This window comes from Octodon degus, unplaced genomic scaffold (genome assembly GCF_000260255.1).
Source record: "Octodon degus isolate 3935 unplaced genomic scaffold, OctDeg1.0 scaffold00093, whole genome shotgun sequence".
Classification (NCBI taxonomy): domain Eukaryota; kingdom Metazoa; phylum Chordata; class Mammalia; order Rodentia; family Octodontidae; genus Octodon; species Octodon degus.
Genome location: NW_004524669.1, coordinates 8,142,615 through 8,209,947, shown reverse-complemented (window position 1 = coordinate 8,209,947; position 67,333 = coordinate 8,142,615). Strand labels below are relative to the sequence as shown.

General features: G+C 54.1%; 5 protein-coding genes across 12 annotated transcripts in view; 2 read left to right on the top strand and 3 right to left on the bottom strand.

Annotated features, from left to right (window-relative positions):
- The window catches only part of Ptdss2 (phosphatidylserine synthase 2), a 29,315-nt gene extending 26,238 nt beyond the window's left edge, over nt 1–3,077 (bottom strand). The window contains exon 1 of the mRNA XM_004638032.2: nt 2,820–3,077. Coding sequence (XP_004638089.1) covers nt 2,820–2,935 — 116 coding nt within the window. The 5' untranslated portion in view covers nt 2,936–3,077. The remainder of the gene's footprint in view (nt 1–2,819) is intronic.
- A 7,901-nt stretch (nt 3,078–10,978) lies between these two features.
- On the top strand, nt 10,979–25,748 carry Ano9 (anoctamin 9). Its single transcript, XM_004638031.2, has 24 exons — nt 10,979–11,039; nt 16,372–16,443; nt 16,653–16,778; nt 16,872–17,017; nt 17,732–17,778; nt 17,871–17,929; nt 18,008–18,081; nt 18,425–18,559; nt 18,655–18,748; nt 18,863–18,923; nt 19,023–19,105; nt 19,398–19,502; nt 19,579–19,737; nt 19,810–19,846; nt 19,992–20,103; nt 22,408–22,465; nt 22,542–22,639; nt 22,718–22,848; nt 22,925–23,077; nt 23,721–23,868; nt 24,336–24,437; nt 24,511–24,613; nt 24,732–24,844; nt 24,932–25,748. Exons 1-24 carry the CDS (start codon nt 11,034–11,036, stop codon nt 24,957–24,959), a joined length of 2,250 nt encoding a protein of 749 aa, XP_004638088.1. The 5' UTR covers nt 10,979–11,033; the 3' UTR covers nt 24,960–25,748.
- Nucleotides 25,749–25,902: 154 nt separating this feature from the next.
- On the top strand, nt 25,903–33,120 carry Sigirr (single Ig and TIR domain containing). 7 transcript variants are annotated; one of them, XM_023722837.1, is made up of 9 exons: nt 25,903–25,966; nt 29,374–29,520; nt 30,268–30,463; nt 30,984–31,117; nt 31,200–31,340; nt 31,487–31,630; nt 31,895–31,997; nt 32,067–32,217; nt 32,304–32,915. In XM_023722837.1, exons 2-9 carry the CDS (start codon nt 29,514–29,516, stop codon nt 32,691–32,693), a joined length of 1,266 nt encoding a protein of 421 aa, XP_023578605.1. In that variant the 5' UTR covers nt 25,903–25,966; nt 29,374–29,513; the 3' UTR covers nt 32,694–32,915. The 7 variants fall into 7 exon arrangements, with proteins under 7 accessions (XP_023578605.1, XP_023578602.1, XP_023578604.1 ...); XM_023722834.1 differs by having other exon boundaries at nt 25,919–25,966; nt 27,748–29,520; XM_023722836.1 differs by lacking the exon at nt 25,903–25,966 and adding an exon at nt 27,320–27,853.
- Nucleotides 33,121–33,740: 620 nt separating this feature from the next.
- Pkp3 (plakophilin 3) lies at nt 33,741–40,590 on the bottom strand. Of its 2 annotated transcripts, none has more exons than XM_023722871.1 (13): nt 40,243–40,590; nt 38,312–38,418; nt 37,575–38,206; nt 37,361–37,484; nt 36,780–36,984; nt 36,270–36,444; nt 35,760–35,877; nt 35,513–35,683; nt 35,203–35,388; nt 34,807–34,960; nt 34,479–34,671; nt 34,309–34,396; nt 33,741–34,101 (listed from the first exon to the last, which is right to left on the bottom strand). In XM_023722871.1, the coding sequence occupies exons 1-13, from the start codon at nt 40,472–40,474 to the stop codon at nt 34,066–34,068; spliced, it is 2,421 nt and encodes an 806-aa protein (XP_023578639.1). In that variant the 5' UTR covers nt 40,475–40,590; the 3' UTR covers nt 33,741–34,065. The 2 variants fall into 2 exon arrangements, with proteins under 2 accessions (XP_023578639.1, XP_023578640.1); XM_023722872.1 differs by having other exon boundaries at nt 38,312–38,391.
- An 8,673-nt stretch (nt 40,591–49,263) lies between these two features.
- Nucleotides 49,264–60,315, bottom strand: B4galnt4 (beta-1,4-N-acetyl-galactosaminyltransferase 4). The gene is made up of 20 exons (XM_004638029.2): nt 59,961–60,315; nt 57,578–57,681; nt 57,112–57,207; nt 56,943–57,038; nt 56,747–56,837; nt 56,578–56,678; nt 56,428–56,495; nt 54,629–54,707; nt 53,807–53,873; nt 53,588–53,722; nt 53,401–53,510; nt 53,220–53,320; nt 53,052–53,152; nt 52,161–52,983; nt 50,723–51,006; nt 50,499–50,652; nt 50,350–50,422; nt 50,110–50,263; nt 49,776–49,902; nt 49,264–49,596 (listed from the first exon to the last, which is right to left on the bottom strand). Exons 1-20 carry the CDS (start codon nt 60,109–60,111, stop codon nt 49,473–49,475), a joined length of 3,039 nt encoding a protein of 1,012 aa, XP_004638086.1. The 5' UTR covers nt 60,112–60,315; the 3' UTR covers nt 49,264–49,472.
- Between the last annotated feature and the right edge of the window lie 7,018 nt (nt 60,316–67,333).

Genomic DNA, 67,333 nt, shown 5'->3' with positions numbered 1-67,333 from the left:
TACTTAGAACAAGCTAAGCCAAGCAAAGCACAGGGACGGCGGTTCAATCCCCCAGCACCACATGCCAGCCAGCCCCGCCCCCTGGTGGGCTGAGCTGGCCACACCCACACACACCCACACACACCCACACAAATAAATAAATTAAAAAACAACAACAACAACAACAACAAAAAAAAAAAAACCAGAAGGAAGGCAGTTTGGGCAGGGGCTGTCTCAAGGCTGGGCAGTTCATTGAGGAAAAGGAAGGACAATGCTCAAGACACATATGCCTCACTCCTAAGAGAGCCTGCATGCTTTTGCCCTGCAGCTTAACCATCTAGTCCTCAGCCGAGTTCCCCACACTAAAGAATAAGTTTCTCTTGTTAATCTTGGAACTTAAAGTCATTTCTACAAACATTCACTTCTTTAGATTCATCGGCGGTGGGGGCAGTGAGTGCTTGAGATAGGGTCTTACCATTAAGCAGGCCAGGCTGGTCTCAAACTTGTCATGCAGCCCAAATCAGGCCTCAAACTCAAAATCCTCCTTCCTCAGCCTCCCAAGTGTTGGGATAACAGGTCATCAATGGCTCTTAGATTCATCTTTATGTCATGCTAACTTTTGTAACATCCACTATTACGATTCTATAAACCACAGGCTGAGGACATAGCTCCGTACAGAGCACTTGTGTACCATGCAAGAGACACTGGGTTTGATTCCCCAGGATCACAAAATGAAAAATAAATGTCTAGGGGGCTGGAGAGATGGCTCAGTGGTCTAAAGCACCTACTTAGAACAAGCTTGGCAAAGCACAGCGACCGCGGTTCAATCCCCCAGCACCACATGCCTGCCAGCCCTGCCCCCTGGTGGGCTGAGCTGGCCGCACACACACCACACACTCTCTCTCTCTCTCTCTCTCTCTCTCTCTCTCTCTCAAATAAATAAAAAAAATTAAAAAAAAAAAAAAGAAAAATAAATGTCTAAAACACAAAATAGGGGGCCGGGGAGATGGCTCAGTGGAATACGTGCTTCCCTGGCAAGTGCAAGGGCCTGAGTTCAATCCCCGGTTCCACAAAAAAAAAAAAAAAAAAAAAAAAAAAAAAAAAGTTTTAACAATCCTGGCACAGCAAAGCTGTAACGACTTAATCAGAAGGGGTCTGGCAGCATGGCTCTGCAGGGAGCGTAAGTCCATTTTACCAGGCAAGCACCTGGCCACCTCCGTGAGAAATCATAAAGCTCTCCCACCCCAGACACAGCAAGGACCTGCCCCATGCTCCTCTGCAATGAGGTTGGGGAAAGGGAAGCCACCTGTCCAGGCCACATCCTTCTGGAAAGCCTTCTGACCGCCCCCCCCCCCCCAAGCTCTGCTACCACAGGTATCTGTGTCCCAAGCACTCACTGTGGGCAAAGCCCAAGAGCCTCTAGTCTGCTTTTGGAAACCAGCACAGGCCTTTGTTGGAGCTGGGAGAGGACTATGCCCTGACTTGTGCTACTTCTCACTCTCCCTTCAGCCAGCACCTTCTGTGCCTTCTCAAGTTTAAGGCTATGCCAAAGGCTAAATTCTTTAGTTCTGTACTGTGCACTCTAAATGCTAAAAGCATCCAGTAGGGGTCTCCAAAATATGTGCTGGATGGGTGGTTCAAAAAACAAATAATGAATGTAAAACATGGAAAGTGAGGGGTGCTAAGTGATGTGTTTAGGAGGACAGTGGCTCCTTCTTGCCTGAGGGGCTTGGCAGGACATAGGATGACAAGGCCCTGAAGGTCAGACACTTCACAGGACACCAGCTCTGTGACCATACCCCGCTGACCTGAGGCACCCCTGCCTTCTCCTCTATGGCTCCACAGCCACCAGCATATTTCCCAAAGCAGTGCTGGCGGACCATAGTCAAGGGGTTGGTGCTGACAAAGTTCCAGACAAGGACTGTCCCCCATCCCACCGAGTCTTCCCTCCACTTGACCATATTTCTCCAGAGCTTCAACTGTCACTCCCAATTGCTCACCAGAGATATAAGCCATATCAGGACAAGGTCCCGCAGAAATCTGGAACCTATCCCTGAAACGTCCAGTTCCTCCAGTACCAAGCTCTCCCTCTCTCCATAATCAAATGCTCTCTGTCAAGGTCACAGCTCAGTTCTCTTAGAGCTGTTTTCTCTTTCCTGGGGGTATGCTCCATCTCTGTGTACTTTCCTGGGCCCCCAGTGTAGCTCAGCGGAATGGGGACTGGAACTTAAAGCAAAGAAGGGTAAAGTCCTTCTTCCCCTGACCCATACTTTCTGGTCTACGGGTTCTCCTTTCTCACAAATGAGAAAAGGTAAAGGGCTAGCCCAAGGTCATAAGAAGCACACCTGGGAACTGTCATCCAGGGCTCCTCCAGGGTTCTGAAACCCGGACCCGCAGTCCCCACTGAACCTCGGTCACTGCCTCACTAAAGGTACAGCAAGCAGCCTGAACTGCACCCAAGGCCTGGCCAGGGTCAAGTTGTGCAGCGGGGATGGGGAGACAGACGGACGGACCGACTGATTAGAGCAGGGGTTCGATCCGTAGCGCTGCACAAACCTTGACACGTAGCGCGATGCCACGCTCACCCCACCGGTTCAGGCCACTGGACGGGAGAAGCACACGAATTCCAGCGGCCAGTCAGGCGCTTCCCGGAGTGGAAACGCGAGGGGCAAGAACATCGGATGGCAAGGCCAGGAAAGCCTCCCAGAGGTCGTTCCAAGACGCGGAGAAATGCACCCGACCGACCCCCAGGGGCCTCCCGTGGCCTGCCCGTGGCAGAGAGACCTGGGCCGGTCCCGGCCCCCAGGCCAGTCTCCAGACCAGCCCCCCCCAGCCCTCACCAGAAGAAGGTGTTGGTGCCGTCGTCGTAGACCTCAGACTCAGTACTGCGGCGGCCCTCGGGCCGCGGAGACCCGGGCCGCCAGCACCCAACGGCCCTGCGCTCGCCCCTCCGCATGGCGGCAGGCCGCACCGACTAGCAGGCGGTGCGCGGGCAGGGGTCGCGACGTCGTCCTGGGGGGTCTCTGCAGAGAGGGGCGGGACTGCAGGGCATTGTGGGACTGGTAACGCGCGACCGAGCCGCGCGGCACGCTGGGCGCCGGGCGCAGGGCCTGCCGGGAAGGACGCTGCCCGGTCGCTAGGTGACCGCCAGGTTGGGGCGCTGAGGGTGATGGTGGTGGTGGTGGTGGTAGCTGCTGGTCAGTCTGTGCTGCGCAAACTTCCTACCTTTGGTCGGTTCCCACTGTTAACACAGTCCGGGCGCCAAAATAAAATAAAATAACATGAAAAAAAAAAAAAAAAAGAACATAAAAGGACCAGACAGAGTAACCTTGAAAGACAACTTCGCAGTTCTTCAAAGGGTTGAATAGAGTTTGCCTACATCCCTGGCCGCCAGAGAGACGCCGACACGGTCCAGGAGCTAGGCGACTAGGCTGGGATCCCGAGACACCGCGACCAAGCCCACTGCCCGTGCAGGGTAGTGCCGTGCACACAGAAGTGGTGTGTCCCGGGGGTGATACTATGGCTCCTCGCAATGTAGGTACTGAGAATGTGTAGGTAGGGTCCCCCGGAAAAGACTCCGTATTGCAAGGCCACTTGTTAGGAAACGTCCGTGCGGATGAGTGTTACCAGAAGCTGCGCAGCAGAAAAGTATCTGCTCCTTTGGGGTGCCGAAAAAGGTTTAAAGTCTCAACCTGAAGGGAAAAAAGGGAAAGAAAGAAAGAAAGAAAGAAAGAAAGAAAGAAAGAAAGAAAGAAAGAAAGAAAGAGAAAACCGGTCTGTTTTGAAGAGTGGGGACTCGTCTGTCACAGGCTTCCCTGGTCTGTGCTTCAGTGATAATGGAAATTAAGACTGAGACATTTAGCAAGAATTTACAAGGAAAAATAATTTCAATTGAAAAGTAGGAGAAAGTGAAGGGAGTAGAGCACACCTCAAGCAGAGACCAAGCGGCCCCCAAACAAACTGTGCGTGCTGCGGAAGGGACCACATAGTGCCCTAACAAAGGAAAGTAAAAGAAAATAAGGAAGGGTCTTTAGTGAAGAACAGAAAGGACAGAGGTTGGAAGAGAAAAAGTCCAGCTTTACAGGGTACTGTGAAAGACTGGGGTCTCGTTGATCATGACTTCATCTTTGATTTCCTAATTCTAGAAAAATCTCTGGCTTGGGGGGCCATTCTGTTTCCATGACATGACTGTTTCTGCTCATGGAGTCTCAGGCCTGTAAGGCTTTGCTGGAACCCAAGGTACCACAGGTTTGGAACAGTGGAGACTTCTGGATGTGATTGAATGTCCCTGCAAATCTTTACCTTGTGCAATCCCAGCATTTGGAAGGTAGATGAAGGATCTGGGTTTAAGACCAGCCTAGGCATCTGAAATGAACAGACAAATTTCAAATGAAGAAGTAGAAAGAGAAAATAAATATTTGGAAAACTGTTCAACATCACTGGTCATTTGAGAGATACAAATTAAAACAATGCTGAGATTCTATCTCACTCCAGAAAAAATGACTATTATCAAGAAATCAACCATGACAAAATGCTGGTGGGGTTGTTGAAAAAAAAAAAAAAAAGGATCCCTTCTCCACTGTTGGTGAGAATGTAGCCTGGTGCAACTACTGTGGAAATCAGTGTGGAGATTCCTCAAAAAACTAAAATTAGAGGTCCCATTTGACCCAGCTATTCTTTTTCCTGGTATCTCCTGAAAAAATTAAAAACATCATAGCACAGTGGTATATGCATATCCATGTTTATAGCAGCATAATTTGTAATAGCTAAATCTTGAAAACAGGCCAAATGTCCATCAATTAATGAATGGAAAAAGAAGATGTGCTTTTTTCATACAATGGAGTACTAATCTGCCATAAAGAAGGATAAACTTGAGACATTCCTAGGTGAATGGATACACCTCGAGACCATCATCTTAAATGTAAATATCACATTATTTCTCTGGTATGAGAAACCAAAAGTGTAAGGACAAAAATGTATAATAAAAGGCCAGCCAAATAGCTCAGCAGATTAAAGCGCCTGCAAACAGGTGCAGGGGCCGGGGATTTGATCCCCAGGCCTGCTGTGCCGGCCTCACCCCCAGGGTGCACTGAGATGGTGATTGAGACTGGGTGCAGTGGTGCGGCTGTAATCCCAGCTCTTGGGAGGCTGTAAACAGGCAGATCACTACGAGCCTGATCTAGTAGTGAGACCCTGAACACCCTGTAGATTGTTCCCTAAAATACAAAAACAAAAAACAACAACAACAAAAACCCTTATAGTAGATACTGGGAAATGGGAAGAAAATGTTCAAATGAGAGGATAACAAGGGAGGAGGAAGGGAGAAGGAAAAAGAGACAAGAAAAAAAGAGGATAGAAGGAAAAATGGAAACAATTTTTGTAAATAAGAGGAAAAAGGGTTGCAGGAAGCAGAGGGGGATTGGAAAACAGTGAGATGTATCATGTGCAGGTACAAATTACCTATGATGAATGTGATCATTATGCATGTCTAAATGTATCCTCCGGGCTGGGGAGATGGCTCAGGGGAATAAGCATTTCCCTGGCAAGCGCAAAGGCCCGAGTTCAATCCCCGGTTCCGCAAAAAAAAAAAAAAAAAAAAGAATGTATCCTCCCCCCACCAAAAAAAAAAAAAAAGGACAAGCTTGGGCTATAGGGTGAGTCCAAAGCAAGATCCTGTTTCACAAAACCACAACAAGGAACACATTTAAAAAAAAATGCCCTCAGTCTTGAAGAAGGATGAACTAGGTTATGCAGATTTAGTATGGATCAACTTTGCCAAAATGTAGACATGAAATGATTGCCATGTCTATCTGAAGACCTAAGAAGGGACTGGACCCAAAGCTTTACACAGGAAGGTCAAGTTTTTTCTGCTTTTAGTTTTTTATTGGGTATCTATAGGCCCAAGTGAAGGCCCACTGTTACTTAGGAAAAATTGCTTTTAGGTCCCTGGCTTTTTAATGAGTAATAGGATAAGGGCTCAGGAGTTGATTGGTTCCCTGACTCTATTGTGGTCAGGGTGAGCTGTGTTGGACCAAAGAGAGGGGAGTCTGAGGGGTGTGGTGCTGCATGTGTGTGACTCCAGCACTCAGAAGGCTGAGGCAGGAGGACTGCAAGTGGGAAGCCAGCCTAGACTACGTAATGAGAACCTGTCTGAAAACAAAATGGAGGGAGAGGAGTTGCAGAAGCCAGCTGGAGGTAGTTAGGTGGGGAGTCAGACAGCACGCTCTCTGATCATTCAACATCAGGAATCTGATGATACAGATGGAGACCATGAAAGAAACCCTGACCTTCCCACTATGACTTTTTTCTTTTTTTCCAGTGCTAGAGATAAAAACCTTGACTTTGTGTACACTAGGCAGGTAACTACCACTAAGGCACAACTCAGCAAGCCTAAGAAAAGTCAATCCTTTCCCCAGAATCTAAATATAGAGAAGCATCTGGAAAGAATTCCCAAGAACAGGACTCAGAAGAAAAAGATGTGAAGACCAAGATGATTCTCACTCAGCAGAAAACCATGAAGATTAAGATAACAATATTCGGGCTGGTGAGATGGCTCAGTGGTCTAAAGCACCTACTTAGAACAAGCTTAGCAAAGCCCAGGGACCGCGGTTCAATCCCCCAGCACCACATGCCAGCCAGCCCGCCCCCTGGTGGGCTGAGCTGGCCCCCCCCCACAAATTTAAAAAAAAGATAACAATATTCATCAGTTAATGTGAAAAAAGACACTTAGAAAGACATGCCTGCTAGAACACACGTTTCAAAGTGGGACTAGCAAAGGGGTCCTAACTCAGGATACACTTGCTATAGTGACAAAGCATTGAGGCAAAGGAGGAATTGTAAGGACAGAAGAAATCTGGTAAGCATATTTGAAGCCAAGCACTAATCTCAGGAACCTATGGCAGGGACCAGCTTGCTCATAGGCTACAATATCTGAAAAACCTCATCTCAGAAGGGGTTCTGCCACTCACCAGACCAGTGCGGAGTGCAGGTGTTCCAAGAGGGCAGGATTTCGAGCATAAGCCCCTATCTCATTTTGGGTGAGGTTTGGTACCCACAATGTTCTTACACCTACCTGTGAAAGTGCCCACTGGTGTGCACTCTGAGCCAATGGATGTGGGCCACAGGCTTATAAATGTTCTCAACAGACTTGGGGGATCCTGACCAAGGTGCTGCCTGCCTGAGCACTGGATCGCCTGTGGTGGGGCCGGGTGAATCTCCACGCTGGGTGCATCTCCACGTTGGGTGCTGGCTGGCAGCTCTTTCACAGACTGGCGGGGGTCATGTGTTCTCATCCTGTGAGCCTGGCCAAGTGCTGGTGAATTTCCAATGACCTACAGACGCAAGCTGGGAAGGTCTTCCGTACTTCATGGGTTGAATTTCTGTATTGTTTAGAGCTCAGAAATTGAGGCACAGAAATGTGGGCGACTCTCAGCTCAGCTCTTGCCGCCACTGCCTTGCCCACATGGTCTTAAGAGACTTCCCATGTGTGAGTAGAGTGGCCCACCAGGCTGGGGCTGTGAGTGGTAAGGGAGGGGGAAGGACGTGGGGCTCCCGGGAAGGGGACCCAGACAGGCAGGGTAAAAGGAAGTGACCAGTCCTAGCTGAGTACAGCGGCAGGCTGGGGACGGTGGGCGTGGCCTGGGTGCTATTCCTGGCGGAGAAGAGTGGAATAGTGCCCGAAATGCTTTGTAAAACTATAGTTGACACTAGAGGAGAACCTGTGTGGCACTCTGAAGGGGAGCCGCCCCAGGGGTTCTCTTCATGAGCCTGCAAGCAGGAGTGTCCCTGCTGGGAGACCCCACCCCCACCCACCTGCAGTGAGAGCTCCTTTCACCCTGGACAGCCAGAAGGACAGAAGGCAGGTTCTTGGGGCACCCACCCGACTCACCTGGAGTGCTGCTCTGCCAGGGGCCCTCCTGTGTCGTGCCACCACTAGGGTTGGCTAGACCTGGCCAAAGGGCGGAGAGTAGGATGAAGGTAGTGCAGGTGGCGCCACTGCTGCCTACGAGTTCCAGGGCACCTTTGGACCCTGTCGATCTCATCACATTGAGCTCACGGGATGGACACCAGCCCCTAGCTAGTAGAAATGAGCATAGCCATTTGTTTCCCTGTTCTTGGCAGAGGAGAAAGGAAAGGGTCCAGGGTCCACTAGAAAAGAGCAGGAGGCCCAGGTCCCTGACTATGAAGGGCAGGGCAGCTGGGCCCATGGCCGGGCCAGAACACCATCACTTCCTCCCAGCCATGCCCCAGAAGAGAGGTCGAACCCTAGAACTGAACCTGGGGATGAGGCCTAAATACAGTAATACGATAATAAAAGTCCACAATAGAGCTCATAACGGTGGTACATGTTTGTGGTAAATTTAAAAGCAAAGTAATGTAAGGAGAAAAACATTCTACCAGCCCATAATTCATACTGTTAAGCAAAGTTATATGCAAATATAAATTTACTTTTCCAGTATTTTAATGTATTTTAACTTAATTGAAGTTTTAGAAACTTGTACAGTACATATTTGTAATTTATTTGTTTTGTCCCAAACACCGTGCTGCTGATCCATAGTCTCCAGCCCTTTCCTCTTTTCTCTTTTTTTTTTTTTTGGTGGAACTGGGGATTGAACTCAGGCCCTTGCACTTGCCAGGGAAATGCTTATTTCACTGAGCCATGTCTCCAGCCACCTTCCTCCTTTCTTATAAGCTTTTCGAAAGCATATATGCACATATGCTTTGTGCATGTCAGACAAACGTTTAGCACTGAGCTACTTCCCTAGTCCTGAAAGCTTACTTTTTTTTTTTTTTTCCCCCGGTACTGGGGATTAAACTCAGAACCTTTCATTTGCTAGGCAGGCACTTAAGTCACTGAGCTATATCTCCCAGGCCTCCTGCAAGTTTATTTTCTGATGACTGGTAATATACCATTTGTTCAGACATTTTCTTACTCTTGAAGATTTTTTTTTTAAGACAAGGTCTCACTGTGTAGCCCAAACTGGCCTCAAATTTGCAGCAATCCTCCTGCCTTAGCCTTCTGAGTGCTGAGATTAGAGATGTGTGCCACAGCCCTACTTCTTGAAGATCCCAGTGGTTTATAGTTCTGGATGTAAAAAATATATACATGTTTTTATTATTTTGGATTTTCCCCTCTTAGGACAGTTTACAAAAGATGAGATAAATGGACTGAAGTATCAGCAGTGTTAGGGCTGTGATGCTTCTTGCGGGCTTGTTTGCTCCCCGCATGGCTCAGGAGGCCCAAGCAGACTTTGTACCCTTCTCTGAGTATGAGAACAATGGCAGTGGGAGAGGCCTGCATGCAGCCTCCTGCTTGTGGGCAGTGCTACCCTTGGTGAATGGGAATGAAGAGGGAGGGATCTGTCTGGGCTTCTGAGGCACAGAATGGGAAAGCCCAGCAAAGTCATTGAAAAGTTCAGGCGCTCAAAGGGTGGCTGAGCTGCCTCTAGGAGGGGAGGCTGGGATGAGCTGGCAGGCTGAGCACAACAGAAATATGAACGCAGCTTCCCCGCAGGTTGGACTGCAGGCGAGGGCTCTCTGTGGTGGGGAGCACAGGACCAGGCGGGGAACGCTGGCCCGAGTCTGGGTTACACCTCTGCTCGGCAGTGCTTGCTCAGTGCTGCAGAGGGTGAAGTGCTTCAAGTTCTTCATTCTCTTCCTTACTCCCCAGGAGCCCTCACAATAAAGTGTGGCCACGTAGTTAGCTGTGTGAAGGGTGAGGCGCTCTTTACCTCTCCCCTCCTGCTGCTCAGAATGTGGATGTGATGCCTGGAGTTTGCACAGCCATCTTAGACCATGGTGAGCCTAGGTGTTGAAAGGGACTCTGAGGAGAGCTTGGTGGCACACACCTACAACCCCAGCTACTTAGGAGGCTAGGTGGGAGGGTTGAAAGTTCAAGGCCAACCTGGGCAATTTAGCAATTTAGTGAGACCTTGTCTTAAAAAAAAAAAAAAAGGCTAGGTATGTAACTCACTGCTCCCTGACTACAGTCCCCAGTACCCCCCCCCCCCCACCTTTGGCTATACAAATCCTGGATTACCAACTCCAGACTTCCTTGCAGGTGGAATACATGAGTGTGCTTCCCATTTGAGTTCTACCTGGGCTCCTTTCATAGAGCTGTGTCATCTGGTTCCCTTCTCTACCTTTGCCACCTTACCATTTCCCAACTACCAAGGGGCATGTGGTACCCTCTGGGAGCGCAGGTGGATATGCAGAGGCCAAGGCCTGAACCTGGGAGAGGGGATGCCACCTGACAGTGAACCTTGGCCTGTGTGCCCCAGGCACTCACACCTGGGCACAGCAAGCCCCTCACATCTGGGTGCAATGCACCCCTTCCACACCAGGTGTGCTCCTATCCCTGTGGCCAAGTGTTGCTTTTTGGTGTTTGTGTCCGGCCAAGGCCCAGCCCTTCATTACCCTGAGTGAGCCAGCATATCTTTGTCCAATAAACCTCCTCACCACTTGGGTGGTCCCTCTATACCCCCACCCCCTTAGAAACCCTCACCACACCAATGTCTTGTTGCTCACACCCTTTGGGCACTGTCCTCTTTTCCAGGGGGCCCCATGCTTTCTCAGCCCCCTGTTAGCAGAAACTGGTCTGAGCAGGCTACTAGCCTGGGATACGGATGCCTTCACCATCCCAAGATTCTTTCCTCTCTGTCACTGGGCTGGGGCCATGAAAGTACTTTTTCTTTCCTCCTGCCTGTTGTCCCTCTGGGAATGAAGAGGAGGTTTACGGGCCTGGACTAGGCTCCAAGAGGATGGAGATGCCACCATGGTGGGTTGCTGAGACCCCCTACCCTCTCCCCTCCCCTGGACTGGGATGTCGTTGCTTTGGCTTACAGCATGTCTGGGTCCCACCTGTCCCCTCCCCGAGGGAGCCGTGCTGCAGCTTCTGGCTCCTCCCCAGGACACCTGGGTGCGGCAATGGGAGGGAAGGCGGGCTTTAGGCGGAAGTCGCGCCTCCTGCACCTGGCAGCCGCTCTCAGAGGCCGGCCGGAACCGCAGCAGCCTCAGTGGACTCCTTGATTGATTGGTGGGCAGCCGGTGCCAGCATGCAGGTGAGCCTGGCCTGTGCCGCCCCGGCCTTCAGGATACAGCCTGGAGGGCCCGGCAGTTTGCCAGGCAAGATGAGGGAACCAGGGCAGTACCCAGGAGGATGGCTTTTCCTTCTTCCTGGGATTCTGGAGACCTCAAGGCTGGGCTCCGGGGTGGGCTGGGGGCACCTGCATGAGTGCTCCAGGTGGCTGGGGCCAGCCTGCTGTCGTCACCTGCTTGGGCTCTCAGGGGCTGTGGGCTCCAGGTGTTGGTATCAAGTGTTCAGCCACTTGGGTAGGAGGCCCTCCTCAGACTGCAGGATGCTGAGTCTGCCATGCAGAACAAAAATCTGGATGAAACAGGAGACCACCAGGAAGATCAGTATTCTCCTCCCTGCCAGTGAGGAAGTCACCTGGGTGGGGGCCAGCACCTGGTAGCCCAGGAGGATGCCTAGAGAGGAGAGTGAAACTAGCCCCACTCAGCCCCAGCCTCCAGGTGTGGGCTGGCCACTCCCTTCACCTCTACCCACGGCCAGCTCTGGTATCTACTTGCTTGGCCTGGCGCCAGGGTCCCCCCATCAGCCTTTGCCTCCCATGGGAGCAGGAGAGACTGGCTGGCTGGCCAAGTAACTATGTCAGTCCTTAGAAATGCAGAGGACAGGTGTTTCCTGCAAGGTTCCTTTCCTGGCTCCTCATGGCTTGTGCTGAAGTTGAAGCTCCCTGGCTGCCTGAGCAACTTTACCTGATGTGGCTGCTGGTCAACTCCCTTTTTGCTCTGTATGTTTCTGCAAAGCTGAAGTGCTAAAGACTGAGTCACTAGGAGTAGTAACTGCCAAGTTCCCAAAGGTGCTGAGACTGAGTTCCTAAGAGTTGTGAGGACTGTATCCCTGAGAGTAGTAACTCTCAAGTCCTCAGAGGTGCTGAGAGGCTGGTTGCTAGCAGTCATACTTACCAACTGGGACTGAGTCCCAAGCACCAACTGTCCCTGTCTCTCAGGAGCAGCCCACACACATTCTTCCTCCCAGGAATACTGCTCCCATTCTTGCCTACTGCCAACCTCTTGCCCTACAAGAGGTGGCTGAGCTCTGGGCCACCTCCCTTCCAGGAACCACCACCCTGCCAGTCCTTGGTGTCCACTCAGGAGGTGTAGAGCAAGGTCCCTCATCATCTGGGAAGATTCAGGGAAGGATGAATTCATGGTGGTGCTGACACAGAAGGAGGCAGGACGCGTGGGGAGGGTGGACAGAGGGTGGATGCTGCCTGTGTAGCACGGGGGTACAGAGCCCTGTCTGTGGGCTAGGACTCTGCAGAATGCTCCAGGGATGGCTGTGACCTAGTGAATGGGGCCGAGGCCACAAGTGTGTATCTGGGGGCACACGCATGTTTACCATGCGAGCCAGCCGGGGGGGGGGGAGTCAGATTTGCACAACTGGTCGTTCTGCCCTCCCTAACCTGAAGGCTGGCTGAAGGGTAGGAGCAGAACCCCCAGCACTGGTGCTCTGTGATGGGGTAGCTGGGAGCTGCTGGTCCCTGGGCTCCAGAGGTTGCACCCCTGGGACTCAGCCCCTGGTACACCAGAGTGGGGCACCAGGAGCCTGTGAAGTTGGGGTGCAGGAAGGGATGTCACAGGAATCCCTTGTGGCCAGATGTGTGGCCTTGTTTGCCCTCTTCCTGCCTGTGCATGTCATTAGGTGACTCTATAGTAGAGGTGGTATCACCCCATTCTATAGGCAAGGAAGCTAAGGCTCATGAGAGGGCTGTGAGCATCAGAGCCAGGGCTGGCTGGCTGCTCAGGTCTGCTGATGGCAGGTTCACGGCTAACATTCCAGGGCCCCTGGCTGAGTGTGGGCTTCTGTGATGCGACTCACATGGCTTCCTGGAGGTAGAGCCCAGGGGGTGAAAATATGGGACCTTGGACCCACACTTGAGCTACCCAGCATGGTCTCTGGCTAGAGGAGGGGCAGCCTCAGGTGGGTGGCTCAACACTATCGGTGAAAGCTTAGAGCACCACTGAGCAGCCACCAGAGCAGGCCAGGGACAGTGTGTGGCACTAGAAGACAGATGGACAGAGGGACAGATACACAGGCTGACCCTGGAGGTGGAGCTAATGGGCAGCAGAGTCAGGGACCTGGCACTTGTCAGGGGACCAGGACCAGCCAGGGGACCTCTCACCTGACTGATAGTGGCTACCATTGGGTGGGTCTGCATGGCTTTATCTGGAAGGCCCCTTGTTCAGGGTCTACATCAGAGCCTGCCAGGTGCCCCTGGGTGCGATCTGTCACACTGGCACAGGGTGCATCCCAGGGCCAGGGGAGGTTAATGCATCTGTTTCATCCCAAGCTGCACAGGGCCTTTGTAGCTTTGTGGGGAGGGCTCTCTGTGCCTGGTTTCTGGGGCTGTCAGGGATAGCCTGTCAGTGTGGCCTCAGGTTGTGCCCTGTCGCAGGCTCCTTCTTGGCCTGGTCCTCAGACTCCAGTCTGGTCTGTTTCTCCTTTGCTCGTCCTGCATGTTCTGTAGTTTTGGGCTGAAGTCAGTGAGTCCTGGACATGGAGGGCTCCCTCTCAGATCTGAGGTTAAACTCATGATAATCCATTTAACTTACCAACTCAGCCCTCATGACACCTGCTGGGCCCCTTGGTGGGCAGGCTGGTGGCACCAGAGCCCCCAGCCACTGTCCTGTCTGGTTGAGACTTTGCCTTCTATTCTAAGAACATGAAGTGATGCTGCCCCTGCCCATACCTATCTGAGTCCAGATTTTTCCCAATACAGGACAAGGGAAGTTTTAGTTACTGTAGGTCACACTGGGGTACAGATGTTTGTGTGCTGGAAGGGAGCCTGGGAGCCCAGGAGTCTGGAGGGGATGCAGATGCAGAGGGAGCTGCACTCTGGGAGGGGACACCAGGATGGTGCAGTGTGATTGCAGGAACACGCAGAGCATATTCACATCACCCTGCTGCCCATTGTGTTGTTTTGCAGCTTCCATGACCAGGCAAGCCAGAAGTTAGGCAGATACAGAGCTGTCTAGAGCCAGTGCAAGTGCAGAGAGTGGAGTAGGGGTGAGACTCACCAGTGCAAATCCACGAACAGATTTCCAGATAAATAAGCATTGTTTCTGTATAAGTATGTCCCAGGAAATCACTGGGCTGTCTACACTGAAAGGCATCTGCTGAGCCAGGAGTGGTAGTATATGGCTATAATCCCAGTGCACTGGGAGCCTGAGGCAGGAGGATGGAAAGTTCACATTGAAAACCTGTCTCCAAGTGAAACGTAGAAAGTGTTGGGCATGTAACTTAGCTTGAAGACCCTAGGTTCAATCCCTAGTACTGAATAAAAGAAAAAGAAAAGGCATCTGCTGTTTATCTGAAATTTAAATGTGGGGCTGGGGAAATAGCTCAGTTGAATAAGTACTTGCCTGGCAAACACAAGGGCCTGAGTTCAATCCCTGGCTCCGAAAAAAAAAAAAAAATTAAATGTGACTAGTAGCCTGTATATTACTGGCAGCTCTGGAGGGCCAACTGGCTGGAGCAGTCAAGTGAGCCTTTCTGGAGGAGGTGGCAGGAATGTGGTTGAGAAGGACAGGAAATGCAGGTGAGGAACCAGCAAGAGCCAAGTCCTGGCTGTAGGGTGATATGGCTCGGGGCTGGGCCACTACGTGGTTGGAGAACAGCTTCACTTTGGGCACAGTTGTCATAGTGAGAAGAGGCAGGGTACCTGGATTGGCCTGTCCTCTCTGATACCAGCACACAGGGTCCCTCTGCTGACCCCAAAGCTGCCAGCCAGGACTCAGGCTGGGCCCTCATCCATGTGGAGCATGGGTGGGTTCTGTTTCCCCAGCCAGAGATGCTGCCCCAATCCGCCCCTGTCCTGGGCCTCCCTGTCCTCCGAGCCTGCCCAGCTGCCCCCACTATGATTGAAAAAACCTTCCTGGTGGTCCATCCTGCCTATCCTTCTTGCAGAGCACCCAATACCACAAAGATGCCAAGCATGGCACCCAGCGCCCACTGGGACTGCAGTGCCCTGTCCTGACTCCATTGTTTTGCAGCTCTGTCCCATCCACATGTATTTCTGAAAAGCAAAGCTTTACTTATTACCTACTTTTCCCAATATCAGAGGTGTTGGGGCCGGGGAGATGGCTCAATAGGATAAGTGCTTGACTGGCAAACGCAAGGATCTGAGTTCAATCCCCGGTTCCACAAAAAAGAAAAAAGAAAAAGAGGTGTACTAGGCAGAAAGTAAGTACCTGAGTCTTTTCTGGAAAAAAAAAAAAGAATGATTATCTGGGATGGTTTTAACTTTGGCAGAGTCAGGAAGGTTGTGTGGCATCCCCTCGGCCTCTACCAGTTTCCTCTGATGCCACCTCATGAAGATATTCACATCACCCAGCTTGACCCCAGTTGCCAGCGTTGCTCCTGCTTGTGTCCTTTCCCTGACTTGTAAGGGCCCTCTGTCCCCCTCCCAGTGACTTGACTCTGAGTTAGATATCCTGATGTGTCCCTCTCACCTTTCTGAGGTCTTGCTGTGAGAGGAGGACTGATTGAGGGGGAAATGTCCTGTCTCCAGCATCCTATCGGGGCTGCCTAATGACACTGCAGGCGACTTTGGCCCACCCGATCTAGATGAGTGTCTGCTGTGGTCTCCTCTGTGAAGTGACGATGTCTCCTGGTCAAAGTCTAGCCCACAGTGGAAGGGAGAACTGGCTGGATCTGAGATTCATATGTTATCAGCAGCACCCACTGACGGCTTGCTGCTAGCTTGGGGCCCTCAGGGACAGGGACATGCCCCACATGCCTCCTCTGGTCAGCCTGCGCTGACTTCCTGGGCTCAGCCCTCTTCCTGGCTTTGGTATTTCCACTGCTGATGTGAATATCTGAGCATATGTCTGCTCAGCCAAGTGGAGGTCTAGAAGCCTAAGAGTGCAAAATGCTCCCCAGATTTGTGTTCCACTTGGTGTACCACCAGCAGTGCAGGAGCAGAGGGTCAGACCTGCACTTTCCAGACACCCCAGGTCCGAGTCTCTTCATCCATCCACTGCTCACCAGCTCCCCTTTTGTGAAACCTGGCTGCACCTCTACATGGTGTAGAAAGGGGCTGTCTGTCCTGACAGCCAGACCCTCCTGTGGCTTTCCACATGGACTGGTTGGTTACATGGGTGGCTGCTGTCACTTTCTGGCCTGTCATCTGCTTTGCAGTCATCCTTAGCCTTGCCTGCACTTGGATTTACCCATTTTCTGACTTGTTTCTGGCCACTCTTCCCAACTTTGGGGGTCCAAGCACCTGTCCAGCGGCTGCAAGAAGAAGCCAGTGGGGGGGGGGTCCAATTACTCTCCCGCCTGCTAGACCCTTCTCTGCCCTTCAGGCTGAGGAGAGCTTCCAGGTCCTGGTGGGAACAGGAGACAGCTTCCCACTGATGGAGATCAGCACTTGTGAGGTGGGTCTACTTGGACTTCCTGGGGCTTGGCCCAATCCTCTTCCACTTCTCACCCCATACTTGCTCCTGCACAGGTCTCTGCCTACCCTCATCTCAAAACCCCTCCCTTGGCCCCAGCCTCATTCAGTGACCCTCTCCCTGTGGTCTGGCCCATTCCCCATTTCCCTCCTCCTGGAGCTTTGCCTGGCCCACTCCATGTTCCCTCCTAGGCAGAACCCGCTGAGCAGTGGGACTTCGTCCTTGTGGCCAAGTACTATACAGAGTTGAGAGTCAGGCAGGCTGAACGGCGGAAGCAGTTCCTGGAAGAGCTCAAGAGCAAAGGCTTCCATATCACGGTGGGTGGTACCTGCCAGGGGGCAGGAGTAGGCCAGGGTGTGAGTAAAAGGGTTCCTAGTAGAAGACACAGTCCTATCTGGCCTCACTCCCAGATGAGAGAGGACCAGAATCAGGTGTTCTTTGGGATCCGAGCTGACAATAGGATCTTCGATTTGTACCGCACCCTGCTCATGGAGCCAGAAGGTTCTGCCCCTGGCATGGAACCGGCCAGACCAACCACTGTCCCAGCTACCACGAGGTGAGAGGCTGTGCTCAGCCCATCTGGTCAAGGCAGAGTATGGAGGGCTGAGCCACTTACAGTAGGACAGCCACCACCTTATGTGAGCAGGGCTTTGCCTTGCTGTCCAAGCCCTTGATAAGGGATAAACATGGTCCTTTCTGCTTGGAGCATTCTGTGCTCCCTGGGGAGGAACAGGACTCAAGTTAACTGAAAAAGTGGGCAGGGCTGGAAAGCCCTAGACCCAGCTGTCCTTGCTGGACTCTGAGACTTCTGTGTCCCAGACCCTCTTTTCCAGCTGGAGAGATGGCCTCTCCCTTCACATCTGTCCCAGACATCCCTCTCCAAGGTCACTGAGCACCTGACTCTCCCAGCATGCCTCCTCCCCTCATCCTTCCCTCAGAGATCAACTGGGTCTGTCCATAGGACACTGGCACAGGACACTCACTGCTCTAAGCGTATCTCCAGGTGGCTGTTGGAGGGTGCAGAGAGCATTTATGCTGGGGACATATGCAGAACTGACAAGGGGGTGCACTTGGGGGGTCTCAGCAAGGCCAATGGGAGGGCTGTATATGAGGTGCAGGGAGAAAAGAGGAACCTGGCACTGCCCATTCTAGAAGCCATGGTTGGGACTGGACAGGTGAGGTGGAGGATGGGAGAATGGGGAAAGAGCCCAGGACACTTGAGCTCCCTGAAGTCTCGCAGGGCTGTCTTTACCTTGCTTTTGGGTTTCAGAATCCGGATTGTGAACTTCATCCTGAACAGCAAGACGGCAGCTGGTGGTGAGGACAAATGGGCAGATGGCCAGGAGGGTACTGATCCACACCACCTGTGCCCCACATTGCTCTCTGACATGAATTTTCATCACCCTCAGATACCTTCGAGGACTTGGTGAAGGATGGGGTCTTTGAGGACAAGTTTCCCCTGCACAGGGTGAGGGATGAGCAAGCTGGGAGGGGGCTGAGGGATGGACTCTAAGCAGGAAGTGTTCACAATCTGTCATCCACCCAGGGGAAGGAAGACCTGAAGATGAAGTGGGCCCGGTGGAGAAACCTGTTCCAGGAGCAGCCAATTGATGCTATCAGGTAACAGTGCCACCCCAAAGACCCTCCATGCCTGCCAGAGATACCCACAGTGCCATGGGCACCTCTGTCTCCCATGCCACATCTGTCTGTCTACCCATAGACATATATGTATTCTCAAGGAGTGCCCACCTGTCTCTGGCACACCTGTCCCCTCCATGGGTGCACCTGTCTTCCCAGGGGCACACTGGTGCCTATGCAAGCCCCTTCTTGCTACACACTCACACATTTGGATGTTGGCCCTGCACACGCTCCCTTTCTTCATGTGGCCGCCCTCAGCCAGGCTGTCACTCAAGTGGCATTGGCCCTGGTGGAGTGTGACCCTGATGGGCCAGCTTGCCCCTAGGGACTACTTTGGTGTGAAGGTGGCACTGTACTTCGCCTGGCTGGGCTGGTATACCTACATGCTGGTGCCTGCTGCTGTGGTGGGCCTCATCGTCTTTCTGAGTGGGTTTGCCCTGTTCAACTCCAGCCAGATCAGGTGGGCTGGGACCCAGGCCTTGGGGGGCAGGCCCAGGGGAGAGCCATGTTAGGGTGTCTGGGAAGAGCCCATGCCATACTTGTCCCTGCCCCCAGCAAGGAGATCTGTGAGGCCCACGACATCTTCATGTGTCCAATTGGTGACAGCAACAAATACCAGCCGCTCTCAGCCACCTGCATTTTTGCCAAGGTTTGCCACTAGGGTCCCCAGGGCATGGGAAGGGCTGAATGGTCCATCCCCAGAAGTAGCTCTGGGGGATATGGGTAGAGACGGACCTGAAGCCTGCCTTACCCCTCTCTCTAGGTCACTCACCTCTTTGACAATGAGGGCACTGTGCTGTTTGCCATCTTCATGGCTCTGTGGGGTGAGTTGCTGCAGATCCCTGGAGAGCTGTGGGATGGGTGCCTGAGCTCCAGCCCCACCCCACCCCTGCTGCCATGACACCTTCCACACCTCACTGCAGCCACTGTGTTTCTGGAGATCTGGAAGCGGCAGCGAGCCCGTGTCGTCCTGCACTGGGACCTGTATGGGTGGGATGAGGACCAGGTGAGGCAGGGCCAGTGGCCACAGCTATCAGCTCTCAGTGGCCTCGTGTCTGAGGGATATGTGCATGTCTGAGGGAATATGTCTCCATGTCAGAGTCACATGTCCCCAGGTCTGAGACACGTGTCCTTATGTCTGAGGACTGTCCTCATGAGGTATGTGTCTCTATCTGGTGTCCCTGCGACTGAGGTACGTGTTCTTGTGTCTGAGGCATGTGCCCCTGGGTCTGAGGCATGCGTTCTTGTGTCTGAGGCATGTGTCCCCATGTCTGAAGCCTGTCTGGTGACCTCCCCAGGAGGAAATGGCGCTCGAGCTCATCAACTGCCCTAACTACAAGCTCCAGCCACACCAGCACTCCTACCTGCGCAGCACCATCATCCTGGTCCTGTCTCTGCTCATGGTACCCAGGGGTGCAGGTGGCTGGACATCTGTCCTTGCAGCCCTTCGTGCCTGCCCACCAGCCTCCCCCTCTGCAGATTTGTCTCATGATTGGCATGGCACATGTGCTAGTGGTCTACCGAGTGCTGGCTGCTGCCCTCTTCAGCAACTTGGCCTGGCCCTTCCTGGAGGTGACCACAGCTGTAGTGGTGACTGGGGCCCTGGTACACTACTTGACTATTGTCATCATGACCAAGGTGGGGATGAGGCAAGGAAGTTGGGGGGTCATTGTGGCCCAGATGAGCCCACTTAATGTTCGTTGCCCACAGGTCAACAAGTATGTGGCCTTGAAGCTTTGTGATTTTGGTGAGAGGATGGCCCTTCCCTCTCTGGGCTTGGAGGGTGGTCATGGCTGAGGTTCTTGGAGCCACCATCAGAGACAAGCTGGGGTTCCTGCCACAATGGTCTAAAGAAGGCTAGGCCAGGCAATGACAACCGCTTGTCATTCCAGAGAAGCCCAGGACCTTTTCGGAGCGTGAGAGCAAGTTCACCGTTAAGTTCTTCACGCTGCAGTTCTTTGCCCACTTCTCCTCCCTCATCTACATCGCCTTCATCCTGGGCAGGTGTGCTGTTCTCCCCCGCCGCCCCTGCAGCTCCCTCTGGCTTGTGTCTCCTCCCAGTGCCCAGACTGTTCTTTCACATGTAAAGATAAGCCCTGCTCAGCACACACAGAAACCCATCATAGAGCCCCAAAGGAAACTCCCCTGTAACCTGGTGGTTTTTCAGAGTCCTTGTGTGTTGCAGACAGCTTCTGGCCAAAGCAGATCAGTCCTGCAAGTATTCACATGCTGCTTTTATGAGAAACTTCCAGGGAGGTCTGCATTGGTGCCCTCCTGTCTGTACCCAGAAATGCTAGGCTGCGTCCCCTGAGAGCCCTTTGCATTAATGTCAGCTGGCTCAGCAGTCTATGTACCACTGTTGGAGGAGCCCCTTGCAGGGAGAGAGACACAGTCATGGGGTGGAGGAGCAGCATGCCCTCATCTTGGGGCCCCTTATCCTTTCTACCTCAAGTAATCCCTGGGCTTTCCTTCCTGTCCAGTTTTTCTGTGTTCTTCAGTCAGGCTCATGTTTTCTTCCTATGGATCCCACAGTCCCTCTGCTCATTTCACAATACTTGCTCATGTCTGTAACTGGAATTTTCTCAAGTGTCATCCCCAGGGTTTTGGCTACACACTGAGAAGCCAGCTCTGCTTGGTACCAGCTTTGCAGTTGCCCTGAGTGCATGTTGGGATTTATCCACTGTCTTTTAGTTGATTTATTTCCAGTTGTATAACATATTTCCTAAAACAGTCATGTTTGTCTTTGCATATACATGTTAGCTATACCTTATATTCCTCTTGTCTATTTGCCAGTAATTCTAATATGGTATATTAATTGGTATCATAAAGCTGGGCATGGTGACACATACTTGAGATTCAAGGACACTGGGAGGCTGAGGCCAGAGGATCACAAGTTTGAACCCAACCTGGGAAATGTAGTGACTTAGCAAGACTATATAGCAAAAGTTAAAAAAAGAAAAAAAAAAAAAAGAAAGAAAGAAAAAAGAAAAGAAAGAAAAAAAAGTAAAGAAAAGAAAAAGGGCTGGGGATGTAGCTCAATGCAAAGGCCCTAGGTTTTCTTTCCAGCACTGCCCCCAACCAATTATGATGACCATAATGGGGATGCTTCTAGGATTTCACCCCTGAACATGTATCTGTGTTTAAGATAGTTTATGGAGGGGCCAGGGAGATGGCTCAGTAGAATAAATACTTGCCTGGCAAGTGCAAGGGCCTGAGTTCAATCCCTGGTTCCGCAAAAAAAAAAAAAAAAAAAAGAAAAGATAGTTTATAGATATTGTGTACATGTATTTTTATATGTATCATATGCCCATATTTGCCATACCGGGGTCTTTGCATGTGCTAACCAAGTGCTCCCCCACTGAACTATACCTCCAGCTGTTTTATATTTTAACACAGGGTCTTGACAAATTGCTGAACTTCTGACCCTCCTGCCTCAACCTTCCCAAGTGGCTGGGAATACAAGAGTGTGCCACCACATCTGGATCACATAGTTTAGATTTTCTGTCACGTATGGAAAACATACACAATTTTTAAAAGTATATTTAGTACAGGGTCTCACTATGCAGCTCAGACTCATAGTGATCCTCCTGTTTTCAGCCTCCCTTGCGCTGGAATTATAGGTGTTCACCACCATGCCCAGACTCGGTTCAGTGCACCAGGGGCGGGGCTGGCATAGCATGTGGTGCTGGGGACTGAACTGGTCCCTGTGTTTGCCTAGGCAGGCACTTAGTCTGCTGAGCTATCTCACTGGCCCTGTACACAAAATTTTATTTTTATTTTTTGGTGAAACCAGGGATTGAACTCAGGCCCTTTTGCTTACGAGGCAAGCACTTATTCCTCTGAGCTATCTCCCCAGCACCCCTGTACACAAAATTTTATACAAAAAATATGTGTGTGGGCTGGTGAGATGGCTCCGTGGTCTGAAGTGCCTACTTAGAACAGGCTTGGCAAAGCACAGGGACCGCAGTTCAATCCCCCAGCACCATGTGCCAGCCAGCCCCGCCCCCTGGTGGGCTGAGCTGGCCACACACACACACATACACACACAAATAAATAAATAAAAATTTAAAAAAATATGTGTGTGCATGGAGAGGAGCTCAGGACAGGCCCAGCTGACCTTGTGCAGCAGCCATGAGTGGAGGCTGAGCTGTCCACATAGCACACAAGTCTTGGGAGTGGGTGTATCAGGTGTGGGCTGCTGCCCCTGCTGGCCCTGTTTCTTTCCTGTTCCCCACCCTCCCTGGCTGTTGTAATGCTGTCTGCAGGGCAGGACACAGCCCTCCCCCTTCAGGCCTGTTTCCCACCTAGGATCAACGGTCACCCTGGGAAATCCACGCGCCTGGCCGGGCTGTGGAAGCTGGAGGAGGTTAGTCTGTGTTGAGACTTGCTGCCTTGTGCCTGAGTGCTCTCCTAGCCTCCTCGCTGACCCTCCCTCCCCACAGTGCCACCTCAGCGGCTGTATGATGGACCTGTTTGTGCAGATGGCCATCATCATGGGCCTGAAGCAAACACTCAGCAACTGCATGGAGTACCTGCACCCGTGAGCATCCCACACCCACCTGCTCCCGGCTCTGTCCCTTGCCCCTTTACCTATGCTCACCATTTTCCTTGCCCATAGGTGGCTTACCTATAAGTATCGCATGCTTCGAGCCTGCTGGGCCAGCAACCCCGAGCTCCGGGACTGGCAGTACAACTACTGCCTGAACCCAGTCACCACCTTCAGCCTGTTCGATGAGTTCATGGAGATGAGTGCGTGTGGTTGGGTAGGGGCTGGCTCTGGGCAGGCAGTCCCTGGAGCCCAGGGTGACAGACACATCCACCACAGTGATCCAGTATGGCTTCACCACCATCTTTGTGGCTGCCTTCCCCCTGGCGCCACTGCTTGCACTCTTCAGCAACGTGGTAGAAATCCGTCTGGACGCCATCAAGATGGTGCAGCTGCAGCGGCGGCTGGTGCCTCGCAAGGCCAAAGACATCGGTCAGGGCTCGAAGAAGCAGTGGTCAGGGGCCTGGGAGGGACACTGACAGGACCCTGTACCCCAGTCCAGTTTAGCCTATGGGCTCTATCCCAGGAAAAGGCAGGGTGGGTGCCCCTTACAGGCCCTCCTGAGAGCCACCAAGATCTGGTTGAAGGGTGGGCAGTCTCAGGGTGGCCAGGCAGAGGACCTGGCCTCTGAGGGTGTGGGGAGGTTCCTGTGGTTGGGGGCAGGAACTGGGAGTAGGCCTCAGGCACCTAGACTGAAACCTTGAGATGGTTTGGGAACAGAAGAGTTCAGTGTCAGAAGAGGGAGAGGTCTTGGGAAGGAACCAGCCTTGGGCCCAAGTTTAGGGGTCCCACCCTGGGTTAGACCCAGGGATGGAACAGATTGGTGGTGGCCCTCAGAGTTCAAGAATATGGAGGATGGGAACTTAACCAGTCCATGTCAGGGTGGAGGGGTGGCACAGGAAGGCTGAGTGCCTGCCATGCTTGGCTTGGCTGGGTATTTCATAGTGCAGAATTCACCTCCCATGGGTGCAACACGGTACTGTGGGCTGAGACAGGAGAGCCACAGCCAGCCTTGGGGGTACCTGTCAATCTGGGTTTGAGAGGCTATACCCATTTCCCCACTGTTTTGGCCCAGGAACATGGCTGCAGGTACTGGAGACCATCGGTGTGCTGGCAGTCATTGCCAATGGGATGGTCATTGCCTTCACGTCTGAGTTCATCCCCCGCATGATCTACAAGTACCGTGACAGCCCATGCCGAAAGGAGCCCTCCCAGAAAGTCGAGTAAGACCCCTGAGAAGCTATCTACAGCTAGGGCCCAGGATCCCAGGCCCTCTCTCCTGAGAGCAGCTGGGAGCACTTCCTGCCCTGCCCTTCTGACCCACAGAACCTGGTCAGAGCCCAGTATAGCCAAGTGGACTCCACTGGAGACTGAAACTCAACCAGAATGGTTGCCCTCCTAAGTCGGATCCTTTGAGCATGCTTTGCTTCTGGCACCAGGGAGGTGGGCAGAGCAGAGCCACAGCCAGTTTCTTGGGCTCCCTAGGACCACTGTGTTACAGCCCAGAAATGTGCCCCTTAGCCCGGCAGCCAGTGGCACCCTGACGCCCTGCAGGTTTCCCTAGGCCCCAGTGGCCATGAGTTGGGGAAACTGAGGAGGCCATCTGGGGTTTGGCCCATCCCAACTACCCCAGGAGATATATCATTAAGGCTGAGGGACTTGTGTGTTCACCCTTTTCTCTCCTCCCCAGCTGCCTCACTGGCTATGTCAACCACAGCCTTTCAGTCTTCTTCACAAAGGACTTCCAGGACCCCAAGAAGATACAGGCCTCAGGAAATGTGACTGAGTGCAGGTTCGGAACACTCTACCCTGTGCATGCTGCTCTCTGAGTTCCTGACCCCTGACCTTGTACTTCCCCATCCCAGGTACCGAGACTATCGCAATCGCGATCCCCGTAATGAATACAACTTTACTGAGCAGTTCTGGTTTCTCCTGGCTATTCGCCTGGCTTTTGTCATCCTCTTCGAGGTAGGCAGCACTGGGGCGGGGGGTCCCCAGTGGAGGCGGTTCCCATCAGTCCTTCCCTGGGTGCAGACCTCCATAGGGTCTCAGCCTGACCTCTGTGGGCCCCTGGCCCTTCCTCCAGCACGTTGCCTTATGCATCAAGCTCATTGCTGCATGGTTTGTCCCTGATGTCCCCCAGTCGGTGAAAAATAAGGTTCTAGAGGAGAAGTATGATATGCTGCAGGAGAAGCTCCGGTAGGAACAAAGGGGGCTGGACTGGAGCAGGCCTGGGCCTAAGGGAGACCCTGAGCTGTGGTCCCTACAACTCCACTCTGCTTCCAGGTCCAGCTCCAAGAGTACAGATGTATAGGTGACCAGAAGCAGGTGGAGAGGCACTGGCCACCAGGAGCTACCGCCACCTACACATCCATCTTTTTCTGGCTGTGTGTGCACATGTATGGGGTGGGACCTGCAAGGAGACCTGTGCTTATGTGGAGTCCTGGGAGACCCTTGGATATGAGAGTGATGCTAGACGTCTATGTACATGCAGGTGCATATCGGGGTGTCCTGGGAGGTCCTTGTCTATTGGGGGGGTCACAGGAGTTCCACACGCATGTGGAGCATCTGTGTGAAGCACTCCTGTGCCTGCTGGGCCTGCACCATCTCCTTTGGGACTCAGGCAGGTATAGCACCCTGACTGTACCTCTGGGTCACCCTGGCACCCACAGCTTTTGCGGGTTTCTCATGCAATCTCACAGCATAGTTGGTCCAAGTTCCCCAGGTCTCCCAGACTTCTCAGTCCAGTCTTGACTCCATTCCGCCTTGCTGGTGCCATCCACCCCACCCCAAGCCCAGTATGCCCGCTGTCCCTGGAAAGGCCTGGGTCCCCCAACTGAGCAGAACTTTCGGTAATAAAGTTAAACCTGTCTGTTGACTTCTGGGCCTCTGTTCGTAGAGACCAGGTCTCCGGGGTGTGCTGTCAGCCTGAGCTAGAAAGAAATCAGTCCTTGAGGTTGCAAAGCTGGGAATGCGGAACCTCAGGCTACCTTGTCCTTCCTGTGCTGCAGGGAGAAGCTGCAGGGGGAAGCAGGTAATGGGTAGCTGGGGTCTGGACAGGATTCCCACAGGAAGGGGAAGGCTGAAAAGGTGCCCAGAGGCTCTGTGCTTTCAGACCAGCTGGTCTGGCTGGTTGGGCCCCTAACCCAGGGTCCTAGGGCTGAGCCCGAACTCCAATCAGGTGCCCAGCAGGATACCGGGTCCGCCCAGGCCCTGGCTTGGGGCGGGGCTGCGCCTGCCTTTGCGCACCTTGGCCAGGTAAGGGGCCCCGCCCTCGCGGCTGGCAGCGGGCAAGCAGCTGTCGCACTCAGACCCACCAAGGTGAGTGGAGGACTTGATCCCCAGAGCTGCAGCAAGCCTGGGTAGTGCATCGTGGACTCTTCGGCGCTGAAGCCTTCTCGGCACGACGGGTGCGGTCTCACAGGAAGTGGCGCAGCCTGGGAGGCTCCCGCTTGTCCCGGAAGCCAGAGCGCCGCCAGCCTCCACCGCGGCCCGGCGCTGTTGGGTAGCTTGGTCCTTGTGACCTTCGTGCCAGGGCTCGGAGAAGAGCGTGAGGCGGGACTCACAGGATCCCACCCCGCCCCAGGAGCCAGCCTGCTTTCTGAGGGGTCAACCAGCTAACCAGGCAGAGTGAGGGACGTAGGCTTGACTGGGGGCCAGGCTGGCCTGAGGGGGCCCGGAATCCACCCAAGGGGCAGGCAGGGCTTTAGACGTGGGGACCTTTTGTTGCCTCAGAAGCGCCAGGGGATTTGTGTTTTCAGGTGTACTTCACAGAACTGGCCTCCAGGTGCACACATCAGCAGAAGGAGAGAAGGAAAGAGGTGTCTAGTCACAACTGTGGCAGCAGGTGCTGAGAGAGGGTGGTGCACAGACTAGGTGCATAGAGCCCTGACTTGGGGCAGGCTCTGCTAGAAGCTGAGAGATGGCCAGTAAGGGGCTTCCTCTCCTGTCTGCCTGGGTGCCTCAATTTGCTGACCACCTCCCTGAGGTGTTGATGACCAGTTCTGTGCTTACCAGGGCTAACTGGCACCATCAAGTACCAGCTTTAGCCAGCACTGAGGAAACTAAGGCAGGGGTGCAGGTCTAGCTGGGTCTCGCCAGCTTTTCCTGCCCCTGAGCCCAAGATGCACCTGCATCGAAGGATCTGAGTGCCAGTCCACCAGGGTGAGGGTGGGGGATGTTGAGTAAGGCTGGGATGTGTTTGGGGAAAGGAGGCAGGAAACCTGTACTGTAGTGAGGTGCTCCTTGGTGGGCTCAGCTAGGGGCAGGGAGACTGGAGGGGAGCCCCAAATGAGGTCCTTGCCTTGCAGGAGTGTGGACAGGGCCAAAGGCTGGAGGACACCTTCACTGACTTTTTTTTTCCCTTGTCTAATTCTATGGACAATGCCAGGCACTTGTCAGTGGACCTTGAGGCCCAGATCAGCCTGGGTGGGGCATCTGTGGTGGTAACAGATGTCAACTGCTTCACACTCTGCTCAGCGGCAGTACCTGTGGCCTCCTGTGTTACCTCTTTACCTGGAAAAGGGACCTTGTTCTGCCCCCTGCCCCAGCCTATACAAGGGCTCATTTCTGTGAGGGATGTTCCTAGGCAAGAGCCCCACTGTTGACTGGGAGTTTCTGAATCCTTTTCATCCAGAAGGTCAGAGGCCAGAGATACTGAGGCTGCTCACTTTGGGGGTAACAAAACAGGACTCCACTTCTGAGCATGGCACCTTAGGGGCATAGGGAAGGCAGGTTCTGCTGTCCAGATGTCCCTGTGTGGGAGATGCTTCTGACTGCAGGTCTCTTGCTTGAGCCCCTGCACATCACAGCAAACCTCTGCCCCCAGCAACCCTCCCCACACTGCACACAGGGAGAGGAAGGTTGGGGGGCTGGGGCAGCCCCAGAGGAAGGGGCCACGTGACTCAAAGTTACAGGAAGACGCTGCTGGCGTCGTGAGAGCCACCAACTGCCCGCCCCACCAGGGAAGGGGGGTGCCTGGGTGGGGTTTAGGCTCAGGAGAGGATGTGACTGCAACGCCAGGAAGCTACGGGGAAAGCTCTGATTAGAACATATCAACAAAAGCCAGGTCTTCTCTGAGCTTGGCTATGTCTCACAAGCAGCTGAGGGTCTGTGGACACTACTTGCAGCCTATCTGAAGAGAGACCTTGCTCCCATCACATGAGTGACCTTAATGACCGACTTCCAGGAGGAAAGAGCTGGAACCAGGTGACGGTACCCTGCCTCTGGGCTGAGTAAGCATGCAGGGCCAGATCTGTCTTTGGGGCTGGGCCTGAGGGAGGCCACAGTGCTTGGGCTGCATGCTTGCCCGCACACATGTGTTTGTGTGTGTGTGTGTGTGTGTGTGTGTGTGTGTGTGTGTGCATGCGAGTGGCAGCAGGAGTGCATTGTGTGTGCTTGTGGCCAATTTTGGTAGGAGTATGGCAGTGTGTGCGGCTTGGCCTCGTCTCGTCACTTGGCACCAGGAGGCGTGTAGGGCGGGATGTGTGTACGGAGGATGTGGGTGTGCCAAGACCTGCCCAGCCCAGTGCAATGGGGGAGGGGAGAGGGACCTGCTGCTCCCCTGGGTCAGATTCTTTCACTTTGGCCTTGCCTTCCAGGAAGGTCTAAAATGGACTTTTGGGGGTTTCATGGGGATGTCAAGGGGTCACTGTAGGAGATGCCACAGGACCTACTGGGCTGGCTGTTCACCCCCTAGTCGTGTGGTGAAGGGTCAGGTGCATGAGAGATTATATCCTCTTTAGCCCCCGTGAGGAGGTTATTCTATGTCAAGGAATTTCACGGGACTACTCTCCATTCTGAAGGGCTCTAGAGGAATCTTCTTACTAGCCCCAGTGGAAATGTGTTATACCATCTCCAGAGGAAATTTTGTCCAGCCAACCATGGGGTTCCTGGCTGTGTCACCACATGCAAAAGGAATGGGGCAATGGATAAGATGCTCCTTCCTACAAAGCCTCAGAGTCTCAGGAGCAGAGATGTCTTCAGGAGCTTAGGCACAAGATTCGGCACTTGATCTCATGTCCTTGCTGCCTTGTGTCCACTCTGCAGGGAGGGAGTAGATGCTTGATAAATCCCTGTTGGGCAGACAGGTGAACCCAGGGCCCTGAACTAACAAAGTACAGTATCTTGGCACCTCTTTGCAGCCATGTCACTGCAAAGCTTTTGAGCCACAAAGTATATGTCACTGCCACTGTGGGATGAGAATGGCTCAGAAGAATCACCTGGGGTGGGAAGATACAAGAGAAAGGGTGCTCAAGAGGTCCTCTGGTGTACCCTCAGAGACCAGCTAATCCTGGGGGTGTCCATGAGGCTGATATGTCTACATGTACCTGTGTATGCTTGCTTGCACCCAGAACAAAACCCCACATCGAAGAGTAGGTTTGGGCCAGTCAGGTAGCCAGGACTTATCACATGTCAGGGACACCTGGTTCACACCTCACAACTATCAGGCCTGGCTGTACACCCCAGATACAACAGTCTACTGCAAGGACAGCGAGGAAGGAGGCCATCTGCCACCTTGTGAGATGAAGTCCCACCAGGTACATGTCCATAGCACCCCTGGGTCTCATGGTGGCCCAGTATATGCGAAGGTGGTCCTGAGCTTGAAGTCCTTCCTCTACCTCTAGCTGTGTGAGGCAGTGCCCACTGTGACTGACAGTTATTGGTTAACTCATCCTGTTCCTGTTTAACTTGCTCTTGGGGATGGCAGAATTCTCTGACCTTTCCAGGCACCCTGTCTAACCAGCCACAAGGACAAAGACAGACCTTGCCCAGCCTTTGGTGGACTCATTTTCTCTGTTAAGGAGCTCTGTGGAGCAGAGGTGGCCCCAGAATCCAACCTGAACTGAAGAGGCCCCAGCCAGAGGCCATGGCAGGTAGGTGACTCGGATGGACAGGCTTGTCTTCACTTCCACCTCTGCCCTTCAGGCTGGCTCTGTACTATGTCCTCTACTTTTACTTTGGATTCTCTGTCTGGATAGTTGCCATGGGTACAAAGGTCTCTGGTCACCCCTCCCCTGCCCTGGGCCCTGAACCCAGTGCAGGTGGTAAGGTGGGTCTTGAAACATGTGTGCACACACACTCACACAATAAATAGTAAGAAAGTTTAGGCTTGCCTGTGGGTAGCAGAAGGTCCTAGAACCCAGGCTACCAGCTATGCCATCCCTGGGGAAGGGGCTGACATACCTAGCATGTATTCTCTTAACCCAGTGGTGCCCCTGCAAAACCCCCAGCAGAGGAGACCAGGCCAAATGATGCAGTGTCAGCTCCTTGGTCCTCCTCTAGAATATGGGGGTCTGGACTCCAAGCAGCTAGATGGTCCCTGTGTACTGGGCTGGGTCAGGTCAACAATAACTCTGACCATTGTCCTGCCTGCAATTGTCCCCTTTGAGGCCAAGGAACTCACATCCAGAACAGGCAGAGCACTCACGACTGGCCATAGCTGTGCGAAGAGTGCCAGGCACTGAGCCCTGTCCCCTGGTTCTCATGTGTGGGCCTGTCATCATCACCAAGTAGCATGCCATTTTCCCACTGCTTTTTTTTTCTTGACCATGGGCCATGTGTGGATGGGGTAAGAGTCCAGTATTCTGGCATGGCTAATGTGTGGTGTCCTTTCCTTACAGGTGTCTGTGGCAGGGCCCCAGACTTCCTCTCCCCAGCTGAAGACCAGGCCCTAGGGCCTTCCCTGGGCAGTGCAGTTGCTCTGAATTGCACAGCTTGGGTGACCTCCGGGCCCCACTGTCCTCCACCTCATTTAGTCCAATGGCTAAAAGATGGGTCTCCACTGGGCAGCATAAGCCACTACCATGAGGACTTCTGGTAAGAACGGAAGGATCTAGAGGCCCCTGCCAGTGGCCTCTCCAGGCTACAGACTGATCTGTGATCACCTTACGTAGCTGGGTAGTAACTGGCCAGACCTGGAATGGCAGAGTGCCCCCGTGGTTATGGGTAACTGTGGCTATAGGTCCAGGGTCTTCATGCTCCTTGTGGACACTCATCTTGTAGACTGCCTGGGCCACGGGTCCTAGCAAGATCAGTGCCCAAATGAGACACTGTCCATCCAGCCAACTCTGGGGTAAGAGGACCCCAGGGCCTAGACCACGGATGGGGTGACTCTGGAACAGGTCCCAGCCTTCCAGATTCTGGCCATTTCTCTTAGCGTAGGGCCCAAGAACTGTGAGTCTGATCTAGTAGTGAGACCCTGAATACCCTGTAGATCCTTCTCTAAAATACAAACAAACAAAGAACTGCCCAGAAGCCTCTTTCTGTGAGCTACAGGTGTGGCTCTGGCTATGTGGAGATGCTCAGCTCCTGGTGAGGCTTGGCTTGGTTTCCTTAGGGTCCAGACCAAAGTCTCAGAGGTGCTTGTGTCCAGTGTCCTGTACATCAACGTGACTAAAGCTGAGGACTATGGGACCTTCGCTTGCTCTGTCCACAATGTCAGCTCCTCCTCTTTTATTCTGCAGAGAGCTGGTAAGGGGGTGCGTGGGGTTGGGGGATAGGGGCCTAGGCCTAGAGGCCTGAGGGCACTGATCCAGGCCAGCGTTATCCACAGGCCTGGCGGGCCACGTGGCTGCGGTGCTGGCTGCCCTCCTGGTCCTTCTAGTCTTGCTGCTCGCGGGGCTGCTCTATGTGAAGTGTCGTCTCAACGTGCTGCTTTGGTACCAAGACACACATGGAGAGGTGGAAATGAACGGTGCGCACGAGGCTGCAGGCCTTCCCTGGGCCTGGGTCTCCCGGGGCTCCAGGCTGGGAGTGCAGAGGAAGCAGTGGTGGGAGATGCTACTGTGTGTGGGGTCTGAGGTCTCAGAAGTGGCCGCTCTGACTGTCCGCTGTTCGCAGACGGAAAGCTCTACGACGCCTTCGTCTCCTACAGCGATTGCCCAGAGGACCGCAAATTCGTGAACTTCATCTTAAAGCCGCAGCTGGAGCGGCGTCGGGGTTACAAACTCTTCCTGGACGACCGGGACCTCCTACCCCGCGCTGGTAAGGCCTCGCCCGGCTGGCTCACCCCTCCCTCTCGGTGCCCCGCCCTCGACGCTGGTGGCGCCCTCAGTTCCTCTGTTCTTTTACTACCGGCCCACCCCTCTTCGGGTGCTCAGCGCCCCTACAGGTCGTAGAGCCTCGCCCACCAGCAGCCCCCCCCCCCCCCCCCCCGCCTCCGGCCCCGCCCCTGGTGGCGGCCCCGCCCCTGGCCGCGGCCCCGCCCCCGTCCGCGGAGCCTAGCTCCTCACCTCTGCGCGTCTGCAGAGCCCTCGGCCGACCTCCTGGTGAACCTGAGCCGGTGCCGGCGCCTCATAGTGGTGCTTTCGGACGCCTTCCTGGGACGGCCCTGGTGCAACCACAGCTTCCGGTGTGTCCCGTGGGTTCGGGAATGAGGGCAGGCCGTGCCTGCCGCCGTCTGACGGTCCCGCCTCCGCAGGGAGGGCTTGTGCCGGCTGCTGGAGCTGACGCGCAGACCCATTTTCATCATCTTCGAGAGTACTCGGCGCGATCCTGCGCACCCTGCGCTGCGTCTGCTGCGTCAGCACCGCCACCTGGTCACCCTGCTACTCTGGAGGCCGGGCTCCGCGGTGTGCTAGGGGTAGGGGGCAGGGGGCAGGGAACGAGGTGGGGTCGCAAGTTGGACCCCAGAGCCTGATGGCCCCTTCCGCCCCAGATGCTGTCCTCCGATTTTTGGAAAGAGCTGCAGCTTGCACTACCGCGGAAAGTGCAGTACAGGCCGGCAGAGGGGGACCCCCAGATCCACCTTCAGGATGACAACGACCCCATGCTGATTGTACGAGGCTGTGCCGCTGAGAGCCGGGCTCTGGAGCGGGAGCGGGAGCTGGACCTCGACCCGGAGGGAGACCTGGGTACGCCTGCCTGGGTACGCCCGCCTTGCCATACGGACCGGGCCACTTTGACCAAGAGCGCCCCGGCAGAGGGTGGGCATGGGGAAGTGTGGAGGACTCAGGTCTCTTGCGGCCTGTGGAGGTTTGATCACCACCTCCAGCATCGCTGGCTGCTTCACACTGCAGAGGTGCTGCAGGGGTCAATGCCTTCCTAGGAACTCACTGGATCTTTAGTATCACCATGTCTGGGAGTGAGCACACTGTGTCCCTGGTGGCGGTCAGGTTGTGGTTCTGGTGCAAGGGAGGCATGGGCAGCCCTGCCTCAGGCTTGTGTACCCTCCAGGTGTACGAGGGCCTGTCTTTCGGAAGCCACCAGCTCCACTGCATGCAAGTGGGGTCTCAATGAGAGAGGGCTGTGGCAGCGAGATGGACATCTCTGACCTTGGCTCCCGAAACTACAGTGCCCGCACAGATTTCTACTGCCTGGTGTCTGAGGAGGACGTGTAGCCCTTGCTCCAGCCCGGGAGCCAGGAGCAGGCAGGTTTCTGCCATGCAGGATGACAAACCCTGCCTGTAGCCCAGGGCCCCTCAGGGAAGGGGTGTGGGCCAAAGATGCCAGGAAATAAAGTCCTTTGGCTTCTACCTAGGTCTCACCTTCCTCTTCTGGCTAGGATACTCCCCCTCCTGTATTCATCTCAGGTTTTCCAAGGCTCTCCACCTTCTCTTTTCCCATTTGCCCCAACACCTGTTTGCTCGTCTATCTACCTATCTGCGCCCTCTCTGCTCTGAACCAGCTCAGGCATGTTCTTTGTAGTCTTCCCCAAATCTCCCTGGCTGTCCCCGGCTCCGTAGATCTGGACAGATCTTGGAGGGGGCAGTCTTCTAAGAAATCTGAGCTTGTGTGGGTGCCCCCAAGCCTCTTGAACACAAATCCTTGGGTACCTCTGGGTTTGGGACAGGGCTGACCTGCAGTCGTGGGTGTGTTTGCTGCATGAGTATTGCTCATTGGTAGCCCTGCTTTGGTCACTCTACTCAAAAGATCATGGCTCTACTGTGACTGTGTCTCAGGTAGCTCTGAGCTGTCTGTTGTTGCCCTGTCCTTTCTCCCTCTGCTGGACACTCCCTGCCTGTCCTGGGTCCTTTGACCTTAGGAGGCCTGTTTGTGAGCTCAGGGGAGTGAGTGCTCTCAGGGCCAGGTGGACTTACTTGGGGACAGGTCCTGGTTTTGGCAGCCCACTGATGGACACACACAGGGCCAGGCCTGAGTTCAGTTACCTTTATTCCCATGCCACTATCTGGAGGCATTGCCAGGCCACGGCCAGCCCCATCTCTGCTACTGGGACTGGGTCACCACCCCATGCCCCACAGCAGCCTAAGCCCTGCACACCCTTGCCCTGCTGAAGCCAAATGCCCAACTGCAAGCCCCATTCCCTCCCCATGGAAAGACTCCTCAAAGGTGCACAGAGGTGCCAGGGAGAGATTGCCCTTGGCCATCAGCCTCCTTCTCCAGGCTGGCTGGTGAGCAGCCAGAGTTGAACCTGTCCTTCGGAGGCTGGACAATACCACCTTCTCTCCAAGTTGCCTTGCTTATGGGGCGAGGAAGTCCTCTTTCCGATAGCCTTTCTGCATGGAGAGGGGCTGGAGTCAGGGTGCATGCAGGTCTGTGTCTGCTCGGCCCTGCTAGCAAGAGACACTGGGCCTCTCACAGTGGATGGCCAGGGCCCGAGGTCTCCTGCATCTCATGGGCATCCATTTCCCATACCTGAGGTGCCATTCCCCACACCCAAGTGTACCCCCTTCCCTCTGCCTGCTTGGTTGCACAGGTCATACCGCACGGAAGTCTCGGTGCAGCTTGGTGTACTGCCACAGGTTGGCCAGGAGGCTGGAGGCCGCGCGGGAGGATTTCTCACTGTCTGGGCTAAGGCAGTCATGGAGTCAGGGTCAGGGGAGAAGGCAGCCAGGTGCACCCCTTCTGGCCTCAAGGCTCAGCTGGCACTTACCTGTCTCTCTTCTTCTTGATGAAGATGAGTTTTCGGAGCCCATCAAAATACAGCAGGTCACGGGCCGCAATGGGACTGGCCACCACCAAGTTGTTGAGCACTGCGATGATGTTGACCAGCACCTCAGCCTGGGGAGACTTCTCACCCACGCTGCCAGGCAGCTTCTCAATCAGGTGGCTCACTACCTTGGTGGCTGCAGGAGGGAAGGAGATCAGCCTCTGCCTGCTTCTGCTCCAAAGGAGCTGGCGAGTCTGCCTCCATTCCCAGTCCCCACCAGAAGCCAGCTGAGAGAGTGAGGCAGAGCCTCAGGTAGGGGTGGCCAACTCACACATCTCATCCTTGTTCCTGGCGTTCCGGGAGAGGTTTCGGATTAGCCCTGTCAGCGAGCGTAGCTGGTGGTGGTCAGCGGTCCGAACTCGGTCCAACAGGGGGTTCAGTATTCTCTCCTGCTCCAGTGCCAGGCGGCTCAGCACACCTGCCCACTGCAGGGGAGTGGCATGAGGACATGTGGCCCCCATGCTGGCCCCAACCACTGACCACCCTGGATGGCCCTGACTGCTGACCCAGGCCTAGGCAGAACTGCTTTTCTACTGCCACTGCCAGCCTCCATCTGCTCTGCCTTCTCTGACCAAGTGGCCCCTCTGTCCTGTTCATTCAGACCCAGATGTGACAGGGCCTGTTCCTGGTCTTGTCCCCTGTCCCACTAGCAGCCCATGTGACTGACCCTGCGGTCCCCTGCAGTGATGTTTTGCAGGGCCCCTGCGGCTGCCTCAGTAGTGTGTCTGTTCAGCTCACAGCGCTGCAGCAGCCGGTTGTAGAGGCCCACGATCTGTGGACTCCACAGCCACTCGAGACCCTTGGGGTCCTTTGATACCTCGGCAAAGGTGAGTGCGTCAGCTGTGAGAGGCAGCTGTGTGGAAAGAGTGGAGGGTTAGAGGGGTGAGGGATGGTGGGGAGGGGACTGGAGGGACTGTGGGAACCCTGGGTGGGGGCTTCAGGGGGCTCAGCCAGCATTCCCTGCTCCATCAGCTCACCTCACGCAACCGCCGGCTCTGTGGTGTGAAGCAGCCCACCACCTCTCCCGGTGGTGCCCCGCTCAGGTCCCTGCGGCCCCGGCCCTCGAGCCGCTGCAGGGCGGATGGTGGCATCTCATCATACAGGCGGTAGGACAGGTTCCTCAGCACACACACAGCATTCTCCACACTCTACAGAGGGCCAGGGCGGAGGGTGGTTAGCGCAGGCTGCAGTCCCAGAATCCCCAAGGTGCTGGCTGCCCCTCACCTTGTCCTCACACTTGCCCACATCCAGGGCATGGTTGATATAGGTGACCAGGGCATCCACAAGCCCGTGACATTCCCGCATCTTTTGGCGAGTGGCCTGGGAGGCTGAGCTGAGGTTCCTGGGGAGAGAGGCGGAGCAGAATGCCACAGGGACCCTAGAAGTCTCTCCCAAGGACGCTGGGCCCTAAGCCACTGTCCTGGGGACAAAATCCTGGTGGGTGCAATCTGTCTCTGTCCTACTCTTAGTCCCTGCAGCAGTCTGTGAGCTGCCCCACTGTATCACTGGGCTGTGCTAGCCCCGTCCACCTTTACATCCACTACCTTTTACCTGAGAAATGAGGAATGTCAGATCAGGAGACCTGACACTCCAAGCCTGCAGCCAGGGTGATGCCCATACCTGGTGGCCTCCCTGGCCTTCCATGTTTCCCATCTAACTCCTTCTGTCAGACTCAGATGAAAGTGCTCCTCAGTGTTCTTGCCCCCACCTCTCAGCTGTCCCTGCACCTCGCACCTGAGGAAGCCAGTGGCATTGTAGAAGATCTCAGCCTCAGAGGCGTTCTGCTGGATGAGGGGGGGGCCCCCCGTGCCTGACAGGGGGCTCAGCACCAGGTCTGTGAGCTGCTCCAGTGTATCACGGGCCAGCCGGTCCTTCAAGTGGTCACTGGATGACAGGTTCCACAGGATCCCTGGAGGCAACCAGAGCTATGGTCAGGACCCGCCCTCTGACCCCTTGGCTCTTTTGGGGATGGTGCAGGGGAGGCTCTCTACTTCCTACCCCTCTGAGGAAGCCCTCTGTGTGACTGTTCTGGGACTAATGCTTAGGGGCAGGAGCTGGGGTATTGCCTTGGTATGGTGAGGTCCTGGGTCGGATCCTGAGAGAGGGAGAGAAAGAGGGAGAGAGAGAGGGAAAAAGAGACAGGGAGAGAGGACAAGAACCACGAGAACAGGGTTTTGGAGACCAAGGAGCAGGAGAGACACAGGGAGGGGCAGGAGGGGGCTTGGGGAGGACAGGTCAGGATACCTGTGACATTCTTGCGCAGTTCATCATCCTGCTCCCGCAGTGTCCGTAGCAGCTCAAAGATGCCATTCTCCTCCACCAGGGCCAGCTTGTTGTCAGCGTTGTCATAGATGAGGTTTCGCATGGCACCTGTGGCATGACGCTGTACCTCCTGATTGGCATGGTTGAAGAGCTTCACCAGCCTCGGCACTGCCTGAAGGCTGCGGGCCTGTGGCACAGGAATGGGGATTATGTGGGTGCCTTCAGACCTTCAGTCGCTGTGTGTGTGAGCAGGTGCGGATGTATACAGGTGTGGAAGGTGATGCAGATGCATGTGGACTCATGTGGATGCATGCAGGTGGTGCAGGCGTGTACAGGTGACGTGGCCTACGGTGCATATAGGTGTTTGCAGCTGTCTACAAATGGCACATTTGTGCCCCTCCTTTGCAGAGAGGCTCTGGGCAGGGTGTATCTTTCAGTTAGCTTCGAGAGTAGGCGGGGCCAGAGGTCGAGGGGCAGAAGGACCAATGGGGGTGATCATCAGGGACATGCACAGCCAGTAGACAGCCACTGAAGGGCCAGGGGTGGGTAGTAGGAGCAAATACCTGCTTCTTGGCTCCTGCATCACTGTAGCATCGGTGCTGGATGTAGGCTGCACCTAACACCTGCAGGTTGGGGTCTGAGGCCATGAGGTACTTGACTGCTGAGGGCAGGTCGATGTCATCAAAGCTGTAGAGGCAGGGGTAGGGTCAAGTTGACCCTGGGCTTGGGCCAAATGCTGTGGCAAAATCCCCTCCTCCCTGGGCCTGGCCAGCTTACCCACTGCTGAGCCTCTGTAGAGTGCGATGGCCGGCATAGCTGTCCAGCCCACGCACATCGGGCAAGTGGCCTGAGTCAGCCAGGCTGAGGCTGAGGCTTCGCACAGATGGGGCCCTGGCCATGGGCTCCAGGCTTGTTCCTGGCACTGCCCCAGTCCCTCCACGGCTTCGGTGGCTGCTCTGGAATCGCTGAAGGGTCCGCATGGCAGGGGCACGGATGGTGCGGCTAGGGGGGCCCTCAGCAGCCTCTGGCCAGTCCAGCCCTCCAGCCCGGCTTGAGCTAGAGCTGGCCTGGCGCTCATAGGCAAAAGCCCTGTAAGTGGAGGCGCCTGCAGGCTCCAGCTGCTCAGACACCACGCTGTAGCCATCTTCCAGGCCCCCGGCACCCAGCCTCAGTGAACGCAGGGACAGTGTGTCATAGTCAGCCCGGCTTCCAGCCCCGCCACGCTCATGGAAGGACACAGGCCGGGTGGGCATGCCTGGGGTAGGCTGGAGGCTCCCATACCCAGCCACCCTGAAGGCACTGCCCCCATTGTGGGCAGAGCTCAGCCTCCGGCTGCAGCTCAGGTCCACAGCAGAGCGGGAGGACCAGGAGGCTGGGCTGTAGCCTGGCTTGGTGACTGCCTGGAAGCTCTGTGGGAGGAAGAGGAGGGATGGTGAAGGCTACTTGTGGTGTGTCTCCTTTCACTTGCCCTGAATGATGGTGTTCCCTCTGCCCCAACTTGGGCTTTCACTCACCGCGACCTTGTCCCCATTTGGGCCCTGCGAGCGGGAACTGAAGCTGGCCTGAAGGGTGTGGCATTGGTGCTGGGATGAGCCTGTGGACAGGAGCAATGGCAGCTGACCTGGCCAGATGGCAAAGCACTGGCCTCAAGCTTCCCTCTGCTAGACCCTTATGTCCACATCCTGCCTGGTCCCTATTCTGCCACAGCATTGGCCCTAGTGGTCCCTCTCCCACAACACCCCCAGCTGTGCATCCACAGTCTGAAGGCATCAGACCACTCACCCCATTACCACCAGAAGAATGAACCAGTGTCTTCTGCATCAGCTCTCCACTCCCTGGGCATAATGCCTACCCTCTCTAGGAAGCTAGTCCAGCCTGTCCAGCCACAGAGAGCTCCCCCGGGTCTTCCTGTGCCCGGGATCCATCCAGGTTGCATAACCAGAAGGTGAAGCCATCCTAGACCAGTCCTCCCTGATGGACAGTGGTCACTCTCACCCGATGGAGCCCTGGGGCAGTGACTGTACCAGCCCTATCCTGCTGCATGGGAACCCAGGCAGTGACATCTGTCCCACCCCATGATGAGTAGACAGGGTGGTGGGTGGGTGTGGAGGGAGAGTGGCTAAACCCTTGGAGGGACAGGTAATGGATGGGCAGCTGGAGCAGTGGTCAGAGGAGGACAAGGTGGGTACAAGTGGGTACAGGGTAGGTGGCCAGGGTTGCAGCCAACTGCAAACAGATGACCCCAAAAGGCCAGGGTGGCAGTGTGGATGGAAGGCCCAGGGCGAGACACTGGGTCCCTGATTTGGGAAGGCCTCTAGAGGAGTTGGGTGGGATGTAGGGTGGGGTTAGGCTGAATGGTCTGGAGGGTATCCCCATCCCATGCTCCCTAGATCCACTCTTGTTAATGATGCTTCTGGGTAGGAGCCATTATCCCTTGGACGCTGTGACACCCCACCTGGGGGCACCCCTTAACCTTGCCTGGGGACCTTATACCCACCCCCAAATTATAAGCCTCCCCCTAATTGGCAGTGTGGCCAGGTGGTAATTAGCCCCTTCTTGGGCCCTCCCCATCTTATGACCCCTGGGCACTGACCTGGCCCAGCAAGGCTGATGAGGCCCAGGGGGACAGGTCCAACCCCAGCACATCTGGGTCCCACTGGTTGACCCTTTTTCCTCCTTTGCCAGTGGCTGGAACCCACCCATCATGCGGCCCTATATGCATGGATCTATATTCCTGTCTCCCTTAGTCCTTGTAGCTATAGCCCGGTGCTAAGGGAGATGACACATGGAAAACAAGGGCCTGAGCTTGCCGAGTCAGTGGGACTTGGGACTCTTATATGCATACACACAGACTGTATGTGTGTGTGTGCACACCTCCTCCCCTACCCACCGCCCCACACCTGCATTCTCTTGGAGATCTGGGTCACTCCTGCCAGCTGGCCCCTGAAATTCCTCAGGGACCCCTGGTCTAGACAGCCCTGGCTATGGCCCAGGCCCACCCCCATTCTCTTGGGGTGGGGACTCTGGTGGCTCTGGCTCTAAGAGGCATGTGGGCCTCTGTCCCCTGGCCCAGGAGTGTGCCTATTCCAGGTCTGCCAATGGAGGGGCCAGGCCCACCATGTGCCTAACTTCTCACATGGCCTGAGGGGTGGCACTGCCCTCTGAGCTGACCTACAGCTTGGCCGCAGAGGGCCCAGAGGTGGAGCAGTTTCAGGAAGCTGAATCTGGCTAGGGTGGTCCTTGGAGGTCTGGAGTCCCTGCTGGGAGCTGGGACACCCCACCCTGGGCTGCTCCCTACACCCGCTAGGGCGGGGCGGTGACTCAGAGCAGGCCCTGGTGAGTCAGGGGCTGAACCCCAGAGCCTGTTGTGGCCTCTGCCCTCACACTGCCACACCCGCCCAGCGTCTCCCCTCCTGCCCATTGCCCACCTTGCTGTACAGCTTACCTCTGGTGGCCTCCGTGGTACTCCCAGGCTCGGCAGCCCCGTTGTGCCGTGGCTGCTGGCCCAGCTGAAGGAGGCGGGCTCGGACCTGCTCCTGGACTCGGGCTGCCCGTAGCCGCTCCGCCTCTGGGCCTTCGGCACCTCTGCGGTCGAGCTGCAGGTCGGAGGGCAGTGCCAAGGAGCACACGCCGGCCTCAGGCTGTAGGGCCGAAAGCAGAAAGTTACTGTCTTGCATGGTGGCCAGCTGGCCTTCGTGGTCTTGGCCCTCTAGCCTTGTCCCCAGAGTCCCCTCCCTGGTGGCTGGCGCCCCAGAGCCGGGCCTGGAGACAGACGCAAGCTCACCCAGCCTGAGCTCCCAGTAGGCGGGGACACCTGGCCAGGTGGGTGGGAGGGGCCCTGCCGCCTGCTTAAGGTGGAATTTGGGCGGAAGAACAGGCCCCAGGCTCTCACTGCCTGGTGATCACCCATCCCAGATCTGGCCACAGCTTGGGCCTTGCTTGCTTTTAGCCCATGAGGCCCTACTGGGTCCCAGGCTGCCAGCAACCTGGGTGTAAAGGACACAGGAGCCTACCAGACGTTCAAGGCCTGCCATCCAGCCTGCAGGAAAGGGGTTTTCCAGTCTGAGAGGTTGAAACTCCGGGGCTCAAAGGCCTCAACAGGGTTGACACCCAGAGCTACTGTGAGGGGCCCGCTGGTGAGGACTAGGACTGAGCCTAAGTGCTAGTGTTGAAGGGGTACTCATGGAGGGTCTTGCCCTTGTTCTCAGGTTCAGTGAGACCCCCAGACCTGTGGACCCCAAGCTCAGCCAACCCCTCACCCTCCCACCCCAACCCCTGCAGACAGGCTCCCTGGACCCTTCTCTGCCCATTGCCTTCAGGCCTGGGGTGGGCGGCTGTTCCCAGCACATGAGTCAGGCACAGGCCAACTCAGGCAGGTGGGGCTGCCCCAGGGGGTTGACTCAGAGGGGCCAGGACTCTGTCTGTGCCTGCCAGGCTGGGGGGCAGGAGCTGGGGGTCTTGGGACAGCTGGAAGGGTCAGCTGGGGTGGGGGTGGTATACCCTGAGGTGCTCTAGGTCAGGCCCAGCACCCAAGCCAGGCACCTGGAAGATGGGGTGGAGTTGGGGGCGGCTGGGGAAAGGCCCTAGGAAGGCTGGTGACTCCGCTACCTTCGCTTCTAGTGCTGCCCCAGTGCTGCCCCAGGTCTCTGCCCATCCCTGTGGCAAGCTCTAATACTCGTCCCCTCTGGCTTTTACCTTGGTGGGGGGCAGTGGCAGGGGTGAGTGTGTGGTGGGAGTGTGGGCTCTGGCAGAGCATCGTATGGGAAGGTACAAGACCCTGAAAGTGCAGCCAGGGTCTGCCGGGTCTGGGTGGGATGGGTGGAGCACCTACCCTGCTGGTGGTCCAGCCCCTGCCAGTTCCCTGGCTCATCTCAGAGGCTGCTGCTGCTGGCCGAGTTGTCCTGGGCTCCATCCTGGGCCGCTGGTGTGGGCAGCCTCTTGGCAACTGCATGGAGGGGCATGGAGGGCGGGGTGGGAACAATGCACACCCAGCTCATCCAACCGGTTGCTTCCCTGGGAGACGTGTTTCGTGTGGAAAAATCCTGGGAGACAAGTTTGTGCGGCCCTGACAGCCTGGAGGCACAAGCCTGGCACACATAGGCAGCCTGCCCTCCTCCTGTCCTGGAGCCACCTGGGGTCCTGCAGGGTCCTCCTCCCAGCAGTCCAGGCTGTAAGAGGGTAGGCAAGGCTGGGTGGGGGTTCAGCTGCCCTGAAATACAGGGGTGGGTGTGGCTGGAAAGGGCTACAGAGAGCCTTACTGGCGATGGGATAGGAGGCCCAGGGAACTGGGGCCCACTTCAACATCCTACTGGGTTGCCTTCCCCTGGGCAGTGAGGGTTGTGCGTGCTGGAGTTGTTCCAGGCATCCCTGAGGATTCACAACCAGGCCACACATGCCCCCAGGCCCCAGCCCACAGGCTTGGTCTGGAACCTAGTAAGGTCCTAGAGGGCCTTGGTTGTGGGTACAGGGAGGAGGATGTGCCCATGGCTTTCAGCCTCAGCCTGGGATCTGCATTCTGTGACCAGCCTTCCTTTGTTTTCCCCAGGACAAAGGGTCTTATGGTCAGGAACCATCAAAAAGGACCTGTGGGGAGAGGAGGGCTTCTCATGTTAGGCACCTGGGGCTAGGGAGGGCTCCCCCCAGCACAGGGGAGACAGACTTGGGGCAGTGAAATCAGGGATTCCTTAGGAGGCTGTCACTTCTCACCTCTTGGGGAGGAGGAAGTGGGATGGGAAGGCTTGCCCTGTGGGCACCAGACCTGAGGTGGTCAGGAGCTGTGTGGGTGATGGTGGCCTTCCAAGTAGCAGAGGACTGGGGTCCTAGAGGACAGGGGGAGGACAACAGTAGAATAATTCAAATTTTTTTTTTAAACTCAGGACCCTATGCTTGCCAGTTAGGTGCTTATTCTACTGAGTCTAATTCTGCTTTTTTAAAATTTAATCTTAGACTGGGCGCAGTGGTGCACACCTGTAATTCCAGCTCTTGGGAGGCTGTGAACAGGCAGATCACTTCAAGTCCAATCTAGTAGTGAGACCCTGAACACCCTGTAGACCCTTCCCTAAAATAAAAAAAAATTAACCTTCTATTACATGTTTACAGTACATGTTTACAGTATAATAATGCCATTCAAGTGGGAGGTTGGTACATGGACATAACTGGTCTTCGTTCTCTTTACGCCTTTCCACCTCTTGGTCCCTTCCCATTTGCAGAAGTCCCGTCTCCTTGTTTCCTATTATATCTTTTATTCTGTTCTTTAAATTATTTATACTTTAGGGCTGGTGAGATGGCTCAGTGGTCTAAAGCACCTACTTAGAACAAGCTTAGCAAAGCACAGGGACCGCAGTTCAATCCCCCAGCACCACATGCCAGCCAGCCCCGCCCCCTGGTGGGCTGAGCTGGTCACACACACACACACAAATAAATAAAATTTAAAAAAAAGATTTAAAAAAATTATTTATACTTTGGGTTTCTCATCTGAGAGAAACCATGTGATACCTAGCCTTCAGTGTCTGATTTATTTTACTTAAGGGTTTTTTTATTTTTGTGTGTGTGTGTATATATATTTTTAGGACAGGGTCTACAGGGTCTCACTGTGTAGATCGAACTCCTAGTGATCCTCCTGTTTATAGCCTCCCAAGTGCTGGGATTATGGGTGCATGCCACCATATCCAGTCTCAATTGCCATCTCAGCATGCCCCAGGGGTGGGGCCAGTATGGCAGGCCCAGGGATCAAACTCCTGGCCCCTGCATCTGCTTACGCAGATGCTTTAACCTGCTGAGCTATTTGGCTGGCCCTCACTTAAGATTTTGGCTTCAAGGTACATCTACTTTCCTACAAATGAATCAAATCAATCCTTCTTCTTGGCAGAGTAGAACTCCACTAAGTATAAATGCCACAGTTTCTTTATCTATTCATTTGTTGGTGGATATACAAGCCATTTCCAAGAATCAGCTATTATGAATTGTGCTGCTAGAAGCCTGGGTATGCATGTAGCACCGTAATATGAAGCATTTAACTATGTCAGGAAGAGACCTAGGAGAACAGCTGAGTCAAATGTCTGGTTTTAGTGTTTTGAGGGATGTCCACACTGATTCCAGTAGTGGTTGTGCTATTACACACTTCCCCCAACATGTAAAAGGGTCTCCCACCCCTGACCAGCGTTTGTGGTTATTTAATTTCTTGATGATGGCCATTCTTTCTGTGCTGATATGGAGCCTCAGGGCTCTTTTTTTAATTTTTATTTATTTATTTATTTATTTATTTATTTATTTATTTATGTGTGTGTGTGTGGCCAGCTCAGCCCACCAGGGGGCAGGGCTGGCTGGCATGTGGTGCTGGAGGATTGAACCGCAGTCCCTGGGCTTTGCTAAGCTTATTCTAAGTAGGTGCTTTAGACCACTGAGCCATCTCACCAGCCCTCAGGGCTCTTTTAATTTGCATTTCTCTCACGTCTAGAGATATCAAGCACTTCTTCATGTACTTACTGGGTATGGCCATTTGTACTTTTGCTGAGTATCCATTTCACTTGCCCCCCCCCCCTTTTTTTCCTTTGGAACTGGGGATTGAACTCAAGCCCTTGCACTTGCCAGTGAAGTGCTTATTGCACTGAAACTTTTTTCTTTTAAGACAAGGTATTACTCTGTAATTCAAACTGGCTTAAACTAACTATGTAATCCAGGTTTCCTTCAAATGCACGAGGTCCTCCTGTCTCAGCCTCCAGAGTACTGAGATTACAGGCATGCACCACCATGCCATTCACTTGCCCATGTTTGCATTGGATCTTTTATTTTGGGAGAACTGATGGACTGATGAATGGGACGGGGGTGTGGGGCCAAAGGCTCTGTCTGGTCTCTGCTGGATCCAGCCCTGCCACCTCCCCTATGGAGCCCACCAGATGTCCCCCAGCCCAGTGTTCTGGGCAATAATGTATCTGAGGCGTGGGGTCCCTGCTAGCTCCAAGTGGACTCTGGCTGTGTCCTGGGCCTCTTCACCAGTTGTTGTTGTTTTTTTTTTCTTTTTCACAAATAGGACTTTAGGGGCTGGTGAGATGGCTCAGTGGTCTAAAGCACCTACTTAGAACAAGCTAAGCTCAAGCAAAGCACAGAGACCGCGGTTCAATCCCCCAGCACCACATGCCAGCCCGCCCGCCCGCCCCCTGGTGGGCTGAGCTGGCCACACACTAAATAAGTAAACAAATAAATAATTAAATATTAAAACAAACAAACAAAAAAAAAACAAATAGGACTTTATTTATCACTATTAAAAATCTGGATCTTAATTGGATTCTTGCACTGGTGGTTCATATCCATCAGCTCGTTCAGCTTTAGCTCCAGTCTCATCTCCAGTAGCCTTTCCAGAGCTGCTACCTTCACCATGAAGCTCCATGAGTTTTCCCAATTCAAACTTGGGCTTCTTCAGCACTTTTACTTTTCTGACGAAGACATCATGAAGAGGGTAGATAGACTGGCAAGCCTTTTCTATGTCTTTCCCAATATTGTCTGGAATCAGTTTATTGACCACTTCCTTCAAGTCATTTGTCTGCACCTCCCGGGTCATGATTTCCATCATCTTCTTCCGGACCTGGCGGGCCTGCTGGTGCTGAGCGTAAGAGGTCTTCCGTATCTGATTGTTGCGTTTTTTAGTAAAGCCAACACAGAACAGTTGAAGCAAATAACCACCAGTAGTCTTGACATCAACATGAGCTTCGATCATGGCCTGCCATTTTTTGACCATGGAACACATTTTGTCCCTGGTGAGGTCCATGCCATGGAAGGTAGTCAGGCAGTTTTTGCCCTGAACATCTTCAGTAATTAGCTTGAATTTTCTAAAGGCAACTTCATCATTCTGCAGGTCAGCAAGGCTCACTTCAAACACACGACCTTTGAGCCCATCAGATGCAATTTTGGTTCCTTGGGTTCTGGTGAGGAGTGTTTTTCCAATATTTCTTATGTTGAACATAGCCGGCGCCTTCACATCATACCAGTCTTTTTAATTTTTATTTTTATTTATTTTTATTTTTTAAATTTATTTGTGTGTGTGTGTGTGTGTGTGTGTGTGTGTGTGGCTAGCTCAGCCCACCAGGGGGCGGGGCTGGCTGGCATGTGGTGCTGGGGGATTGAACCGTGGTCCTTGTGCTTTGTTTAGCTTAGCTTGTTCTAAGTAGGTGCTTTAGACCACTGAGCCATCTCACCAGCCCCCATACCAGTCTTTTTTAGAAAATGGATCAGTCACTTTCTTCTTGGCTCCTTTTTTGCCGCCTTTCGTAAGGCGCTTGTTCTTGCCTACTGCCATGGTGCTGCTCAGAGAGCCAAAAGGGTGGAAGTATAACTCACGCGAGAACTTAGGCTTATGGGGCGGACCAGTTCATTGTTTTTAAGCACTGATCTTTTAGAATGTCTCCAGTGCCCTGAGCTGGTCCTGTGTTCCCCAGCACTACCCTCTGCCTGCCCACGATCTGGTGGGCACAGAGGCTTCAAGGAGGAAAGTACGACCAGAAGGGATGCTGGAGCCTGGGCGACACTGGGCTAAGAAGGGCAGGTGGGTGGGGCCTGAGGGTGGGCAGTGCTGAAGGTGACAGAAGTGGAAAGCAGTGTGGCCTCCACTAGTCCACACCAGTGGGCTGCTCCAGGCTGATACCAGCCCCCTGTGTCCTTAATCCCTGCAGTGACTACAGGAGGGTGAGGCGTGGCCACCTCCAGCTCACAGAGGGAGACTAAGGCTCCACAGGCTAAAGGGGTCTCCTGAGCTCACAGAGCAAGTCAGCAGTGGCAGAGAGGGGTGTGGTGGGGGTGGGGTCCGCTCGTGGGGTCCAGGCCACTCCCCCCTCCCCCCACTGCTTCTGCTGGATGAGACTCTGTTGGGTCTTGGCCTTGAAGTGTCTTGGAGCCCTGTGCTGCCCTCCATTGGCAAGCTTCACTGGACGCTCCCAGGAGCTTTCAGGTCCTCAGCTAAGCAGCTGGGCTGACAACGCTCTGGTCTCCTCTCTGCCCCAGGACTGGCAGAGGTTTTGCTGAGTTCCACAGCTGGCTGGGGCTCCCCAGCCCACCCAGGAAGCAGGGCCATCCACCAGGGCCTACCCCTCTCACTTCTTGGTAGGCGTTTCTCACCATTCTGGCTTCGATCTGCTTCAGAAAGGGTTTTCTGCTGTCTGTCTATTACCTATCTATCCATCTTTCCTGTAGCTGCCTGCCTTTCTTTCTACCCTCTCTTTTCCTCCTGTTTCTTTCTCTTTGATCTTGCTATGTAATTCCGGCTGGGCTTGAGCCGGCCTCAAACTTTTTTTTTTTTTTTTTTTTTTTTTTTTTTTTTTTTTTTGTGGAACCTGGGATTGAACTCAGACCCTTGTGCTTAAGCGCTTATTCTACTGAGCCATCTCCCTGGTCCTGCTGGCCTCAAACTTGCAATGATCCTGTTTCAGCCTTCTGATTACAAATGCACACCACTGTGTTTGCCTGTCTTGGCTACTGTATTGGTGATCTGCCATCTCTTTTCATAGGTCACCTTTAGTTCTTTTCCATCTCATTGTGCCTGCTCTCCCCCAAGTTTGTCTCCTGTGTTCCTGTCTGGGCTTCCAACATTCTTCTCAATTCACTAAGGTGGCTGTTAGAAAGGTTTCAGTGTTGCCCCATGTCTTTACCAACTTATCTCTATTGTTTTCATCACTGATCTTTTAGAATGTCCCCAGTGCCAGCTCTGACACCTTGCTCCTGTCCTAGGTGCAGTCATCTCAGGTTTGCTCCTTGGACCACTCTGTGCACAAAGGCAGCCCCCTGGAACTTGTCACTCTTTCTGACTTTATTAGTAATTACTGTTTTCCTTTGCAGCGCTTTTCACCTGCTGACACCAGACATTGCATTTGCTATCTGTCCAGAGTGGTTTCAGCCATCCTAGCACATGACAGGTGCCCAATGGATGGTCACTGAAGGGGACTGACAGCTTGCAACATGGATATGCACACTGCCTGGAACTCTGGCCGGTGACCTCCTGCCTCCAGGTGATTCTTTTTTTTTTTTTTTTTTTTTTTTTCCGGTACTGGGGACTGAAATCACGACCTTGTGCTTGCCAGCTAAGCGCTTATTCTACTAGGCTATCTCCCTGGCCCTCTCCAGGCGATTCTGACAAGTGTATGAGCCTATTGCTTACATTACTCTTCCTGTTTTCTCATCTTTTATCTTTCTTTTGTAGCACATATTCTCAAGTCCAGTGCTACTTCTTTTCCTGTTGTGCAATATCTCAGTTGGGACAGTTGTGAACTAGGTACTCAGGTGAGGTGTAGCATGGGCATGTAGGGCTTTGGATGGTCTGTGGCCGTGGCTGGGCCTGCCATGTTGGTCCTTGTGCCCTGCAGACTTGTGAGCACACATCATGGAGACTTGGTGTCCTGCCAGTAGGGCAGCAGCCAGTGCTCCTTCCCTGTTCCTGCCACTAGGATTCTCTCAGGGCCAGATGGGAGTATTGGGCCCTCTTCCAGCTCCACCTTTCCCTTTCCCTGTGCCCTGGTAAGCTATGACCTGAGGATGACTTCTGAGCCCATCTCCGCAGTGGCTGGGCACTGTGTTGTGCTGCTTCTCACTGACCCTGAGCACATTCATGTCCTGACCCCCAAGCTGCTACTGCTGCCATGGGTGGCAGAAGGGACTTTGTGAGATACTGTGCTGGAATTCGTCTTGTGCCACCTGGGCCATGGACAATAGGGTCCTTGCAGAAGGAGCAGGAGGGAGACAAGTAGATGAAGCAAAGGAGAGACAGAGGCTAAGACAGACAGACACAGAGAGACTAGGATCACATAGTAAGACAGATGGATACAGAGACAGGAGAGAGACAAAGATAAACAGAAACCAGTAGAGAGACAGAGCATCTCTTCCCAGTTGCCACACTGCTGGCTTTGAAGATGAGTTACAAGCCCATTGGTCCTGCCATTGTCCAAAGGAGGTAGTGCTTCTGAATGGTGATTTCAGGACTACTAATCTCCAAGAACCCTAAGTGAACCTGTGTAGTCAAATGCTATGCTCGAGGTCCTTGTTACCCAGCCACTAGGAGCTCATTGGCCTCTCACTAGGACCGGGCCAGTAAAGACTAGGACTCTGATGGGGGCAGCAGCTTAGCACTGCCTGGCTTCAGGATCCGCTTGCCGTCAGCACTCCAGTGATGGCCTAAAACAGTTTGAGGTCTTTCCCTCTAGAGCTGAGGATCACCCTGGTTGGAACTGGGTGCTCTGCTCCTAGTGACCCCTGTCCCCATGCCCCACCCTAGAAGAGGAAGAAGAGCCAAGGCCATGCCTGTAGGAGGAGGCGCAGCACTGATGGAACTGCTGTCTGGGCCCCCAGTACAAGCTGTGACAGGGGCTAGGAGGTGGGGCCAGGGAGGGTTGCAGAGGGAGTGGGCAATATCTGGGGCCACCCAGATAATAAGGCAGAGAGGACAAGTCAGAACTAAAAAAAATATTTCATTTCATTATGAATAAAAAACGGAACAGACAGTACTCTTGGAAATCCTGAAAACAATGTCATCACTACCAAAAATTTCACAGAAATCATCTTGGAGCGTGGGACTGAGGCAGTCTGGCTGGTCCACCGAGAAGGCTGCTTCTGGGTAGGCCACAAGGGCATGGCAGGCCAAGGGGGAGGCACACAGTGGCTGTGCTCCTGGGACCAGGCTGGTGTGACCAGTCACCCTCAGACTGGCTCCTGATGGGTGCCCTTGTGGCTGTGTGTGCCCCACATGCCTCGCTTGGAGTGGTAGTGGTGGTAGAAGTTCCGAAGTCGTAGTCGCTCCACCTCCAGCCCTGCCTGCAGGACCCTGGGGACAGGTGGATGATGTCAGTCTCTCCCAGGGGCTATAGGACCTGGGGGAAGGGCTTCTTGGGATGGGGTAGGTGAGGAGAGGTGGGCAGGGCCCTGAGCGCATGGCCCTGCTTTCTCATACTTATATCCAAGGAGGAAAGGGTGTCTCTTCAGCCTGGGGAGGGGCACAGTCACCTGTCCAGGAGTTCCCAGTCCTCGCCCCCCCACTGGTCTCGGAACTCCTCAGTGTTCATGCCTCCCACGCGGTCGAAGTCTGATTTATAGATCCCGAAGAGGCCGAAGCCATTCACCTCCCAGTAACCTGGTATGTGTGTGAGTATCTTTCAGATGCAGGTCCTGCAAGCACAAGTCCTCCCTGTGTCCCACACCCCACCTTAGAGAAGGATGAGGAAGAACCTCAGAAACCCAGGGCTGGGTCAGGGGTGCGGTGCAGACTGTAGGGTGCTGGGGGATTTGGAAGGACCCTGGGGACTCTAGTCTCTTGGCATTGAGGGTGCTCAAGCGTTACCATGTGGGTTGCGAGGGGAGCTCCCACAGCCTAGGCGCATGACCACCGGGGCGAAGGCCAGTGTGCCCTCCACACAGTGCTTTCGGATGCTGTCCAGGATGCTGGGTGGGAAGTGGATGTGCAGGTCGCAGAGGAAAACGATGCTGCTGGGGTCCTGGAGGCACAACACCTGAGCCTATGCTGTTCAGAAACCCCTCCCTGCAACCCATTTTGCTACCCAAGCCTCCCTGGTCCTCAGACCTCCACAGCATCCACTCCAGCTTGCAGCCCGGCAGAGCGCTCGAAGTTTCCTGTTCTTCTCAGGTACTGATACCTGGGGAGGACAAAGGGCCACTGGCACAGTTCTCACAGCAGGGTAGAAAGCCCCTGCAGTCCTTGCATGCTTTTACCTGGGCAGCCGTGCCTGGCTCAGGGCACGCTCCACGTCCATGTCCTCGCTCTCGAAGTCCACCAAGACGACGCTGAAGTGGGAGTCCCCAGTGTGTGCATGTAGTGAGGCCATGTCCGCCAGAAACTGCACCACCCAGCGTGCCTGGTTCTTAACTGTAGAAGGCGAGGGGTCGGCTGAGCAACCTCGGCCCCCACCAGCCCCGCCGCTTGCCCGCCTGCGCACCTGGCACGATGAAGTGCACGGTGACATCCTGGCGCCAGGCTAGGCGGAGTGGGCGGCAGAGCTCAGGGCGGCCATCCGGGCGCGTAGAGGAGGCGGGTGGAGGCTCAGGGCTCTCTCCTTCCTCGCCCCCAGTGTGCGCACCGCGCAGGCGTAGGAAGACAAACTCCGACAGGCGCAGGCGGCCTCCACCACGCTCCTGCAGCTCTAGCTCCAGGAGGAAGCGGCTGCCACGTGCAGAGTCGCGGCGCTTCTCGACATTCACGATGCGCAGAAGTGCAAAGCGCCTGCAGAGGGGAGCACTGGAGGTCAGCCTAGTCAAGGCAAATGCCTCAGCCCGCTTTCCTTGGACAGAAGTCACGGCTCAGAGTGGCTTCATGAGGCTGGGGCAGGCACACAAGCTGCGGCTGCACACACCCTCCAGACTTCCTACGTTTCACCCAAACCCAGAAGTGTGCTAGGGCAGAGAGATTGCGCAGCAGCCCGGTCCGCTAGGGGACCGTGAGGACTGACTGTCCTTTCTTCGTGGGTACCCTTCGCAGTTGGTTTTCTGTCTTGGGGTGCCTTGACTGCCTCTTGCCTCAAGCTTCCGAGTTTCTCCTCTTAGTCTCTGGGTCCTCTCCTACTCCTCTGGCCTCCTCCAATACCTGGTCCTGGAGGGCAAAAGATCCAGGGCTCCAGGAGTAGGAGGCTGTGGTGGCATCTGGGCCCTTTCTCTTTCCTACCTGCCCTCTACCTCAGCCTGCCCAGTGCTGTTTGCCCTAGAAGCCCACTGGTGTGACCTCTAGGGGTCCAGATTCCCCTCCTCTGACTCTGCACTCCCACCACACTCTCCCCAAGTCATGGACTTTCTGCTCCAAACAATCTGGTTGTTCCTTCAGAACTTGGCACCCAGGTGGGCAAAGGTGGGGCCACAGCAACCACTACCTAGCTGGACAGCCCCGCCTGGCCATAAGACAGAGTCAGGAGACAAGGGCAGGCTTGCCCTGGAGCCATGTGGAGCACAGGGCCTCCCTTGGTCTTGTCACTGAAGGGTCCTGGCCACTGATAGGCTTTTCCCCTCCGCAGCAGCTAGGGAGGGGCCTCCAGCTCCCACCTGGTGGTCACACGTGGCCTCCTGACCCAAATGGGCTTGTGCCTATACAGCTGTCCTTCAAAGGGCTACAACATAGCTAGCTTCTGAGAAATCCCCAGGTAACAAATTAAGTCCCACCCCCAACACAGAGTAGAAAAGCTGGGGCCTGGGACACTAGAGAGGCCAGGGGTCAATGATGGCAGATGGAGGCTTGGGGTGGGGGTGAGGGGTGTAGGGATATGGGAGCAGTGCTTGAGTGGGGTTCACGGAAACCTGGAGGGTGGCGCGTGGGGTTTTAGGGTGCGGCAGCATCCGGAAAGGCCCAAGTCTTACAGAGATAACACTTTCCACCAGACACAGTCCTACCCGCCATGGTGCGCATTGAGCCGCTCCATGTACTGGGCTGCCACGTCCACAGCCTCTGACTCTGGCAGCTGCAGATTTCCCGACACATTGCAGCGCAAGTCGTTCCAATCTGAGCGCAGCATCTCGAAGTCCACGGCACCCACACTGAACGTCCGCTGCCAGTTGATAGCGTCCTCTCTCCAGCGCCCCAGCACACGGCCCGCTGAGTCCTCCTCACTATCCTCTGATTCTGCCTCATCGCCCGGGGCCCGATCCTCCCCCTCCCCCTTGTCCTTGCCCTCGCCCTCTGTGGGCAGCTGCGGCCGGGACATCTGGGATAAGCTCAGGAAGGAGGTCACAGGCTGCAAAGCAGCTGATGAGTTCATGTCTGGTACGTGAGCCTGTGGGTCCCCTGGGCTGGGTGACACTCGGGGCTCTGTATCCCCAGGCCCAGGCCTGTGGAACCTGCGCTGGGGCCGTGGCGCACGCAGCTGAACTTTTGGCAGGGCCCGGGCACGCAGGAGAACACTGGCCAGGGGTGGCCAGACTGGGCTGCGTGGGGATGCCTGGGGTCGGGACCTCACGCGAGTCACGTACACCTTGGCGGGAGACTTGGCATTGTGCGGTGGTGGCGCGCGGCCCAGCAAGAGGGGCAGGGGGTGTGAGGCCCAGTGCAGCCCACGAGAGCGGCGCGGTGGAGAAGCGTGGGAGGCAAGGGGCTCTGCCTTGCGCTCAGTGGAGGCCGCCAGTACAGGAGAACTGCGAGAACTGTGTCTGTTCCTTGACGTGACCGCCTTGGTGGGGTCCAGACTGTCCAGTGGTTCATCCTCGTCATCCAGGAAATCTGTGGCCAGCAAGGGTGAGTGAGCACCCCAGGTGCGGGTGGGGGGTGGGTGGGGGGGGTAGGCTCACCATCCGGGTTGAGGAACAGGAAGGCACGGCGCTGCACCTCCTCCTCTTCCTCTTCTTCCCCTTCTCGCCTGTCCATCTTCATGTATTTGTAGAAGCCAAACCTAGGGTAGCAGCACTTCAGAGGTCAGCCCCACTGAGGCCGCACCCCAGGCCCGAGCACTCACCTACCTTTCCAGATACAGGGGAGATTCGCGGTAGAAGCACTTGTTTTCTGTCTCCATGTGAGTGAGGCGGGTGTAGTCATTGGGGTACACAAAGGACAGGTACACCTGGGGTCAAGGAGAGGGCTCAGGATCTCCAAGGAGGCAAGAGTGCCTGGAGTGTGTGGGGCTCTGGTCTGGGTACTCACAAACTGTAGGCCCTGATATCTTGCGATGGGGAAGTCCTTGAGAACATAGGTGGGCGCATAGGTGCAAGGCTCCAGCACACTCTCCAGGTTCGAGGGCTCCATCCGGGGTGCTATGGGAAGGGGGGGCAGTCACCAGTCAGCCTGGTGCAGCTACAGCCCGCCCTTCTGCCCCTGGGCAAAGGCTTACTAAGGAAGAAGCTGTCCCTGGGGTCTGGCCGTAGCATGTCTGCACTGGGCTCCTCCGCTGGCAGGTGGCCCCCAGTGTGACTGGCTGGAGATTGGGGCACATGGGCAACGTGGTCCATCTTCAGGGCTGACTCATCTGCCAATAGTGCAAGGTTGAGCCAGGTCCTCTTCCCACCCAGCTGAGCCACCCCAACCACCACCTCCCACATGCCCTGTGCACCTGTGTACAGGGAGATGTGCGCAGAGCCGATGACTTCAAATTTAAGGCCTGGCAGGTAAGCGCGCCACTGGGGTGGGACAGGAAAGAGGCTGAGATGGGAAGAGGGGTCTTCTACTCCCTGGCTTTGCATCATTGGCCCCCTGAGGTCACTGCTGGCCTCACAGGGGTCAAACCCAGGGCCTATACCAGGCCTCTGCCTGGCCCATCCTCAGCTGCTCTTCTAATCTCCTTTGAAGACGCCATCCCTCTCTGTCCCAAATGGGGATTCCTTGGGCTGACTCTCGCCCTTCTGTTCCCAGCTCTTCCTGGGTTCTCTTTCCAACCTGCTTGGCTTCCCCAGGATCACTTCAGACCGTGCATATCCAGCACAGTGAGCTGGGTGACACCACACATGCCTACCCATGGGACCTCCTATGGACCTGGGGTTGAGCACACCCCTACCCCATCCTGGTTATGGTTCCTGGACCCCACCTCCACCCCAGCCATCTCTGGCCCTCTCAGTCTTGCTGTAAAAACCCCTCCCACCTCCAACCTGCTCATCCTCCTTCAGAGGCTCTTCCTGTCATGGGTTTTCCTGGATCACAAACCCCACTGGCTCATTCTCAGGACAGTCTGCTTGGTCCAGTACCCCGTATCTGGCTGCTGGATCCCTTGGGGTCTGGAATTAATACTTTGCACTTCCCACTCCCAATTCTACTCCTCTGCCTCCTGATAGAACATCACGCATTGGTGAGGCCCAGACCTGGAGCCCCTTTGGAGAGAGGACCACTGCTGTCCTGGGCAAGGTGGGAAGTGGTTGGGGAGGTGAGGGGCAGCACTCACAGCCACTTCCACATGGTCTGAGCCCCGGTCATCCTGCTTGTGAAGCAGCTCAAAGTAGTACCTCCTGGAGGCCATAAGCCTGTGGAGAGAAGGCAGGGCTGTGTCCTTTTGTGCAGGAACTGTGAACAAATGGAGGGCCCTGGGATGAGTAGCACTCCCAGGCCTTCTGTCTTGTCCCTCAGGGACAGTGGGCTGGCCAGGATGGTGCTGGTGCTGTGTGTGGTAGTGTACAGAGGATGAGGAGATACCACTGGCCTCATTCTCACAGGCCAGCACACATGTGCATATACACATGAATGCTGGTGCATACATGTCATTCACACATACCAGCACACAGGTGCACACATATAAATGCTTGTATACACACTCCAGCCACATGCACTGAGTGTACAAATACCAGTCACTCACATACCAAGTGTGCACACATAAGTGCTTACACACACAACAGCCATACCCAACAATGTATGTGAAAACAAGTGCTTGTAAGCACCACTAACATACCAACATGCATGCATACACATATGCTGGTGCAAACAACACAGTCACACACCAACACATATACATACAGGTTAATGTTTACATACATACCACAGCCACATACACCCCAACATATGTGCATACAAGTGCTTTACACACACCCTTGTCACACACACCAACACATATGCATATGCACGAATGCTTTTTTATTTTTATTTTTTGTATTTTTAGGGAAGGGTCAATAGGGTGTTGAGGGTCTCACTATTAGATTGGACTTGTAGTGATCCGTGTGTTTACAGCCTCCCAAAAGCTGGAATTACAGGCGTGTACCACCACACCCAGTCTCAACTGCTGTCTCAGCATGCCCTGGGGGCGGGGCTGGCACAGCAGGCCGAGGGATTGAACCCCCAGCCCCTGCACCTGCTTGCAGGTGCTTCAATTCGCTGAGCTATTTGGTTGGCCCTTGCATGAACCCTTATTCATGCCTGTCACTCACATACACATGAATGCTTGGACACACACAAGCTATATAGACCAATACATGTGCACACAAGTGCTTGTCTATACATCAGTCATACACCAACACACACATGCATACACACATGAATGTATACATCACACAAGCAACATGTACATACCTCATTCACACATACCAATACTTACATTGTGCATACGCATGAATGTTTATACACACCCATCACTCACATACCAATACATATGAACACACATGTATGAATGCTTGTACATAACCCAGTTACTCATATATACCAACAAGTGTGCATGCACACAAATGCTTATATACACTCAGTCACACATAGACCAACACATGTATGCATACATACATGAATACTTATACACACCTGTTATGGTTTGTGTCTAGTTGTTCCCCCAAAGCTTCATGCAGTCATGGGGCAGCTTCTACAGTTTGTGATTAATTCTTGGTCCAATGCGGGGATTATGGGTGTGAGTGCTATCCCTGCCCTGGGGTGGGTAATCTGCATTACAATGTAAGGAGGGGAGAGAGGCTGGCCTCTGCCACTGCTGCCACCGCTGCCACTGCTGCCACCACTGCCACTGCTCCTCCCTTTCCCCTTTACTCTTTGTTGTTTTCCACCACCATGAACAGCTGCTCTTTGCCTGTGTACTCTGCCTTGGAACCAGCACAGTATGGACTGAAACCTCCACTAACTGTGAGCTAAATAAACCTTTTCTTCCTTAATTTTGGGTGTCAGGTATTTTGTCCCAGCAACAGAGAAGAGTAACCAAGACAACACCCCAATCACACCAACACATGTATGCTTGTACCTCCTGTGGTCACTCACCGTCTGGGCTTGGACACCTGGGAGCTGAACTTGGTGAATTCTCCAGGTGCTGTCCACTCGGAGCCAGTCTGGGGGTGACACAGCAGGGTTGTGGTGTACACCTCCTCCTGGGGGCACCCAGGGAGGGCAGGGCCTGGGGTGGACAGGTACCTTGCCCACGAAGGCCACAAGCTGGGCAGCTGCTGGGCTCTCATCTGGGCTCAGCCAGAACTCAGAGTTGTCATCTGAAGCCACCGAGAACTGGACATCTCCTAATCCATAGGCCAAGATCAGGGCCAAGCTTGTCCCCCACCCCCCACACCCACACCGGACCTCACACCATCTCTTGTCGGGTGGATGTAGCCAAAGATCCGGAGCCCGTAGTTCTTCCACCTGGGGGACACAGCCAGCTTCTTCACAGTGGTGCGGGTCTAGGGGCAGGGAGTGCTGGTCAGCAATACTGCACAGCTCTGTCCACCTACCATCTACTGCCCAAGAGCACTCACATGGGGGAACAGTGAGAAGTGAGCACTCACGTGGGGGAACAGTGGGAAGTGCAGGTTCCTTCTCAGGTGGCCCACGGCGCCCCCACACCAGTCCTCAAACACGTGCAGGTTCACTTGTCCCTTGTACTGCAGGTAGAAGGGCTTCAGCCACAGCACAGCTGGCCCTACCTCCCAGCCCTTCCAGGCCCATGGAGCTCACCTCCTCCCGCCATGTGGGCACCTGATGGGTGAGGTTCAGCGGGGCTGGCTTTCTCACCCCCACAGGAAACTGCTCATCTGCATCCTGACCTTCAGGCTACAGGACAGAGAGGGCAGGGAGGGGTCCTCCAGCCACACACACTTTGCCCAGGCACCAGAAGGGCGGTTCTTTTTTTTTTTTTTGCAGAACCGGGGATTAAACTCAGGCCCTTGCGCTTGCCAGGGAAGCGCTTATTCCACTGAGCCATCTCCCCGGCTTCTGCCCAGGCACCAGAGATAGCTTTCCAACCCCTGTCACACATCTGGCCATGTGGCCCTAGTACCCCCCATACCCAAGGCTGTGTCATACCTGCCTAGCAGACATGTGGCCACCCAATGACACACCAGTGACTTGAACCTCCACACTGGATTATGTCCACACAAGTGGCTTTGTGCACACACCAGCTTCTCTCATGGCCTCTACTCACCGCCTGTTCCTCCTCACGACTCTCACTGGAGTCTGCCACCCTCTGCATGGATGGTACCACCCGGACACCCCGAGCATCTGTCACACTGGTCAGCTTCTCACCATCTGTAGGGGGCATGTGAGGTGTATGTGGCACAGAACCTCTCTGAGCTAGGATCCCTGCTTGGTGTCTTCAGTTGGAGCAGGAATCCCCTTCCACACGGCCAGAGCAGGCAGGAAGGCTGTGCTGTCTCCTGCGTGCCATGTCTGCTCCTTCATGGCACATGATGCCCTACCCTCACCTGGCCCCTGTTTACTTTGGTCCACCTACAATCCACCTCAGGACAGCCTGGGCAGGAGCCTCCACTAGCACTTCCCACCCTCTAGCTGGTGCAGGGGTGCAGAGCTGTGCACAAACAGACTGCGTGTACATCACAGGCCAGAGTGTACTTGTATGCACAGGAAACAGGCCAGTGTGTATCCATGTGCACTTGTCACAGGTCAGCATGTATCCATACAACAGGCCAGTTTATACCTGTGTGCAGATGCAATAGACCTGTGTGCAAGTGTGTGCACATGTAACAGGGTAGCATGCATGTGCAACAGGCCAGCATACATCTGTGTGCATATGCAACAGGTTAGTGTGGATTGATGTATACATACAGACATGCCAGTATGTATCTGTATGCACATGAATAGTCCCCTGGGAGTCCTCACCCAGTAGCTCCACCTCAGGAAGAACTCAGGACTGTCTGTTACCTGAAGCACCTTTCTCGTGTTCTGCCTTCCTCACTAGATTTGAGAATTTGGGATTAGCACAGTAAGTATCCTGGTGGTCAGGATGGCCAGCACTGTCACCATGGATTAAGCTAGGCCTGGTTCATGGCACCTGTGCCACCTGGACCAGCCTGGGCAGAGGAGAGAAGGGCATACAGTCCTGCCTGTTAGAGGACCTGGCACCCAGGTAGCTCTGAAGCAAGACTATTCTCTGTTCACCTCCATAGCCAGCCTTCTCTCCAAGAACCCCTCCTAGGTATCTTCCCTAAACTATGAACTTCAGCGTGCTACTGTGTGCCTGGAGGTGTCCATGCCTTTGGATGTGAGCATCTGAAAGGGGAGGCTTCATTTTATCCCATCTCTGTCCCCCCTGGTGCTCTCACCCAGGAGCCCTTGTGCTTCTAGGCCAAGCCTTGCATGCCTGCCTGTCCTTCCACAGACCTCAGGAGTGAGAATCCTGCACAGGCCCAGCTAAGAATAAATTGGCCAGGGGCTCTTCTCTGGGGATAGGGGCTACCTAGGGCCTTCTGGCCTTTGAGACCCTAGGTCCTTCCGTCACTCGCCCTGCACACAACCCCACAGACTGGCCAGATGCCCATAACCCATGCTAAGTCCAGGCATCAGGGGTGATGGGGCCTCAGCAGCAGGGTCCTAGTAAGGCTCTGCTCTGCCTTCCTGTGGGGAGCTCTGCTTGCACAGGCTGCTGGACTCCATCCTGACAGATGGGTAGGCTTTGGGCCTGTTCAGCTGCTCAGTGGCTTGGCAGCTTGGTCTGTGTGTAAGGCTGGTGCCCATCCCAACTCAGAGCCCAGCATGTGGGACTGGTGCCTGCTCTGGGCCTGGCCCTTGGCAGCTGTGACTTTCTAGGACCTAGAACAGCACCTGCTGGCTAAGGAGCCAGGACCAGTGACCAGCTTCTCTGCTGTTCCAAGTGAGAGTTGAGGGGTCCACGCTCTGGAAGTAGGCTCCTGTGTCTCCACCCTCTCCTGCTAGACTCAGTCTCTTTGTTCATGGGGAGGCCTGTGACTGCAGGGAAAATAGCAGTGACTGATGCTCCCAACTTAGGATGCTGATGACAGCTGGGGTGGTAGGGGCTGCTTTTAGGGGTGGCCCAGGGCCAGGGTCTCTGGAATGTGTGGCAGCCCTGAGATGTAAGCACTAGGGAAGAGTCTGGCAATCTGGGAGCCAAGTGTGTGGGCACATCAGGAGGAGCAGGAGTACAGCACCGGGCTCCGGCCCTACGCGGGTGTTCTCCGGAGGATCAATGCTGGTGGCCTGTCCTCACACTCTCAGGACACCTGCTTCCCTGTCTGCCTTTTCACCAGGCAAGGCCTCCTGCAAGCTCCGCCCAAAAGTGTGTGTCAAAGGTCGGCGTTTCAGAGCCTCCCGGCTTTTGCCCACAAGGGTTGCTTTGTTTGTGGGGCCCCTCTAGGGTGTGCGCCGGCACGGACAGCACTGGCCGCTCACCGGGTACCCGGGCCCGCGCGAAGCATCTGGCTGTGCTGAGACCTCGGTGGCTGCGCCCCCTACCCATCTCCGGGACTGAGGCCCGCCAAAGTCAGGCGGGCAGGGTCTGCTCAGGCCCACACCTCGTGCCCGCCCGGGTCCAGCCGTGCCCTTCCCCCTACCTCGCGCGTGGCCTTGCCGCTGGCGCATCGCGCGGCCCTGGCGTGCCAGGCTCAGGTGCACGTAGGTGAGCCACGCCGCGCAGGTGAGCAGGAGCAGCAGCAGCAGCAGCTTCATCCGCTTGCGGACCTTCTTCACTGGGAACCACGGCATCGCGCCGCGCTCAGGACCGTCGCCACATCCCCGCCGCGCTCAGCGCCTTCGGCCCCGCAAGGCCCTTTGTCCGTCGTGCCAGCCACCGCCGCGACCCTGCGTCCCGCCGCAGCCCCGGTGGGCAGCGGGAGCGTCTCCTCGGCGCCCCCGCCCGGTCGCCCCTCCCGGGCGCCCGCTGCTAGCGCCTGGGCCGCGGCGGGACCGAGCGGCACGCGCCGTGCAGCTGCTCACAGCGCGGCCGCTCGGCCTATAGGGCGTGGCTGGCGCCAGCGGGGCCAATGGGAGGCGGGGGAGGGGCTTTCGGGGACCCCGCCCCCGACGCAGTAGCCACCTGGGCCCTAGGGACTCTCTAATGGGGGTCCGGGAATCGGACGGACGGTGACAACAAGCGATCTGGGCCTGGAGCCTCGCGATGACGGAGGGAGGCTGCCACCCTGCTCTGGGGTCTCAGGAAACCTGGAAACAGGCCAGAAAGAGTAGGGCAAAGTAGGGCATGTGCACTTGGGGCAGGTGGAGCCAGAGGGGTCAGGATGGGCGGGTGCAAGCCAGGCGGAGGACGCCCCAGGAGAGCCGGAGTCGGGGCAGCAGAAGGCTGTGACTCAGGGCCTCGACCATGGGGCGTGAGGAGTGGGCAGGAGGGCTCAGCTGCCCTCACCTGCTGGACTTGACTGTGACCTGCCGGACTGGAGGTGTGGACATGACTCGCTCTCAGCTGGCTACTGCACTGCCCACTTCAGCCGGCTGCCAGCCTGCTGTCCCGTCCCCCCCCCCCCCCCCCGCCCCAGTCTGTCTCCGTGTCTGTGTCTCTGCCACCTCAAGGTTTAGCTCTTCCACAGGTTCCATGCGGGTGGAGCACAGAGCCCGGGTTCTCTCCACGGTGTCTTGGCTCTGGTGTTAGGACAGGGATATGGGACTCTGGGCCCTAGTTATTTGAAGGCTCCACACTCTGGAGTTAGTGTACCTTGGTGGGGATAGGATAGCAGGGTGACCTTGGTCTTGGGGACGGGTGATGCCTATGTCTTTCCTAGGCTGTCACAAGTAACCCAGGTTTGGGGGCAAGGAGGCATGGCCTCACCTGGTACTGGGAAGTTTTCCGAGAGGCTCCTTTTTGTACTGACACTGCCCCACCAACCCCACTGACCTCATTTGGGACACAAAGTCGAGTTGGTCACTTGCTGCTGTGCTCTTACCTTTAGACTTTTCCCACCCATCACCTGTTCTACTTTCATCAAAACACTCCCCTTTCTGAAGTTAGGGTGTCTTCATGTTTGTGAAATGTACTTTGATACTTCTGTGTGGCAATGGGGACCCCAGATGTAACAGAATTTGGCTGAGACATTACCTAGCTTTTCATGGGCCACAGCCAGTAGGACACAGCTGTGGACAAGGCACAAGAGGGCCTTCCTTTCATGGAGTTCAGGTTTGCTCGGGGAGGGATAGACAAGTGACCACATAGTACTTGTGGGTGCAGAGGAGATGGGGTGATGGTGCAGGACAGCTACTCTTCCTGTGGTGATGTCTGATCGGACAGCAAATGTTTCAGTGTTCAGAAGCAAACATTTGCAAGCAGGTCCTAGGAGAGAAATGTTCTGGGCCCTGTGGCCTTCAAGGGTCACCAGCTGAGGGATTTGTTGTGTTCTTCTGGCAGGTGAGATAAAAGGCTGGAGGTGGGGTTGTGGGAGGAAGCCTGCATACCCCTCTGCCTTCTGTTACAGTCAGCTGGGATGGCCTTTTGGAGAGTAATGATTGCAAGATTTGTCCAGCTCCCACCGCAGATGGAAGGGTCTCTACCCGGCCACAGGGGCAATAGAATAATCCCCAGGGCTGTGTCCTGGCAACACTCATGCACTCTTGTTTTTAAACCATGTTTAACTGTCAAATGTTAAAAGGAAAACCAGGCTTTCTTCTATATGATGTAACTCTCTCATCCAACACCAGGTGTCTCCTCCTCCTCCTCCTCTTCCTCCTCCTCCTCCTTCTTTTCATTTTATGTATTTGATACAGGGTCTCACTAAGCAGTTTGGACTTGCGGCGATCCTTCTGTTTGCAGCCTCCGGAGTGCTGGGATTACAGGCTTGCACTACCACACCTGGACTCGGTCACCAGCTCAGCATGCCCTGGGGGTAGGGCCGGAGTGGCATGCAGGACCAGAGATTGAACCCTGGTCCCTGCACTTGCCAAAGCAGACGCTTAATCCACTGAGCTATCTTGCTGGCCCCAGGTGTGTTTTCAGAATTTAGTCTAGAGTCACTTTTACCCACCTTTGGGTGGTACTCCTGTAGCTGTCTTTTCTCCTTGAGAGTGTTTGGGAGTCAGCACAAACAGTGATACACACTAGCTGTTGGGAGGACATTTACTTTAGGTTGGGGGCATAGGAAAGGGGAAAGGATTGATTAGCCCAGGAGGGTCAGCAAGAGACTGTCATTGTCAGCCTGCAGTCACAGGCTGCAACTGCGTTCACCACAGCCCTCCTCTACGAAGCATTGTACCTCCTGGCCCTCAGCCAGCACCACAGTGGCCCCACTGCAATTCTTTACCAGTGGGGTGACCCAACCTTTATTCTAGAGGTGGTCTGTGCTGCAGCAGGTGTCTCAGAGTTTAGAACCTCTGGAGTACAGGCTTACAGGAATAGGAAGCAAAAAATTCACTAACAGACTATTAGGAGTGATAACAATCAAGAAAACATTGTCATTTCTGTTGCCTGATCCCTAGATCTGGGAATTCTGGCCTTGGAAAACCAGAGATTCAACACTGATTCACATCACTTGACACATATGGGGCAGGTACCCAGTCCCACGGTCTTGCTACACAGATGGAGCCAAAACTGTTCAAAGGCAATCTTGGACATGGGTGAGACATGAGCTCCTTGGACAGATGTGCAGTGGAGAAAATACTGTGAGGGCAGAAGAGTGCTGTCTGTAAAGTTCCAAGAGCGGGAGGCCACTGTGGAAAGGTAAAATGCCTTGCTGTGTGGAAGGCTGTGGGGGGAACAGTGCTGTATGGAAGACCATGAGAGTGGCACACCCCTGCAAAGCCAGCACTTGAGAAGCTGAAGCGGGAGGACGGCTGTGAATGTGAGGCTGGCCCGGATTACACAATGAGTTCATGGTAGCCTGAACTACATAGTGAGCCCCCATCCAAAACAACAACAACAACAATAAAACCATGAGGATGGAGTATGCTGTGTGGAAGAAAGTGAAGGTGAAAGACTGAGGGTGGAATACTGTGTCGTGTGTAGGGTGTGCTGGGTAGAAGACTATAATTTGTGGAAGACTGTGAGGGTGAGACAGTGTGCCGTGTGGAAGACAGAGCTAAGCACCTTCTCATGTGGAAGACTCAGAGTGGAGCTCCATGCTGTGTGGATTATTGGGAGTGCAAAATCCTTGCTATGTGGAAGATCATGAGGGTAAAAGACATTGCTGTGTGGAAGACCGTGAAAGTGGAACGCCTTGCTGGCTTAAGACTGGGTTGGTGTGAAAGGCTATGAGGGAGAAAACCTTTCTCTGGGGAAGAATGTGCTGTGTGTAGTCAGGAGGGTTGAACACCTTTCTGTATAGCAGACCATGAGCATGAAGCACCTAGCTATATAGAATGAGACTTGAGGCATGATGTTTGCTGATTTTAACTATTCCGTTACAGATTTTTCTACCATTAGCTGTCAATTGTTGAGGGAGAAATTTATTTAGAAATTTGTTTAGAAATTTTTATTTTTATTTATTTTATTTATTTTTATTTTTTTGTGGGAACAGGGTTTGAACTCAGGCCCCTGCACTTGCCAGAGAAGTGCTTATTCTACTGAGCCATCTCCCAGGCCTTGAAATTTTTAGTAATATTTGTGGATCTATGATTTCCTCTTCAATTTCATAATTTCGCCTTATGTAGTTGTGTGTTTTGTTAGTGAAATATGCATTAAGAGTCATTCTTTCAGGCTGGGGAGATGGCTCAGTGGAATAAGCGCTTCCCTGGCAAGTGCAAGGACCTGAGTTCAATCCCCGGTTACGAAAAAAAAAAATCATTCCTTGTTGTTATAGAACTGTCTTCTTCTCCCCCGCCCCCCAAACTGGGGATTGAACTCAGGACCTTGCACTTGCTACGCAGGCATATATGCCACTGAACTATATCCCCAGCCCATAGAACTATCTTTTATCTCATTATGTGATCACTTTTATGCCATTTCTGCTGCCTGATTTGGGAATCCTCACCTTGGAAAGCCATAGATTCAGATCACTTGGTGCACATGGAACATGTACCCATGTTCTTGCTACACAGACGGAGCCAAAACTGTTCAAAGGCAATCTGGGACAGAGGTGAGACAGTGAGCTTGTATACTTTGAAGTACATATCAAATAGTACCAAATTAATGTAGTGTTAGGCTGTTTGGTTGAGTTAATGCTAGACTACTGTATCTGAATAATTTTCTACTTAATCTATGTTTACCTTATATTTTAAAAATATTTGTATACTTTTTAATTGATAAATAAAAAGTGAAGAAATAGAAGTGAGTGAGAAGATAGCTCAGTGGATTAAAGTGCCTGCTTAGGCAGACACAGAGACCGAGGTTCGATCCCTGGCGTGCTATGCGGACTTGGGGTGCTGAGATGGGGATTGAGACTGGGCATGGTGGTGTGCGCCTGTAATCCCAGCTCTTGGGAGGCTGAAAACAGGAGAATCACTATGAGTACAATCTGTGTAGGGAGACCCTGTAGACCCTGTACTAAATACATTAAAAGAGAAGAAGGAAGAGAAGGAGGAGGAAGAGGAGGAAAAAGAGGAGGAAGAGGAGGAGGAGGATGAGGAGGAGGAGGAGAAGGAGAGAGTGAGAGTGCGACCCCATGCTGTTTGGAGCGACTTGTGCACAAGACTCTGAAGTTGGAACATTGATATGGGGTGGAAGTCCTCCAGGGTAGAATGCAGTATGAAAGATTCTGTGAGTGGAACATCTTGGTTTGTGGAGAACTGTCTTGGTTATTTTTCTTGTTGCTGAAACAAAATAACAGGTACCTCAAATTAAGGAAGGAAAGGTTTATTTAACTTATAGTTGTGGAGGCTTCAGTCTGTAATCAGCTGGCTACAAGGCAGGGTGGCGTGGTGAGGGGCAATAGTTCAAGGTGGCAGAAGACAGAAAAAGCAGCAAGAGCACAAAGGAAAAGAAGCAGGCCTTTTTTCCTTCCTTATATTGTATGCCAACTACCCTCCCACCAGGGCGGGTATAGCCCTCACACCATCTCTCTGTGCTCCTCTTGTACAGGATGGGAATTTTACAAAGTGAGGATCGCCCCCTGTTGACCCACCTAGTTAAACTTCTAAACTTCTTAAGTTGATACAATGAACAACATCCTAGAGTAGGTAGTGTTGTAGAAATGCTGAGTTACTTAGGCAAGCTTCTAGACTTCCCAAGTTTCTATACTGTGTCAATCGTAACAAGTACTGTGAGGATGGAGGTCTGTGCTGTGTGGGAGACAGTGAAGGCAGAAAACATTGCTGTATGCTGTAAGGGTAGAACATGGTGTATGGAAGACGATGAGGGTGGAAGACAATGCTGTCTGGAAAATCAAGAGGGTTGTATTGTGTATTACGTGGAAGACCTTGCTGTGTGGAAGACCTGTGTGTGGAAGATTGTGCTGTATGGAAGACTGTGAGGGTGAAAAATCTTGCTGTATGAAACACTGGGAAGGCGAGAAACATTGGTGTGTGAAACACAGTGAGGGCAGGGAACCTTTGTATATGGAAGGATATGAAGGTAGAATACTTGCTATGTGGAAAACTATTCACTGTAGAAGATCATGCTGTGTGGAAGACGATGAGGGTGGAACACTTGGATGTGTGGAAGACTGTGTTATGTAGAAGATCAAATGAGTTGAACACTTTGTTGTTTGGAAAGACTTGCTGTGTAGAAGACCATGAATTTGGGAGATGGTGCTATGTGGAAGACAGTATGTGTAGGCATATTGCTGTGTGGAAGACTATGATCATAGAATACTTTGCTGTGTGGAAGATCATGAGTGCAGAATTTCTTGCTGTATGAAAGATATTGGGGGTGGAAGGCATTTTTGTGAAAGATCATGGGGTTGGAACACCTTGCTGTGTAGAAGACCAGGAAGGTGGATGACCAGAATGTAAGGGCCATTGAGGGTGGGACACTTTGCTCTGTGAAGTCAGTGGAAGGAGGAATATCTTTCCTATTTAAAAAATGTAAGGATGGATGGAGCATGGTGCTGTGTAAAACATGGAAGGTCATGAGTGTGGAAGACTGTGTTATGTGGAAGGTGGTGGAACAGTGTTCTGTATGGAAGTTTGTGAAGGCTGAACACTTGGCTTTGAGAAAGACTGAAGGGTGGAGTAACATGCTGTACAGATGCCCTTGAAGGAGAAATTCCTTACTGTATCACTCCTTACTGTGTTGCAACTTGAGGGTGGAACACTCTTTTTTTTTTTTAAATATTTTATTTTATTTTATATTTATTTATTTTTATTTATTGTGTGTGTGGCCAGCTCAGCCCACCAGGGGGCGGGGCGGGCAGGCATGTGGTGCTGGGGATTGAACCGCGGTCTCTGTGCTTTTGCTTAGCTTAGCTTGTTCTAAGTAGGTACTTTAGATGACTGAGCCATCACACCAGCCCCTGTTTAGATGATCTTGAGGATGGAACACTGTTGTGGAGAAAATTGGCTTTATGGAAGACCATAGAGTGTACACCATGCAGTGTGGATGACTGCTGTGTGGAAGACTGAGAAGATGGGAGACTGTGCTGTGTGGGAGAACATAAGGGGTTTTACTCCCAGAATACTGAATAGAAGACTGTGAGGTTGAACACCTTGCTGTGTGGAAATCTGTGTTGTAAGGAAGATCATGGGGCCGGGGAGATGGCTCAGTAGAATAAGCGCTTGCCTGGCAGGCACAAGGGCCTGAGTTCAATCCTCAGTTCCACCAAATAAACAAACAAACAAACAAACAAACAAACAAACAAACAAATAAAAATAGAAATCCTTCTTGTGTGGAAGACTATGATGTTGGAATTTCTTTTTTTTTTTTAATTTTTATTTATTTATTTGTGTGTGTGTGTGTGGCCAGCTCAGCCCACCAGGGGGCAGGGCTGGCGGGCCGCGGTCCCTTTGCTTTTGTTAAGCTTGTTCTAAGTAGGTGCTTTAGACCACTGAGCCATCTCACCAGCCCAATGTTGGAATTTCTTGCTGTTCCTAAGAGCTTCAGTGTGAAACATTTGCT

Excerpts from the sequence above, each read along its gene's own strand:
- Ano9 (XM_004638031.2), top strand. Across the intron at positions 23,869-24,335 it reads GAGCCCTCCCAGAAAGTCGA|CTGCCTCACTGGCTATGTCA; the intron begins GTAAGACCCCTG and ends TCTCCTCCCCAG. Across the intron at positions 24,845-24,931 it reads ATGCTGCAGGAGAAGCTCCG|GTCCAGCTCCAAGAGTACAG; the intron begins GTAGGAACAAAG and ends CTCTGCTTCCAG.
- Pkp3 (XM_023722871.1), bottom strand. The coding sequence starts at position 40,474 with ATGCAAGACAGTAACTTTCTGCTTTCGGCCCTACAGCCTGAGGCCGGC. Across the intron at positions 37,485-37,574 it reads CTACAGAGGCTCAGCAGTGG|CTTTGATGACATCGACCTGC; the intron begins GTAAGCTGGCCA and ends CTGCCTCTACAG. Across the intron at positions 34,102-34,308 it reads TGCACCGAGACTTCCGTGCG|AAAGGCTATCGGAAAGAGGA; the intron begins GTATGACCTGTG and ends CTCTCCATGCAG.
- Sigirr (XM_023722837.1), top strand. Across the intron at positions 31,998-32,066 it reads TGGTGCAACCACAGCTTCCG|GGAGGGCTTGTGCCGGCTGC; the intron begins GTGTGTCCCGTG and ends CCGCCTCCGCAG. Across the intron at positions 32,218-32,303 it reads TCTGGAGGCCGGGCTCCGCG|ATGCTGTCCTCCGATTTTTG; the intron begins GTGTGCTAGGGG and ends CTTCCGCCCCAG.
- B4galnt4 (XM_004638029.2), bottom strand. The coding sequence starts at position 60,111 with ATGCCGTGGTTCCCAGTGAAGAAGGTCCGCAAGCGGATGAAGCTGCTG. Across the intron at positions 53,723-53,806 it reads GCACATCTCCCTGTACACAG|ATGAGTCAGCCCTGAAGATG; the intron begins GTGCACAGGGCA and ends CACTATTGGCAG. Across the intron at positions 49,903-50,109 it reads CTCCCCTCGCAACCCACATG|GTTACTGGGAGGTGAATGGC; the intron begins GTAACGCTTGAG and ends CACACATACCAG.